The sequence below is a fragment of the Phaseolus vulgaris genome, chromosome 7, assembly GCF_000499845.2.
Source record: "Phaseolus vulgaris cultivar G19833 chromosome 7, P. vulgaris v2.0, whole genome shotgun sequence".
Classification (NCBI taxonomy): Eukaryota; Viridiplantae; Streptophyta; class Magnoliopsida; order Fabales; family Fabaceae; genus Phaseolus; species Phaseolus vulgaris.
The window spans coordinates 36,271,441-36,339,565 of record NC_023753.2 but is presented as its reverse complement, the minus strand read 5'-3'; the positions used below and the strand labels follow the sequence as shown (position 1 = coordinate 36,339,565).

Below are 68,125 nucleotides of genomic sequence, written 5' to 3'. Positions count from 1 at the left end.
AAAAATCAGAAATATTAAAGTGGATAAAAAATAATACTAAAACTAAGATTTGAAGTTGATAAAAATTACATAACGAGTTGATATTAGTTTTTAATTTACCAACCATATATCATATATTATATGAAAAATCTGATTTTAATTATGAAATCTTAATCTTCATTTACCATATACATTTTTAAAAGATAATTTTTTTAAAAGTAATTGTTTCAATTTTAAATGGTTGAAGTCAATATTTTAAATATTGAATATTAACTAAGTCGAGTTGAATTTTTTACTAATATAATATTAATTTTTTTAACCTAAGTAGCATACAGTGTTTAATATTTACAAAGATAGTGTAATTGACTATTTATAACTGAAATTTGGTTTTTGGAAAGTTAAATTTTGGTTTTGGTTTTCGCATCTCAAACCAGTAAATAAGTCGAAATTCAGTTTTCCATGAATCGAATTTAGTTTTATTTTTTTAAAATGTTAATTTAAATATAGTAATTATTTCAAGTATTATGACAATACAGCATAATAAAATTCACGCTTAACTGAATTATATCCATGTTATTTCAATTAAATTAATGTTATTAGAGTTTGTGGTAGTTTCTTTCAATACACCTTTTAACTCTTGATAATGTATAATGGGAAGGTTCACACGACTGAGACTATGTCTCGGATTCGGTCATCATGTCGATCAATACACACTATCAGTTATGCCTAAGCAGAATTAATTAGTCTAATCAACAATCAAGAACTAGGTAATGCATTTCTAAACATGACCTAGCTCTCTAACTTAGCCCAATAAGAAAGGTCTGTCAAAGTCATATAATAGCACAAATTTCAAGAATTAGGTATGTCATTATACAGTACTGAACTTACCGAGCATCGATTACTAAATCTGACTTGAGCATCGGAGTGCCTTCTGCAGGTACCATCCGAGTCTGGACTACGTGAAGACCGAGAAGTAGGGTGAACGGAGGAGAGGAAGGAGCTTATTGAAGAGGAACTAAAGTACATATCGACCGACCAACCAATAAAGCAGAGGAGTACTTTCAATAGTTCTCTAGGCCTCAACCCCGTTCGAGAACAATTGGTGTTCGAGAACAATTGGCACACACCGTGAGACCGAGAGAATTTGCGTGAAGAAGAAAGTATATGGCATCAACCCGAAACATGGTTAGCAAGAGGATGTCTGAAGCTGAGCAGATGACATTATTAATGTCTCTGCAGAGAAAGATGGCTGAGATGAATAGAAGGAAGGAGAAGATCACTCGAAAGAATGAGGATGAGATCTAGCTCTCCAAAAGGAGAATGAAGAAATGAAAAGGAAGTATGTAGAGGGGTGACCATATGTTGGACCAATCAATCTTGTCGGTAGGTCATTCACCACCTCCACCGGCCCCAAGACGGTTAAGGAGCCGAAGAAAAAGATCCATACCTAAGAGGTGGACAGCGAGTCATATCTGAACAAGTCAGCCCCTACGATCGGTACCCTGGACTCGGTCCACCGACACCCTTTTACCGATTCCATTATCAGTGTACCACTGCTAGAGAAGTGGAAAGACTTCAATAGGAATTCCTATGATGGAATGACCGACCCGGATGAGCACATGGACCCAAGCGTCAGTACCCAGTCGGGTCATAACGAGACACCAACATAGCATCTCAATGCTGTCCTGGAATAGGTCCTCCTTAGGAACAACACTGAGTATCTCCAAAGTCGCTGGGGGCAAAACGACCTGGACTGCCTTTGAAAATTGTAAGACACCCCCTAAAAGAGATAGAAGGGACTTTGAAGCCTCGACGGTGGATGGATGATTGACATCATCAGTCGACGGAGGAGAGTCTATGTTAATGGGGGAGGGACGAGGAGGAGGAGGCATGGTGCGAGGAGAACGTGTGATGGTGGCTATGTTGCTTGCCTCCCTCAGCCTTTTCCTACCTTTACTAGAAGGAGTCAAGGGATCAACACCATGGACCGAAAAGTTGTTGAAAGCCATGGTTTCTATGTAAGTTTTTAAGACATGAATAAACATAAATTGAACACATACAATAATGTTCTCATATAGATCTTATCATATTATGATTCTCACACAATCATACAATCAACAAGGAATAGACACTTACCTTGATCCATGAGTGATCCTAATTAAGTAGTTACTTTATCTCCTTCTTCCCAATCTATCTCTTAGCAATTCCGTTCTTGTCACACACTTCCGTGATGGTTAACAGTGAAACAACTATTATTTGCAGAGACAGAACCATATAACCTTTAGTACCCAATCTCCATCAGATGTAGGTTTTCCATTAGGTATATCATCATCATATATATATATATATATATATATATATATATATATATTTCTCACGTTAACCAATGGGCCTTTTATTCTATTATTATTATTAAATCATATTCGGGCCCAAAGCTCAAACTCTAAGTCATATGAGTTACTTTATAGAAATTAATTTACATAATTTCTTACATTCTATGCTACCTCGACCTCCACCACTTACATGAGCCTTGACGAAGAAGGCATTTACCAAGTTGTCCACCTGAGGAACTCTCCATCGTTTCTACATCAAGAAAAAAAAAACATTAATTAAAAACTAAATAACCAATAGAAAGAAAAACAACCCAAATTCTATGCATTGTTTAGTTAATTATTTTCAATTATTACGTAAATTAATCATTATACTTCAATAAATATATAATATATAATATAAAACAAATTCTATTTGACAACTATTCCATATCAATTTTCAGTTCTCTAATTTTTCTAATTTTAAATTTTATTTTTTTTCATTTTATTCCTTATTAATGACTTTTACTTTTATCATAAAATTCATAACGTAAAATTATTTTTAATAATTATTTTTAATTAATTATCATCTCTTTATATTAGTAAATTTCTTCATCATTCAAAAAATTAAGTATCCTATACATAATCATTAAAATGTGTAACAATTAAAGTTTATATTCTTTATTTACTTAAACAAACCAAATTAATATCTGTTTTATTTAAATCATTTTTTATTATTTATTTTATTGTTCACCAATATATAATTTAAATTACATTTAAAAAAATTCTGTCCTTTTTTAAAATAATTATTACATTCACTCACATTTTGATTATTATATATATTTGGTTCAAAATTATTTGGCGGAGTGGGAGAATAAAAATAATTGAACAGTGATGATCAAGATAAACCAGATCCAACAAATTATGCCGACCTATTTTAAATAAACTTTAAAGCAAAAAATAAATAGTTATGATTCAATTTTCAAAGCATGTAAAATAATAACAGTAACAATTTGATCTCCAAACTTTACTATACAATTAAATGACAATTTAACCTTTAAAATGTCAAGTTAATCCTTAAAAAAACATGAGTACAAAGTGAAAGTGTAATCACCATTTAACCTGTTTTTTCCTCTCTTATCCAAAAGGTACAATCTTGATAAAAGCTTTCTTTCTTTTATACTGAAATTGGCACAAACTTATCATCCAAAAGATGCAATCTGCTTTGGGAAAAACTCAATCACCAACAATTGAAACATCCTCACACACTACCAAATAAGTATCATTTCACATCCAACACAAACACAACATGATTTTATCTTTCACCCACCATACCAAGGTCCCTTCAAATCATCATTATACACATAATTTTTCCATTCCACCAAAACATTCTTTCAATGTTTTAACTTTGATTTCTCATCTACTCTAAAATAGAGCCAAATCTTAATCCTCCAGAAGTTTTCTTAGAAGGAAAATGGTGATAGAGATAAATACTTGGAATTGAGGTTGAACTAAAAAAAATACTCTTTAAGTATTTTTGTATTAAATAGTAAATATTTTTATTAAAAATATATAGAAAAAACTGATTAAGATGTATCTTACTTTTTTTTTATATAGAATTTATTTAGAATTGACCTGGAAAATATACTTCAACAATCAAATAAATATTCTATATTAAAAGTATACAGTAAAAATTGATCGTATCTTACTTAACGGACTTATTTATATATAGTATTTATATAATTATAGATATTTATTGTGTATTAAATATTAGTGTTAATTGATTTTTATCATTATTCCTAATTTATCAAGAGGTAGATATAGATATATTGGTATATTTAGAAAATGTGTTTAATAAATAATATCTTTCACTATTAATACGTGTTTGTTATATATTAATACGTAGCGTATGCATGTGAGGGACATGAAGAAGAAAATGACCAGCTTCAAAAACACGATCATACAGTCTCATCTCAACATAATTACTTAACATAACACCATCACGATTCATACTCTGAACCAAAAAAACACAAAACTCCTTCATAACCCAGTAAAACACTCCCTAACTGAGTAACTAGAAACCCAGATTTTGATTATTATTATCACAGAAGAGAAAGAAAGAGAGAAAAAAAAAACATTGAAAAAATCTAATCAGCACCTCCATCATAAGTCTGAAGAGCCTCCCCAGTCAACCTGCAAATCCTCCACTCGTTCAAGATATCAGCACCCATCTCTTCATAAAACCTAATCGCGTTCACATTCCAATCGTGCACCACCCATTCCACCCTCCCGCACCCCATCTTCACGGCATGTCTCGCCACCGCCGACAGCAGCATTCTCCCAAACCCCTTTCTCCTGTAACACTCCCTCACGAACAAGTCCTCCACGTAAAACCCCGGCTTCCCCAGAACGGTGGAGTAGTTCGGGAAAAACAACACAAACCCCACAACCGTAACATCATCCATGCTCTTGAACGTCTCCCGCTCGGGGTCCTCCAAGGGGACCCTCAGATTCACCAACTTAGTCAGGGGTGTGAAGAAGGGGTTGGAGTCCAAGGTTGAAACAGCGAAGGGGTTGGGAGAAGCTTCTAGAAGGAAGATGGTGAAGGAGTGGAATGGCTGGGTGGTTGGGGAGAAAAGGGTGGCCGCCAGGGAGGACTCCGTGGCGGAGAAGAGGTGGGTCAGGCGTTCGAAGACGGCCATCTGGTGGATCAGTTTGTGGATGTGGGGAACGTCGGAGGGGGTGGCCAGACGGATGCGCGTGAAGATAGGGGTGGTTTCCGGTAATGATGTGGCGGGCTCCGGAGTCGGAGGCGGCGCTGCGGCGGCCATTGGTTGAGGTCCGGTGATGAAAGAGTGTTTTTGGTTTTCGTGAGTTCTAGTTAGCGGTTTTTTTTTATAAATGGATGAAGAGAGACAAACTATTATGGTTTTTATAAGAAAAATCATACAACCTTAAGTTTCGAGTTTAAGATTTTGATTTGAAGATGATGTCATCATATTTTTTATCATTTTTTATGGTTTACTCATTATTCATGTCTCTTAATGTATGGTCTAAAAATTGCCCATGATTAAACCAACTTTCATTTTAGGAAAAAAATCTAATAGGAATTCAAGTATAAGTTGAAAGTTCAATGTTAACTAAAAATAGTAATATATTAGAAAAAAAAAGCTCACAAACATACAATCTTAAAGTTTTTTTTTTGAAAGTGGTGTCATGTCGTTTCATAAAAGTAACTTATGACTCATTAGTTTTTGAATTTTTCCAATTATTTTCCTAGAAAATCCAATATTGATAGGTCCATAAGTCCCAAATTCAAAATTTGAATAATTATTTATTTTAAATAAGCATGTGGACAATTAGCTTTATGACAATTAACTTTCCTTTATGATCCTTACTTCTCATCGTACTTTGGAAGTTATATTCTAAGCATTCGAATATAAATAATTTTTTAATCATTTTCCATCAACACTCTTTTGTAATGGAATATAATAAATGATTGAACATTCTTCATTAGTCAATATTTTTTGTTTCAATAAGAGTATTTTCTTGCTTTCATTCATATTTCGTAGCATTAGAAATAAAAAAAATGAAATATTAAAATATAAATAAATTTAAAACAATAAAACATTAGTAACTTACCAAGAAGAAAATTAGTTTCTATTACTTCTAAGTCTATTTCCATATTCACGTCTACACTTAACATTAAAATAACAAAAAAACAATATTCATATAGATAAAATGAATCAAAAGGTAAAAGTAATTTCTACTTTCATATCTCACTTATCACAAGATTTGAGCTTGAAAATTTTATTAATAATTTCTCTTAAACTATAATAATTTTAGAAATTGTTGTGTTATATATCCTATATTAAATATTAAATTTATTTTAATTTTTAACTTTCAATTTCTTATTTCGTTGAAATACAATTACTTACATTTATTATTTTTTATTTGAATTTTGAATATTAATACACTGTACCAAATTAAATATGTCTTTTTTTATTATAAAGTAAACCGTTTTTTATGATTATTGGAATTTGAATTTAATTTTTTAACCATGTCACTATAAGAAAATTCACTATATTTCTATATATGTGTATATATATTATTTTGTTTTGTTTAAAACACCTACTTTTATTTATTCAAACCAATCACATTGTTATGCAAAAACGAAAAGACGATGAAAATTACAACTATAAGTGTGATTGACGTGAATTAAATCGGCAGGAATTTAAAATTAGTAAGAAAACATAAATTGATACAAACTATAATATACTCAGAGTATTTTTAATGTTATACCATCAAATAATTGATGTCATTTTTGTTTTAAAATATAAAAAAAATCAAATTCATAACAAATCACAAATTTATGTCAAACATTTAATTGATTAATATTTAATTAACAAAATTTTATATCTATTTTTGGTCGCTTAATAACTGGTGATAAAAAAAGTGAGTAGTTAATTAATTTTAAAATTCTTAAAAATTTCTCTCATTCATTATCCAATGTTCTAAATGTTACCACACTGACACACTTCATTTTAAATTAATTTTTTAATTATGATTTTCATTATAAATAAATTAATATAATTAGTAACACCACAAGAAAAGTTGGTATTATATACCACATAAATTTGTATATAAAACATAATTATGTATGTATTATATAAGAACAAGAATTCATATGTAAAATTATAGTAGTAACTGTTACGTACGAATTTAGGATTTGTATGTAATTATATACAGATTTAGGATATGTATGTAATTACATACGAATATTTTTGCATGTAACTGTGTGCAGGTTTACATATAAATATATCCATATGTAACTGTGTGAAAGTTTATATATGCATTTATTCATATGTAACTATGTGCATGTTTATATACGGATAAATTTCTGTACGTAACTATGACTGGAAATCAATTCCATGTATGCATATATCGAAAGACATTCCATTTTTCAATATAATTCATTCAAAGACAAATATTCATCAATATTTAACAAAACATAACATACTTTCATAAAACACTTTATTTTTTTTAATTTTGTATGTAAAACTTTACATACGGATATAACTTTTATGTAAATATTTTAGTTTTTTTAATTAAATATGTAATATTTTATATACAAATAGAATTTGTATGTAACAATTTCTGATTTTTTAAAATTCGTATCTAACAAATTATATATGAATATAATTCATACGTAAATATTTCAATTTTTTAATTAAATATGTAAAATCTTATATATGGATAAAATTTGTTTGTAACTATTTATCTTTTTTTAATTAAATATGTAATACATTATATATGGATAAAATCCGTATGTAACAATTATCGATTTTTTTAATTAAAAATGTAATATTATATATATGGATATGATCATTATGTCATTATTCCTTATTCATGGTACCAAAATTACATAATGATTATGTTCGAATGTAAATAGCACTACAAGAAAATCATGAAATAGAAACCAATTTTTAGAGACCAAAATAATTAGTTGCAATAGTAACTAAATTAGAGACCATTTTGGAAACTAAAACAAAAATTGGTTTCTAAATTAGTTTCTATTATTGTTAAATAGTTTCTAAATTGATCTCTAATTAGCAACCAAGGTTTTAGAGACTAAATTTAGAAACTAAATAATTGGTAGATAAAACCTTGATTGCTAATTAGATACCATTTTAGAAACTATTTAATAATAATATAAAATAATAGAAACTAATTTAGAAACCAATTTTTGTTTTAGTTTCTAAAATAATTTATAATTTAGTTAATATTGCAACTAATTATTTTGATTTCTAAAAATTGGTTTCTATTTGATGATTTTCTTGTAGTGTAGTTTTAGTTTACGAGCAGAAAAAATTATATGTAATTTAAATTAAATTCGTATATAAATATTTTTATATAACGCTCAATTTACATCTGAATATAAATATGTATGTAATAATTCGTATATAAAACAATAATTTTTTTATGATGATATACATTTTATACATTTTATATTTAACTTGTATTAGCCATTAATTAAGAGTTTGTTAGCAAGAAAGTACCTTATATATTATTAGATATAAAGAAAAGGTAAAGTGATCCAAAAATCATTTTGAGTCACTTAGATTGAATCATAATAACTAATACATTAAAATAAATTCACCTAATTATAAATTTAATATTTAATTAAAATTTTATTTTTTAATTCACTGTGCATAGTGAAAATTTAGAAATTTTGAAGTTGATAAACAAAAAGAATAACTAAAATGAAAATTTGAAGTTAATAACAATTAAAGAATAATTCACCTAACTATGACCTGACTTACCTGTTTTGAATTATAATGGATCGATGAACTTACCTAAAATAATCATTTAATTAAAAAATATATTGAATTTTAATTTTAATTTATTGTGTATAATGTAAAAATTAGAAATGTTAAAGTGGATAAAAAATAATTCTAAAACTAAAATTTGAAGTTGATCAAAATTACAGAATGAGTTGATATAATATATTTAATTTTTAATTTACCAACCATATATTATAGAGTATATGAAAAAAATAATTTTAATTATGAAATCTTAATCTTCATTTACCATATTTGATTAAATATATACAATTTTAAAAGATAATTTTTTCCTATACATAATCATTAAAATATGTAACAATTAAAGTTTGTATTCTTTATTTACTTTAACAAAGCAAATTAATATCCATTTTATTTAAATCATTTTTATTGTTCACCAATATATTTAAATTACATTTAAAATTTTCTATTTTTTATTTTTTAAAAAAAATCTTTCTTTTTTTAAAATAATTATTACATTCATTTACATTTTGATTATTATATTTGGTTCAAAATTATTTGGCAGAGTGGGAGAATAAAAATAATTGAACAATGATGATCAAGATAAACCAGATCGAACAAATTATACCGCTTATTTTAATTAAACTCTAAAGAAAAAAATAAATAGTTATGATTCAATTTTGAAAGCATGTAAAATAATAACAGTAACAATTTGATCTCCAAACTTTACTATACAATCAATTGACAATTTAACCTTTAAAATGTCAAGTTAATCCTTAAAAAAATGAGTACAAAGTGAAAGCGTAATCACCATTTAACCTGATTTTTCCTCTCTTATCCAAAAGGCACAATCTTTGATAAAAGCTTTCTTTCTTTTATACTGAAATTGGCACAAACTTATCATCCAAAAGATGCAATCTGCTTTGGGAAAAACTCAATCACCAACAATTGAAACATCCTCACACACTACCAAATAAGTATCATTTCACATCCAACACAAAACAACTTGATTTTATCTTTCACCCACCACACCAAGGTCCCTTCAAATCATCATTATACACTCATAATTTCTTCATTCCTCCAAAACATTCTTTCAATGTTTTAACTTTGGTTTCTCATATTTTTAGAGGCAAATCTTAATCCGAAGGAAAAATATAAATGGTTCTAATGGTATCTAAAATTATGGTGAACCTAAAAAAGGTAAAAAAAAAAAAAGTACTACATGATCAAATAATCATATAAGTAGTTTGTATTAAGAGTGTATAGTGAAAGTTGATAGTTTGTATTTATCAAATAAGTAATTTGTATTAAGAGTGTATAGTGAAAGTTGATAGTTTGTATTAATAGTGTATAGTGAAAGTTGATCCTTTAGTTAGAGAATTTTATTTATAGTGTTTAGATAACGTATCAGATTATGACACTCGTATAACACGTATTAATGAAATGTCAATAAAAAAAGTATTTATTAAATTTTTGACAATTCTAAAATTGATCTTTAACATTTTAAGTAAGAGAAAAGAAATATTTTAAGTAAGAGAAAAGAAATACATTATTTTTTAAAAAACTCAAAACTTTTATTATGCATAGTAGAGATTGAGGTTACATTTTAGAGATTATGTATATTTGAGTAGGTGTTAGTATGAGGTCTGTGCTACATGAGTATTAACTAAATTGTTAGTACGAGGGTCTCTGCTAGAGAATACCTTTAATAAATCTATCTTCCCTGAATAAGTGATAACTAATTTCTCCAATATATCTCATATTTCCAGGGATATGATCATTATTTGTATAGGATTTGTTATTTATTGAGATATTTAATGTATACTGATGCGGTTAGCGAGTGACATCACTTAAAGCAGTAACCAGAGACATGAAGAACAAAATCACCAGCTTCTAAAACATTATCATAACATAATTACTTGACATAACACCATCACGATTCATACTCTGAGCCAAAAAAAAGATAACACTCGTTCATAACCCATTCAAACCTTCCCTAACAGACTCACTAGAAACCCAGATTTTGATTATTATTATTATCACAGAAGAGAAAGAAAGAGAGAAAAAGCATTCTAATCAGCACCTCCATAAGTCTGAAGAGCCTCCCCAGTTAACCTGCAAATCCTCCACTCGTTCAAGATATCAGCACCCATCTCTTCATAAAACCTAATCGCATTCACATTCCAATCCAGCACCACCCACTCCACCCTCCCGTACCCCATCTTCACCGCCTGTTTCGCCACCGCCGACAGCAGCATTCTCCCAAACCCCTTTCTCCTGTAACACTCCCTCACGAACAAGTCCTCCACGTAAAACCCCGGCTTCGCCAGAAAGCTAGAATAGTTCGGGAAAAACAACACAAACCCCACAACCGTAACATCATCCATGCTCTTGAACGTCTCTCGCTCGGGGTCCTCAATGGGGACCCTCAGATTCACGAACTTGGTCAGGGGTTTGAAGAAGGGGTTGGAGTCCAAGGTTGAAGCAGCGAAGGGGTTGGGGGAAGCTTCTAGAAGAAAGATGGTGAAGGAGTGGAAGGGCTGGGCGGTTGGGGAGAAAAGGGTGGCCGCCAGGGAGGACTCCGTGGCGGAGAAGAGGTGGGTCAGGCGTTCGAAGACGGCCATCTGGTGGATCAGTTTGTGGATGTGGGGAACGTCGGAGGGGGTGGCCAGACGGATGCGCGTGAAGAGAGGGGTGGTTTCCGGTAATGATGTGACGGGCTCCGGAGCCGGAGTTGGGGCCGGAGCCGGAGCTGCGGCGGCCATTGGTTGAGGTTCGGTGGAATGACGAAAGAGAGGGTTTTTGGTTTTCGTGAGAGTTCTAGATAGCGGTTTTTTTTGGGTAAATGGATGAAGAGCTTTTATTTATGACACAGACTATGATAACCTTTAAAAAATGATTTTTTTATAAATTAAAATAAGTTAACATTTAAATTTAAATATAAAATTATAAAAAAGTTATATGAAGGAAATACTGTAAATTAGTTTATATTAATAAAAAAAAAATTCTTATTTTTCTTTCTTTATGTAAGCATACTTATCATTTCAAAATTTTAATAGACATTTTGGTCCAACCTTATAAAAGTTCTATGTTAATATCTGATTTTCTAAATAGTGTTAAGAAGTAATATCATAATTTGTAGTAATAATAACTAAAACTAAAACATATATTATTTCAAAAAAAAATATTATAACATTTGAATCCAAATTTAATAATGTTAATAACCATTTATATTTAGGATACGAAATAAATACTTTATGTTATTTAGTTAGCTTAAAAAGTTAAAATATATTCGGTTATTTTTTTAATTTCTTGTATAGATTGTTGAATTGACTTCATACCAGTTTTATTTTAACTATAATTTGTTAGTTAACTAATTTGCAATTTGATTGAGTGGATGGATTTTATTAATAAAATTGTTATTTTTCAAAATTGTATAAAGGAATAATAGAAAATGAAACATTGTCAAATATAGAAAGAAAAAAAATCTCTTTCTTTAAGCTTCTGGAGTCTTAAAGGACGAGTTCCAATTGAATTGCTGACGAAAACTTTTTTGAAACTCCAAATCACTACCAACTTAAAATAATAATATAATAGTAAATATAATAAGACTTATATTAAGTGGGTATTTATTTTAGTATGGATGTGTATTATAGACTTTTGAATTTTCATTAATGAAATTAAATAATAAAAAAATATTTTATTATTAATAAATATTTTTTGGTTCTTAGTTCACTATTCAAGTGATGAGATCATCGACTAATAAAAATTGGATTTAGTTTCAATATAGGTAGCAATTAGAATTGTTCCAAATTGAGTATCTATATGAATTTAAAATTTTATATTTATCTAAAAATAAGAAAGTTGAGTAACATCAAAAATAAAGATTCATAAAACATATAAGATTTTGAGTTAAAAGTGATTATATTATTTTAAATGGATAAATTGATGGCGAATCTTTATAGTGTATATCTATTATACAAATTCCAATAATGATATTAAAGTCAAGTTGTTTGTCTTGGCAATTTACTTAAACATAGAGAAACATGTTTTATTATGGTAAAACCTAATAGTAATTAGGGTAAAGTGAATTGGGTTGAGAGACAAATGAAAAGGATAAACATGTTTCGTTATATTAAAAATCTATGATAAAATTTATTTTTTACTTGAGGAAGACACGCTTAGTAATTAAGGTATGAGTTGAAAATCTCATATTGAGTAGAAATGAAAAGGCTGAACAATATATAAGAAAAAAGATATCATATTGCCTTAAATTTTTGGGTTAGAGGTGATGTTGTGATCTCTTATATGATTTACTCGTTACTCATTGATGTCTTAATATAATATATCCCAAAAATTACACATGGTTGAAAGTTGTAGATTGACTAGAAAAAAAACTTAAAAATATATAATTTTGAAATTTTTTTTAGGATGATATATAAAAGTAATTTGTGAGTCATTTGTGACTCATTAGTTCCCAATTTTTTTTCCTAAAAAATCCAATAGTGATAGATACATAAACCCCAAGTTCAAAATTTAAAAAATTATTTACTTTAAAAGTTAATTTAGTTTTTTTGGAGTGTTGAAAAGGTGTTTGATTGAAAGTTGAAAGGAAGTTGCTTACTACTCAAATTTCGTCGGGAATGAAGAAAACGTATTCCATTTCACTTCTAACTGGTGCTGATCAGGTTTTTAAAGTTCCACTAATAGTTCCTTCCTTTTCATCAACCATTTTTTAAACATAAATTTTTTAAAATATTTTTTCTAAAAAACTTAAACTATAAAAAAATCATTAAATAAAAACTTTTTTATATAAACAAAATATTAATTGTTATATTAATTAAAATAAATATTATTTTAAAAATTAAAAAAATATTAGTATTTAAAATAATTTATATTATTGATAATTAATTTTATATTAATATTTAATTAGTTATCTATATTTTATTTATTAATTATTTTAAATTTTAAATAGTTAAACTTATATTTATAATTTTTTTAATCTTTAAAATAATATTTAATTTAAGATGTGAAGTTGTAACATGAAACTTAATTTAATTAGAGAACCACATATGGTATATACAATATGTAGTTTATTTTATGTAATTTAGTATTTTTTTTCATATTTTGTGATTGATTTTTTTGGAATTATTATTGGAAGTATCAATATTTTTACTTTTTGATTTTGTCTGTTTCCGATAAAATGTAAACTACAATTGTCAGATATCGTCGGATTAATTCACTACATGTTAAAGTAAAATACTTTTTAAGGTATGAAATTTGGAGAGCTCTTCTGATATCCATGAACAATAGTTATTTATTTATATTTGTAGGATGATGTGATTTTGAATAAAAAATATATGCAGCCAAAGAAGCTAAGAATAGTTGTTCCAGGTGTCTCTTGATGCCTTCTTTTCTCTACTTTTTTTATTTTTTGCTTTATTCAATCTTATCCTTATGGCCACACCCTCACATTCCTTTCTCATATTTTTTATTTTTAGTTTTGAAATTACTTTTTAGCTAAAATGAGTTTTATCCCAATAAAATATAAATAATCATAGTGTATTTTCTGTTTACATAAAAGTAAGATGTGTCAAATTTTATCTGAATTAATTACTTCTTTTAACTAATGGCTTCCATGACAATTTGTCTGATACATATACTAAATTTGTTGTTTTATTATTTCATATTATTTATCTTTTAATAAATGGATTCAGATATAACATTTGTTATTTCTGCATCAGAATAGGAGTAAGTAGAAACCCTAATTTTGTTGTTGTATTGCTTGGACAATTCCAAGATCATCAATACTTGATCCTATTTGTTGTTCTAGTACATAAAATTTATTAAAATCTTAATTTGTTATGCTATGACATATTTTTCATAATCATTATTATTACAATCATTACCCTTCAATAAATTCAATAAACTTTTAAGACCACCTATTCAATTAAAAATATAATTATTTTTTTAATTTTAATACTGAATATTTTTAAAATTGATAACTTTATTTTTGAACATATAGTTTTCAAAAGTGTAAAATATAAATATAAAACTGTATAATTCAAACAAACCTATACATCACGCAAGTTTAAATATAATTTAATTATTCTGTAAAACATGCGTATAATAAAATCTATGGTAAAGTTTACTGATATATAAGCAGAGTTATATAAGCAGAGTCTGCAGAGACACACATGCATTGAAATTATCCACACGAATACAAATCTGAATAGTGTTTAGGGGGAAAATCGTAATATTGAGTCTAACTTCTACTTATAGTCCTTCTATGTTTATGAAGCTTGATGAAAAAAAAATCATGAAGCTATTCCTCAGTAATTAATTTGTATAAGCATTTGAAGTATTCCAAGTTGCTGGTATACTTCAAAATGAATCACCGCACTGTCTCTGTAGAGTTCTACTTATATAGCAGGAGTTTGCATCAGATTTGTAAACTAATTTCACTCCTACCATATGAATCCTGATTTTGAAGATCATCTCTTGTGTTTGCTTTGCCATTGTTTCTCAATGTCCTTTAGAATATCTAGCACACCAAGAATACCCAAAAGGGGGAGACCACCTGAAAACTTACCTCCTCCTCCTCCATTACCGCCATTTCCATCGTCGTCTCGAGGTGGCAAACCAGGTCCGTTGTTATCAAGTTTAGGGGACATCACTTTGTCTGTCATTTCAGATACATAACATAAGGGTAAGGGATCATTTATGCTAAAGGGTATACATACTTGCATCTATATAACATTTTAGGATAAAAATCTATTATATAAGAGTAAAATACAATAGATTATAAGTTATAAGGTACCTTCAAAACAAACACATCAGAAGAAAAACAGAAAAGGATCAGCACAACAAATGGTGGTGGCAAACACATTGAGAGGTTATTACCAGGTGTTTTAGTCATTGACCGATCCTTGCGTGTTAGGGTCTGGGATGCAGTTGCAGCTGCAGCGGCACATTTAGTATTCTGTTCACAACAAACAATCAGAATCATTAAAGATTTAAGCCAAGCATCAAGACTTGGACTGAAACTAGCGACAAAAATAATAACCCAAAAATCTACTTGTCATATAAATCTCAAACTTAAGTTGTATTAGGATGACAAATTCAAGACAAAATTCAAATTCCCACATAAATTAAATTGCTCACTTAGATTTCCTTATCAAAGCATACCGTAAAAGATAAATTATTAACATGTATGAATAAATCAACACCAGTTTTTGAAAACCTTACCAGACTAGCAAGTTCAAGTGGGAATCAATCTTATTACTGGTCCATTAACACAAAAATAAAACAGAGCATCTCAAAGGAAAATAAAAGTGAGCCCAAAGTTTGGCCTGTATAAGAGGATAAGCAAGAAAGTAAAAGAAAAATATCAGGGTGCTGAGCTGAGTATTGAGATAGTTACTGAATGCGAGGAAATACATGTGGGATAAAGAATATGATAATGGGGATGAGTAGGGAGAATCAGATTTTGGGGAAGTTTCTATTAGTGGGCACCAAATAATTGTCTGTCTGAGGTTGTAACATTTCTTCATTTTGATTTATGTTATTTTGTCATTTGGGTTCGTCACATTGGTCCTACCTGCCGGATTTGCTCACTGGATGTTGTATGCCAAAGCAAAAGGAATCAATATTATCATTCATGGTCACTCGTATCTCTTCTTTGGAAGCAGTTATGAAGTCTATTTCCAAAAATGCTAAAAGGTGCAATAGCAGATGTAAGAGGACGTCCCAAGGTGTTTTCAAGGATTTTGATGGAAGAGACGAAGATGGAGACTCATATATCAAAAGGGACTGATAACTCACATGTCAGTACTGCATCATCTAGTGAAGGAGGTAACAAAGATAGGCCAACACCCGTATTGTATTGGAATGAAGGGGATGCAAAGTGACGTTATTGAGGATTTTTGTTTCTGCTGTCAAGTGGGTTGAACTACCCTGTTTTGCGGGGTACTATCCCCCTTGTTGGTATATATTGGGCAGAAACATTTTTTGATATTCAAGACTTGCGAAGGTGAGTATAAGGGACCAGCAGTGCATTGGTTCAAAGTATAGCAAAAAATAAATCGACTCCAACATTAAAAGCAGCTTTTTTGGTGTGGTTAGGTGGTTTGAAAGTAGAAAACCCCTTCAAAAGTCTCTCTGAATTGCAACAAGGATTTAATGTCTTGAATACATGTTGAGCAGCGCATGGCTTATTTTATGTATGAACTTCATGGAAATATTCATCAAAAGGAACATTGGACCTTATTTGAATGATGCAAATTGTCTGTTCGGTTGAAGTTGATTTAATGGTAGATGCAAGGAGAAATTCTTCTTTTTGAACAATTGTGAAGGCATGATATAGCTTGAATGTGGGGAGTCAAGCGAGTTGGTCATTGACTGGTGGTGACGATAAGTTTAGCCAAGGGGAAATAGGATGTGGCGTTTACACCTAATTATGTACTCTTTTATATATTCAATTATGAATTTTGAGTGAGATATAATGATTTTAAAGTGTATATATAAATTTTCATAAAATTTGTAGAATCTTACAATTTATGATTCATATTTCTCTTTACGATCTTGAGTAAGATCACGAGTTTGACTACCATGGGTTGTTGGTCTATCATGTCACCTGCATCATCCACAAATGTCTAGTCTCACACTTAATATGTTCAGTGCTCGACGTAGGTGTGTTAGAGATCCCAAATCGTCTGGAGATAATACCAATTTACAGTATATAAGTAAGGGCAATCCTCATCTTACAAGCTGGTTTGGTGAGTATGAGCTAGACTTAAACTTACTTTTTAATATGATATCACAGTCTAACTTAGCGAGGTTTGTTGGACCTATCGGTATATAGGTGGCGCCAATCTTCACCTTACAAGTTGATTTTGTGAGGATGTGTCAGGTTTAAATTCACTTGCTAATAAGATCCTAATTGACTAGAGATATGACCACATTATAGTATATAAGTAAAGGCAAGCCATATCTTGCAAACTGATTTTATAAGGTTGAGTTAGGTTTAAACTCGCACTTTCTAAGAGAAAGAAATGTTCTTGAAATATCAAGATTCTCTCTCTTAATTGACATTTTTGTGTTTCTATGCTTTTGTGTTACATTTGAATTAGGGTAGTAGGAAGGAGTCATAGAAGGGGTAGGGTAATATGATTCTAGTTCTAGAAGGGGATGTAGGAAGGATAGTGGACTGGAGAGAGTAATAACAAATAAGCCAATGAGGGGCTTACATGTCTATGTGAGAAGATAGAAAGTTGTGAGAAGATTGATGTACTAGTACAAAAGAATTTTGGGCAACATTGGAGGTCTCCGCAATTTTCAAGAGGGTTTCCTCTTTTGAAAGGAGCCAAACACCTATTGCTGGATGATAATATTTATAGGTTACCAGTGTTCTATCCAAACCTCACAAACTTTTCAGTTATGGCTAATTCTACATTGCAAACAATACAAAGCACTGCATCCTCTTTACAACTACATTAAGATATAGCATGAATAGAACAGACAAATAACACATAACAAAAACCAAAAAAAAATAAAATAATAACTTACCAAAGCAGCAGCACGACTAGTATATGATGAACTTTGCAATGTAGCAGTCTTAAGTTCTCCTTTTCTGATGTTATATGGTAAAGGTTTCATCCCAACAATGTTTGGTCCAGTACACTTAACATCAGCTTCAGGCTGACTTTTAATACCAACTGTATATAAAAAATAACAATGACTTATTCCATGATTTAAGAACTGTATATAAAAAATAACAATGACTTATTCCATGATTTAAGCAACTTCTAAGACACTAAAGTCATGGCTTTATGTTGCTAGAAATGGGCACTGTCAAGATGTAAAAAATCATGGTACCTGGTAAAAGTAGAGGTGAAGTGCTAACACTACTTGCCATTGTCGTCCACTTTTTTTATTATGACCAGATGCTATCTGTTTGCATGATGAGGCAGATAACAAATTATCAGTTTCAAACAGAATATATACAATGAGCCTAGAGATAGATGTTAAACAGGAGACGGAGGAATAAGTGCTCAGAGTTGTACTTTACTTCATTTTACATCATTGTACATATAGGCCATTTTTGAACTAATTCCTATCAAGAATTTAGTTATTGATAAGCCAAAAATGAACTGCAAAATTCTAAAAATTTCAGGTTTAGGGTGTGTCCGGGAGTTGAAGTTTTAAGGAAAGGTAAGAGATGGCAAATTTAACATTTCTATTAAATATTCTCTAATGTGATAATTTTTTAAATGAAAGAAACAAGATGATAGATTAACACAATCTTAATATCCAAATCTTTTGTTTATCTTTCTCAACATCTCTAAATTTAAAAATAAAAAATTTGTGCTGCCCTCCCTTCCCCTCCAAAGCCCAAAATCTCACCCCAAACATTACCGGAGGAAAGAGATAGAAGAACATTTTTAATTGAGATGAATTTTATGTTTTTGATGTTGCAGTAACCATGTGGTGCATTAAACAACAACTAAATTATCTGTAAAGCTTATAAATTTTTTGACTGTGAACATAAAAAGAACAATACAAACCACAACAGAAGCAAAACGCAGTTCAAAATCATCGGTCACCAAAACCACTGTTATGAGAAATTGGAACAGAACAACACGACCAATAGACAGTCAGCAACAAGAACCAAAGAATCCCACCGTAGTCAAACAGAATTGAACCACAAAAGATAAGGGTAAAGGAATGAAATTGCACACCTCATAAGCTACCACTAAAACACCAATAACATAAGAAGGGCACAACACCAGGCAGACAAAAGGAAACATAACTAATAATCAACCTTTTCTGGTTAAGAATCCATCAAAGTGTAAAAAGAGTTCATAAGATTTTTACTTTCCAACCATTCTTTATTGCAAAATTTGTAGTCTCTTATTACTAAGATATCATATGAAGAAATTGAGTCAAATAATTCAGACAAAAATCCGATTTTTCAGATAATTGAATAAAGAATCCGTAACAAAGAGAATAAAAGTATGCAATTAGAACCTATTTGAAAACGCGTATAGCGTGATTGCAAGGGAGAGAAGAGAAGATTACCTTGGTGTGTCAGAGACGATGGTTTTTGTGGCGAAAGTTATGTTTTTTACCTTCTGCGTGTTGGGGTTCTAAAATGGAGAATGACCTTGAACGAAAAAGAAACTGGGTTTGGGTATGAGATGTTTCTAGAAAACAAACTTCGTAGAAATGATATAATAATAATATTTCTATTTTTATTTTAATTTAATTGCATTGTTTTTGTATTAAGAGACTAGGTATGAGATGTTTCTAGAAAACAAACTGTATAAATGATATAATAATAATATTTTAATATTTTAGTTTGAATTTAATTATATTGTTTTTATATTATTATGACAAAAAAAAGAATACAAACTATTAATCATAAATATATATGAGTTTAAAAATATTTATTTACTATAAATTTTAACTATATAAAACCATTTTTTATATTTGAAAAAATTGATTAAAATTTAAATACTATTATATTTGTTTTATAACCCAGGTCTAAAACTACCTATTGATTTAAGAAAATTTAAATTTCCAATTAATATTTTTATCAAAATATAAGTTATAATAAAAAGTTAATTTTATATTAAAATATCAGTTTTATGATTATTTTATCATATTATATGCTTAATTAATGATTATAAAATCTCAAAAAATTTATCTATCAATAAAATAAATCATTAATCATAGTTATATTATCGTTATTATAAAAGTTTAAGAAATTATTACACATACGGCGAAGGCAGTCAACCTATAATATTCTCATGGGGAGGAGTTTGTAGTGGTTGAGGAATTATTTTACGGAATTCTAAAGTCTTTATCTTCGGCACAATTTACGACTTAAAGAGTGTTATGTAATGTCATTCCCAAGACAATCTTTTGAGACGTGGTATACCTTTGATAAGTGGTCGGTGCCTCTATGTGGTGTGGAAGAAGAGTCGGTAAGACATTTATTTTTTGAATGTAAGATCTCTTGGAGAACTTGGGTATATTTCTCGAGTGGTTGGGGTATTATTCAGTTCTACATTGTGATGCACAAATACATTTTAGGATGTTTAAACTTATAGGCTTGAAATATTCTATTATCAAGTGCAGGGGGCATTTGGGTAGGTATTGTAAGTGAAATTTGGAATCACAGGAATAAGGTTGTGTTTGAGAATGGGTGGGTAGATCTAGTGCAAGTTCTTACTGTGGTACAAAGGAAGACTTGGTATTGGGTCACAATAAAAGAAAAATTGGTTGTTTTTTTATACTCAGACTAGTGTTTGGAACCTCATTATTGTATGAGGTATTTAAAAGACTGATTTTTTGGGGGTTTTAACTAACGTTTTTGTCCATACTTGGAAGTAATGGTGTGTTTTGTACAGGTTTCACTGGGTCCTCCCACCCGGCAAGATTGGACTGAGGTGTGTGCCCTTGGGTTGCGCTTGGAAGGTGTTTGTGTTGTGTGGAGGTCTATCTCGCTTATGATTTCTTCTTGTAGGTTTGGTTGTTTTTTTGTGTTTTTGGTAATTAGGTTTTGACATTTGTCAAACTATGGTTTAAGTGTTGGGTTCTCTGTCTATCATGAGGGTGTGCTTCACGGGTGAGTTGATGTTACTCTGTTTCTTATTTTGGATTGTAATTTTGGGTAATGTGGTGTACTTTCTGTTGGATTCTTAGTTGGTTGAGTGCAAGGAAACTAGTTTTGTTTTGTGTATAAGAGTTGTGGCATCCCTGAAGTGTTTCATTTTATTTTATTTATTTTTTGCTGATAAAAAAAAAACACATAGTTATGAATGATTAAATTGTAGAGAAATATTTACTCATGTGTTTTGTTCATAAATGTACATTTTTATTTCACAAGATAACTTTTTTTTTAGATAAATCTTAAATCTTAAAAAAGTTATCTTAGTTTTTTTATTAGACAAGTTAACTTATTTCACACACTGAGAAAATATGACAAATATATATCTACGAGTTTAAGTTAATACACAAATATTTTATAAGTAAAATCAAATGTTTATCAGTTGAATTTATGACATGAATTGTATTAAACAAGAGATATTTATAGATACTTATTGTTTAGTATGTGAATATGTATGAAATGTGGTGAATATAAATCTACGAGTTTAAGTTAATACATAAATATTCTAGAAATAAAGTCAAATGTTTATTAGTTGAATTTCTTGCATGAGTAGTGTTAAACAACAAATATTTATAGACACTTGATTGTTTACAACATGAATATGAATATGGATAAAATGTTGTGATTCACATGTATATTATTGTATTAATTGGATTGAATGAAGTGTGATAATATATGTGTTGTGATGTAAATTAAGAGATATGAAAATATTTAAACAAATATTATATTAAAATTTAAAAAATAGTATCTTACCCACCCAATTCTTTTATGTGTATTTTTTTTTTAAATTTTAATGACCATATTTTATACATAGAATAATTATTAACAATGAATCTTAATATTAAAAAAATTTAAACAAAAATATTTTGTTTTTTAATATATATTTTTAAAAATCAATAATATTTTATAATACAATATCATGAGTGTGTGAATTAAATGTTATAGTTATATATTAAATAGTATTATATAAATATTTAGAAGATGAGAATGTTAAAAACCAATTATAAAAAAATTTACCACCAAAGTTTAAAAAATATGACACGCATCTTTATTTCTCTCTTCCAACCTCATAATATAACAATAAAGAGACAAATTAATATATTAAATTAAAATATTAATATTATTAATAGATTTAATTAAGGTTTAAATTTTTTTAAAATTTAAGTATTTGTAATTAAGTCTTTATTAATATTTTTTATTAAGTGATTAAATTATAATATTTTAATTAATGTTTTTATCATTTAGTTTCTCTTTTAATTAAGTAATATATTGTTATATTATTCTTAACCTATTTGTTTATTTATACTTATGTTTTAACACATAAATGAGATTTTATAGTTGATATAAAATAACATTATTGTCAATATAAATAAAAAAATTATTTATTATTTTATTTTAATTATAAAATCTTATATTTTGTTAACACACAAACATAGATAACATTTAACGATACAAATTTAATTAAAAGTATTTAATAAAAATTGAATTAAGAAATGAAGGAAGAAACTTAATTAATTATACATTTTAATAGGAAAGAATAACTAGCTTTAAACAAATACGGAAGTTAGAAAAAAACACTATTTTAAATAAACTGTTTTTTGAGAAAAACCAAATTCAACAGTAACTGGTGGTTTGACCAAGTAACAGGGATACTTTCTCCGTACCATTCAGACCGTTCTCCTTCTCTCTGCAATGTCACACCATCTTCGCACTCTTCAGCTCTCACCACTCTCCTCGATAACCCCAACCACCAATCCACATTCTTTCTCTCTCCATGGCTTCCGCTTCGGCTTCCATTCCTCCGTCTCATGCGGATGCGCACGTCAAACCTCTCCGGTTCGGTTCAGCCATCAAGCGCCGTTGCAAGAGGAAGGAAAACCTTTTTCCCTTTACCTTCAACCTGTCTCAAGCGAAACCCACTTCGATCTTGTCCTCGACCAGGCTCAAGGGCTCCACCAAGCTGTCGTTGTCCTTTGGTAGGTTCCTTCTTAGTTAAGACTCTTTTGCCTTTTCTTCCAAATTTAACCATGTGTTTGTTTAGATGAGTTTTTCCCTTAATATCTTGAGAAAATATATGAAGAAATAAAGAATCTGAATTCTCATGGCTTCTGGATAAAATAATTTGTAGAGATTCTCTTGTGTAGTTTCTTTAAAAAAAAAATTAACTTGTAATTTTAGCTCATGGTGGTGAAAGAATTTCATTTTCTTGTTTATTGTTTTCTGTACCCGAAAAAACTTCAAAAGAAAAAAAAAGGGAAAATGATGAATTAGAAGTCTCTATGGAAAGTTCGTCCAAACAGGTCTAAAATCCAAGTAGTTTGTACTAAATGATGAAGGAAGCCAGTTTTATTTGATGGATCATGTACGAATTTTGTCTAATATTTGCAAGTTTCATGGAAAAAATGTGCCAATGGTAATCTGAGTTTTAGTTTTCCTGAAGAGAGATGTATCGTATTGTGCATTACATAATAAACTTATTTGTTTCATTTTTTCGTTTAGTGGATATTTATTTTACCAGTATGGCCTTTGAGGTGATTACCTGGTTTGTAGGATGGCAAACTGGTGCAGAAAATGTATATATTTAAAACCAAAATTGGAAAAGTTGGCAGCAGACTATTATCCAAGGTGAGATTACATTTGTTTTCCTTTATCACACGTAACTAGAATAATTTCTGGCATATCGTTCATTTATAGGTGTGCTTGACCTAATGGAATCCAGACTATACTACATTGACCAGTGTGAGGGAGTTTTGCTTTATAATCCTTACCCGTGGATTGAAAATTTTCTCTGGTATTATTTAATGTAGCATAGTCTGTAGAAGCACGTCATAAAACATAAATCTCTCTTTTTGAGCTAGAGTCTTTGAGAGAAATTGTGGCATGTTTGCATGCAATCCGGCTTATTTATCCTTTAAGTGCAAGTTTTTGTCAAGGACTTGTGTAGTTGACTGATATTCAAAGATGTGCTAAATATGCTAATGAATCTAGAATCTAGATTAGTATTTTAAAGCTGAAGCTTGTTAAGCTTGCAACATATTAAAGTAAATAAGCACACAACAGAATATTGGGTTTCACCCAAATTCCTGTTTTCACATTCATTGATACTTTCCTGTTTTATTGGTTGATTCAAATTCTGACTATAATAAATAAAAAATGCTGAGATATGCGGAATATTTTTTTTTTTTTAAATAGAGAACTACGAAAGTTCTAAATTAATGAGTGTGTATGTTTGTTTTCCAAATTTTAAGTAATGTAGTAAGGGAGAGTTTTCAACTTTGTCTGCAGAAGTTTTAATAGCAGAGGAAAAGGTATGAAACTTCATGCTTTCCAAAGTTTGAGAGAGGGTTGGCAGCTTTTTTCTTTTAATAAATTGTGATGCATGTGTGTGATGTGTTTATAATGCTTCCCCTTTTGTACTAATTATCAAGCATAGAATGGGATGTGATACTCTCCTAATACTGAAACCAAAGAATGCCAAAATCTTAAAGAGCCCAACCCCTCTCAACACGAGGTTAGGCTAATTTCATACTCGTGGAATAATAATAAGATTTTGTTGATGTCCTTGGCAGGAATAATAATAAGATTTTGTTAATGTCCTTGGCAGATAACTATTAGAGATCTTTGCCTATTACTCTCCTCATTCCTCAACCTTGGTCCAACTTTCTTCTTGGCATACTACTAATCCTATCACATACAGATCGAGAAAGACACAGACTTAGTAGTTCTTAACCATTCTCTCCAGTGATCCCCTCAATCCCAACCTTGTCATTCAGCACTGGATTTCATACAAGTAACACACCGTGTACTTGTGCTCGAAGTGTTTCAATCCACACTTATTTGAGAGCAGAATAGATATCAACCCAATTACCTCAACTGACTTGAAATCGTCAAAGAAGCACTGCATTTTCTTCATCTCTTTTGAAACCATTTCAGACAGCTAACTACAACTAAACAATACAAATCCCCTGATAATTTTTTTAGAATCTCTGCAAAGAAAAATGGCAAAGTTACATCTGAACCACTTTCATCAAAGACACAAGTACATCTATACTTTCTCCCAAGTTATGAAACTACCATAACATAATTAACAGCTGTCAGAGTTCAACAGTAAAATATACCAAAACTTGAACCACCAATTATCATATTCAAACTGTTTGATAATATGTCACCAGCTACATTATTAGGCTGGGGGCAGTTGGCCCTCACTAGCAGCAAGCTCTATCATTACGACAAAAGACAGGGTCATGCTGTATCTAAAATGTACCAGAAGCACTCACATGAAATCAATATGGGATTGCACAGAACTGGTTCTGACTTAGATATACAATATACAATGGAATTCCATGTGAACTTGTACGGACAATAGATACAGCCCATGGTGGGTGATAATGCTCAAATACTATCTTGAAATATAGTAATTGAGAAGGTATGTATATTGTGTACAAACTGTCCATTTTATGCTACACCTACACGTGCTTTAAGCTAAAAATCTAGAAATGTTAACTGCAGAGCAAATTGACAGCTATAACTGCAACATCATTGTAGCTGCTTGATATTTGTAGATGAGTTTAGTATGATAATGATTGTAAGCTGCTCATAAGCTATTGAATCTAGGTTGATGCACAAGATGTTAATAATATATTACTAAGCTATTTGTATTTTAGAGCATAGAGATGATACCTCGCATGTGTAATTGTTTGGTTATGTTATGATATTTTAATTCATATTTTATTTAATAATCTATCATAAGGCTTATCAACTCATTAATCAAGGATGTGTTTATGTGGATGTCATGCAGATTGCAGTTCTACAGTGTTGATGTTAATACAGTTTCACACAAACTTGTTGCTCGTGCAGGTGTGACTGTGAGTTTCTCGTAGCTTCCCCATTATGTTCTTTCTCTTTCAATTGTTATCTTAGGGTAATGTATTGAAAACTGTATTCTATCACATCTTCAACTTAACAATGTCTTTCCATGAACAGATGTTGCCAAGTGGGTACTTCATGTGTGCCTGTTGGAAAAATCTATATAGAAACTTGTTGGATAAATATTTTTAGTTTCCTTAAGTGTCTTTAAATTATTCCTTTACATCATATGCATTTGTGCTTTGCGAAATTTTTCTGGTATCTTTTAATTGAAATATTGGTTGGAGAAGACCAATAGAAGTCCTAGAACAAGAGTTGATCATGAAGATCAAGGAAAAGGCCATATAATCTCTTCTGTAAAAAGCCTTTGTCTAAATGGACATTCTGAAAAACTTGGCAGCGCAATAATGTTCTTTGAATTTTGATCTATATAGCCAATCCCACGTAAGGGAAAAAAAGGCTTTTGTTGTGATTATTTTTATATGTTTTTTGAATGTTTTACTCGGGAGCAGAGCAGCTGCAGAAAATTTATTGTATTTTAATCTCTCACTAGCAATATATGATAATTACATTATACCTCTACCTGATGAGTCTATCAGTTGATATGCAACCATTCTTTTATCTGTTTCAACTAAATTTGCTATGTAGACATTTTATCTTAATACTTATTAGATTTCATTTTTCATGTATTCATATGTTGTCGGCTCTCAATTACTGCAGAAAATGCCAACCATACAAGTAAGCACCTTTAAAGTTTGATTTGATAAATTTATTATATTCGTCTTTGTCAGTGATTTAAATGTTTATTGTGCAGCTGTGGAAAGACAGCAAGAAACAAGCTGAAGTTATTGGTGGCCATAAAGCATATATAGTAATAAATGAGGTTCAGGAGATGATTGAAAATGAGTGACAAGTTTTAAACTGGTTTTACGTTACTGCATTATATTTTTCCCAGCCCATGTATACAAAAAAAACTATTATGCTGCCATTTTTTTTTCTTTTCTATTTACCTAAAACCATTACTTTTAAAGGATTTACGTTAAAAGGTATTCACATCGTTATAGTTGAGGCAATGTGAGACATCTTCTGATATTGGGATGTTTGTCTTATTGAATGAGATTTAAAATTTTATAGTTTCCTCTTCCAAAGGGTTTTTTTTCCCTTTTTTCTTATCTTAATTTGAGGTGTATGAAATGGGGATAAGTAGCCTGTTATCAAATCTTTGATGTACACCTCAATCCGAAAGAAGAGAGTTAGAGCTGGTTAAGCTATTACATCGCCATCTCAAAGCAATTGTCAAATTAGGACTGTTCATGAGAAGACCACCTTCAAATGTAACAAAATTGCATGGAGATGAATTTTTTGGTGACCTGTGATCACCTTCAAATGCACAAAGGTAACCTTTGCTATCTTTTCTGTTTTGAATGTTGCGCACAAACGTATTTGGAATGATCATAGTCATTGTTCACGAATGTTATTTCCTCTCTTCGGTACTTAGGTTGATGATAGGAGAAAATGAGTGAAGATGGAAATAATATTGGTTGTTTGGTTGAACAGAAATAATTTCAAAAAATGGTGGAGCTTATTGTACTAGCTCTCATCAATTTCCATTCATATATTTCTTCTGATCTTCTTCCTATTTCTGTCCCACCCCACCAAACAACTTTAATTTCTCATTTAATTCTACTCGACCATCTTATTTCCTTGTTTTTATCTCCCGTGTAGAACAAAACATTAGTTTTCCATTCCATTAAGTGACGTGGTTGTTGTCTACATTGCAGGTTGCTAGTGGTGCATCTCAGGGTTTAGGCCAAAGGACAAGTTGGAATTTGACATTGCTACTGTATATGGAAACCACAGAAGTTTTTCCTCTCTTATAGCTGCAGGGCATCCAAGAGAAAGGGGACACAGTTTGAAACCATACTAACATTCAAAGCCACAACCAAGTCAGGGAATGGCTTGAGCATTTGAGTGGTGTAATGGAGTTGCAACAAACTTTGAACCAAGCCACAATTTTCCTTCCACTGGGTGACAAATCTTATCACTAAATTCATCCTGCCAAACAACTTTATACCTTAGTGTCAACTTCAGCACTATTGATCTCAAGTACTCAAATCTCTTTTAGTTTCTCTCTCTACATGACTTTGTCTTTGCTTCTGTGGTACTGCAATTTGGCTACTTGTTTGTTCAATTCATTGAAAGTCCAAGTTACAATTCTAATTAGGTTAAAGTAGCATTTGAGGCATAATTGCAAGTTAGAAATTTTTATCATCATTATTAGCCAATAAACTTTTCCTTTGGAAGCCTAATGTTCTCTTCTAGGACTAACATCACAAAGAAACCTCCCAAGTTTATTAATAGCAGACTTTCATTATATGCATTACTAATCAATAAAGATAAACTATTGGAGTAATTCTACTGTTAATTACATATGAATCATATATTTAATCTCAATCGATCCTTATGGAAAAAGTGGAAAGGACTAATCCAAGAAGTGATATTTAACAAGAATAGGCCAATGAAGAATTAGAATATTAGGTTGTCATCCTTATATTTCTTATGGCTTTCTATATATTCCAACTATCAATATTTTTCACTTTTGAGCAGAAGTAATTCAATAATTTGTATACACCTATTTTCCACTGGTTAAAAGAGTCACTACTCACTACAGAATCATACAAAATTATTTAAGATGTTTTTAATGAATTTTAAAAAATTATAAAGAACAAAATAGAGAGTAAATTGGTACTAACTTTATTTGTTTACTTTTTCATAAATTTTATTCTAATGATTAATTTTTAAAATTAAATATTTTTTTTCTAGAATAACAAAAACATATTATGTCATACTATATTATCTTATTTTATATCATATGCTATATATTATATTGTATAGTTTTAATACTTAGTGAATAATTGTTTAATTATGTTCCGGTTCTGTCTTACATAGTTCAGGATTCAAAGTCAATAACAGTTTAAATACACTTTCCTCCATTAATCCATCAAAACGTCTTTTAAGAACAAAATTGTGACAAAACACCGACCTTCAAAGTGCACAATATCTTGCGGTGATTGACCCTAACGATACTATCTCTCATTACAAATATATCTAAAGTCAGGTATACTTTTCTTATAAAATTCACAATGAAAAATATTTTCAAGATATGAAATGCGTAAAAGATGATTATAATTTGTGCAAACTTAGATATTTTGTTTTTTTTTCATGAGATTTATATTTCTGTGAAAGCTTATTATAATTTTTCTTTGTGTACATATTATGTTAATTTTTTTTCTCACCAACATACTTCTAAATCCTCACTAGTAATTGAGTATGACTTGGATTAAATTTAAATAATTTATCAAATATGCTCATCTTACTTTTAGAAGACTAAACCATTCTGTTATGTTTTTTTTTTTTTTTAATCTTCTCAAGCTTTTTATTTTTATTCTAAAAATAAAATAAAATAAAGTAATTTATAAGATATTCTTGTCTAATTTTTATATTCCTTGCTTTTATGTATCGTAACCCAGTGATTAAATAGTAGAGTTAAGTTTGCTTCAAAGGATTTAGTTGTTATGTTTTTATTTATTTTTATCTTTTCGTATATTTTTTTAAAAATCAAATTCAAATAACATAAAACTCACAAATTCTATGACTCATTTATATATCTCTTGTCTTGTTTTAATATGTTGAATTTTTGTTTATCTTTTCAAAAATTTAATTCTATTTCAAAATTTAATTTCAAATAATTTAAAAAATATTAATTTCAAATTTTTTTTTATACTTTTATCTTTTAACTAACTGTCAATGTTTTGTTAGGTGAAAAAGGATCATAAATAAACCATATTGTTGTGCTCTTACTTTTTCATCTTTTCAAACTTTTTAATTTTCTTTTACAAAATGAATTTCAGATATGGAATAGGTGTGTAAGTTATTTTTACTCTCACTACTTACTTATTGTAGTGAAAAACATAATAACTAATTAAATATTAATTTATAAATTATTTATTAATAATAAAAATTAATTTATAAATTAATAATTTTTTTGTCTTTAAAATATTTTTAATTTAATCATTATAATAATTAATAATTTTTTGTCTTAATTAATTATTTTTTTCTATAAAATTAGTTTTGATGTAAAGTGTTGCGATGTAAATGTTTTATCATAGCCTACCTTCAACTTTGATGAGTGACATAAGAACCTTGGACTTTTGTCAGAATCTAACTGTAATGTTAGCTTAACTGAAGTTGCATCTGTGACCTCACATAAGCCTGCAGGTTTATCACAACTAAACTCCAATGCTGCACATGTTCCTTCAAGTAAAGCTACTTTTCTCTTTTTTGTTTTGTTTTGTATTCTCACTATTGATCAATAATTGTTTCTAGTAATGTTTGTTTTGTAATTTGACATTATTTTACAGTTCAACATATGTGCAACAACCTCTTCATTCAACTTCAAATTTGATTATTTTTTTATAAATTTTTTTAGGTTAAACATCAGGATACAAGTTGACATTTCAGTTAAACTAACATAACAATAATTATCAATTATAAATTTTTTAATAAAAATAAAATAAAAATGCAGATGATGTGTTTAACAATGATGAGATATTTCTCCAAACAAGTATGCATGCTGGTGGAAATTATATCTATAATGAACCAAGTAATTCATCTGTGATTTTATTTTATATTTTATTTCTTAAATTATAGCTTAGGAAAATACAACGTTATTTTTTAATCCAATCAAATTGTAACTAATTATAGTTACTATTGGATTAAAAATAAATGCACATTTTTTTATATTTTTAAAATAGATACATATTTTTGTGTGTTTTCAAATATTCGTATATTTTTCTTTTTTAATTTTTAAATGCACATTAATTTCCCTCGCCATTTTAATTTTAATAAACGAGAATAATCTTTTGTATGTTTAATAAAGTGACACTCATTTGTTTTATTTAAAACTAACATATTTAATAAAATTTCAATAAAAAAAATCATGAAACTTTAAAATTAAAGTTTTAAAATATATTTCTATAAATAAAAATGAAGAGTTAAGTATAGAGAAATTCCTATATGAATATGAATGAATTATCAACTTTTTTATATTAATAATTAAAAATGTACTATTTTAATATTTATATAGATTATTAAAAATGTTATTAATTAATCAATAATAAAATTAATAATTCAATTACTTTAAATTTTTATTAACATATATTTAAATTATTAACATCAATTAATAATATTCACAAAACGTTTAAATCAACAATTTCAACTTTAAAACTTATTATGTAATAATTCTAGGTAACATTTTAAATTTCATATTAAGAATGCTATAAATTATGCTTTAAATTAGTAATCATCCTCAAAATTTCAATTCACAGCATAATAATTTAAATTAGCATAATTTGAAAATAATTATTAATTATTATTACTGGTAGTTATAATTTATAATAATTTTAATAATATTAAAAAGTTAAAACTAGATATAATTAATCATTAATTATAAACTATTAACTCTTATTAATAATATTTTCTTATCTTAATTAATTACTTTACATACCGTTTTCAAAGTTACATTAAGTACATTAATTATTAAATAAATTTATGTAATTGTTTTTAAAATTAAAATAACAACCAACATAACTCAAGTGAAAAAGTAAACAAAAAAAATAGAATTAAATTTTGGAAGAGTCAAATTTCACCAATTTCCCCTTATCAACAATGAATTTGAAGGTAAGAAAAGTAGCATTGAAAGATCAATTTCTCAAACTAAATAATAAAAGGTTTATTCAAGAATAGAATTTTGACCCGTTTTCTAGTGACCAACGAGGAAATTGAAAATAAGAAATCGAGTTTAGAAAAAAATATTATATATATTTGATTAAATAATTAAAAAATATATTTTTACAATTTCTTAAACTATATAATATATATATGGAGAGAAACATTTCCACACTAATTTTTTGTTTTCCTCGTATTTTTTTAGCCACAGCTTTTGTCAACTCAAAAAGGTTAATATCACCAAAATTCAGAACCCTGTCACAAAAAAACATCCACAACAAACCATCTTTTTGTCTTTTCAAGGGACTGTTTGGGAGGACCTGAGAACCCATTTTTGAACTATTTTTCCTCTACCATTCTTGCATCACTCAGTTGTTAGCTTGTATAAACAGAGAGAACAGAAGAACTCTACATTGCATACACACACCCAGTTAAGTAGACAGAGAATCTACTGAAACTTCTGTGTTATTTTTGTGTTCCAATTTTTTCGTCAGTTAAAACAATCCATTTTTCATAAGCTTTTATAATAATTTTTTTTTCTTTCTGTTTAACCTTGGAGAAAAACCAGGCCAAGGTGGTGTTTCTCTCTTGGAGGAGGTTTTTACTTTAACGCCAGAATCTGAAACAACAACAACATACGACGTTTGTTGGAATAATAATAATAATAATAATAAAATAATAATAATAATAATAAGAGTTGTGTGTCTGTTTCTGATTTTGTGGTGTTACCGTGAACCTCCATCCCCTTCTAATCCAACGTTTATCCATTACCTATACCCGAATCAAAACCCAACCTTTGCCTGAACGCAACACCAAAAATATTATTTTCTTAAACAAAACAAAAAAAATAGAGGAAAAAAACGTAGCTTTTAGCTTTGGGTATCGACCGTCGACCACCTAAATTGAACCCCTTTAATCCATTTCCTCACAAGGGGAAGGATAAGAATCTAGTAGCTTTCTAGGTTTGATCGAGGCCCGTGTTGTTTTTCATTGATCAGTGATAATTGGTATTAAAAAAAAATTGATTTTGATTTGTGGGTGGTTGGTGGATTTGGTTTTCCCTCGATCTATTGATCCGAGGTTGTGGCTTTTGGGTTTTGATGTTGAGAATGAATAAAGGGTCACTTGATTACTGGAGGAATTACTTTGGAGCTGCGAACTCTGACATATTTGGCATCATTGACCATGCGATCATGGTGGCTGCTTCTGATTGCCCCGAGGAGTTCAGGATGAGGAGAGATGGGATTGCAGAGAGGTTGTTTTCTTGCAGACTGAGTCGATGTTTGGGGTGTGAGCGGGTGGAATTGGCAGTGTCAGTGGATGATGATGGCGGTGAAGGTGGTGGTGGTTGTAAGAGTGGCGTTGATGGGGCTGGTGCTGAGTTTGAGTCTGAAGCAGGCGCAAGTAAAGAGAGCAAGGTCAATAGTGCCAGAGATGATGATCCTGGAGAGATGAACACGAACCGAGTGAGCAATTACAGCTATGGAGAAGCTGAGGCGTTGACCGATGAGATTGAAGAAGAGTCACAATATGTTGAAGAGGTATTCAGGATCAAGGATGTTTTGCTTAACTATGAAGAAGCGGTATGGTATTTATTTTAGCGCATTGTTTGGTTTTTTGTTGCTTCTTTGTGTTGCGATTTATTTGGTTTTTTCTTTGAGTTTTAATGAAGAATAAGTTTCTCTTACTTTGTGAGAAGGATTCTGGGTAGTTTTAGAGTAAGGTTTTAGATTATGGTCATTGCAATTTTTGATGTTGCGATAAATCTGGTTAATGTGACCATCATGGTCTCAGACCTGGATGGTCTTGCTGCAACCACAGTGACCGTTTTCTAAAAGCCTTGTCATAGAATATAAGTGGTTTTATTGGATGGAAGTGGAGTTCGTACATGAAAGATTAAATTGGTTTGTGTCCTGCTGTCCCCTGATTCATGGTTTTATTTTTCATGTTGCAACAGTCTGATTCAGTATTGTTTGATTCATTGAGGAGGCTTCAGCTGATGGAACTCACAGTGGATCTTTTGAAGGTTTGAATTGAGTCATCCCTTGCTCATTCATTAAGCCTGCCATTTTTATTTCCTGCTGTTTGGCTTGCAGATATGTTTTTTTCCTGCCATTTTTGGTTTCAGGACATCTTTTAGTTGTCTGAAAAATTAATTTTGCCAGGCAACTGAGATTGGAAAGGCTGTCAATCCTCTTCGGAAGCATGGATCAAGTGACATTTGTCGACTAGCACGGACTCTTATCGAGTATGAATTGGTTTTTCTTTGATAGTTGTGTTTCATGTGTATATCCTCAGCATCTATAAATGATAAATAGGTTTTTATCTTCTCCTACATGAATTAATGTTTGTAACTAGTTTCCTTCGTCACAATTAGTGGTTTGTTACTCATTGTGATACTATTTATGAACTTTAGTGAAGGTCAATGGGTTTATTCACTATTGTTTTTCTAATCCATTCATCTCACTGTCATGAATAGCAGTCAATTGCACATTATAGTAGTGGAAGGGTTTTCCATAATGGTCATTGTGACTTCAATATAGCAAAAATATCAGCTTTTTAAACACAATATAAGCTTCAAAAACCTATTTTAACCCCCAAAACAATGATGTTAATTTTTTTGTTTGGATAAAATTGTGATTTCTCCTTCATTTTCTAATATGCATGTTTTTGCATCAGAAATCATAATAGGATTTGGAACCCTTCTTCCTTGACCATTCCACACAAGCTTGCCTCTATTTTTACTTTTGTTCCTTCACATTTTATAGGACTATTCTCTAGTGTTTCATTCTTTCTAGTTTCTTTAAGCTTCCTAATTCAAATTTGGTAAATTTAATATATTTTGTTATGTTCTCGTTCTATTAGTTTCATCTTTATCATTCATTTTTTGAATTCATTACTATGTTCTTATGACTCATTGATGTTTTTTTTTCATTACTATGTTCTCATTGCTCATATGATAAATGGTGATTGTGTGTATAAACTGTGACATTGTATTGTTTATCATGCCAATTTTTAATTTTTTTTCTATTTCATGTCATTCTGCTATAGCATTTTTAGAATATGCTGCTACATGCCACTATGCCAGATTGTTAACCATCTTCTGGTAATTAGACTAATGCATTGTGTCTGTGTTCATGGTCATTGGTGAATACTTAATACTTTTACGGGTCCTGAAATTGTACTTGTTGTATAGGTTACTTGGTCAATCATGTCTCATTTGATCAAATGTAATGCTTATCAAATATAAAAAGTCTCCAATCACCATTTTAAACTTCCACATGTTACCATTCTATGCAATTTAGCTACACTTCTTTTTCTTTCTCTGCATTCTGCTTTTTTAGTGACAAAATGGGTTGGTAAACTGGAACTATTGGGTTTCTTTTCCGTGCTTTAGCATGGTGCCTGTTCTAGTTATGTTTGATGCGGATCTGAATGTAGGTGCATGACTGCAGTTCAATTTATCAATCTGCTGCTGCATGCTCAAATATCTCATGTTTAAGTCTTCTATTACTTTTTTTTATTCACTTAGTGTAGTAGGTTTGCATGAGATACCAGTTATACATTCTAAACATTGTTATTGAATTGTAGTGGCTGGAAGGAAATGGTGGATACGTGGGTCAAAGCTACCACAGCTTTTGCAGGTATAAACATTTTATCTGCCTTCTTGTGGAAATGGTCCTTAAAATCTTCTCTTTCTAATTTTGAAATAAATTCATGCTTATAGGTTCAGAAGGTACTCCAGATTCAGTAAATCCATCTGTTGTTGAGGATGAGGATGAAGAAGGCCTTCCATCACCTCCTATGGATGAAGGGGCTTTATTTGCCGCTCCAACTGGTTCTATGGAACTCTCCCAGGTACTTCAATGTCTTCCTTTCTTGTATTAAATGTTTTGCAGTATTTAACAGTTAGAAACTAACTTCAACTTCTCTTGGTTGGATGTCACATAACTTGATAATGCAAAGTTCTTTGATGGCATGGATGATGATGGAAGTGAGTTGACTTCGCAATTTCTTAATGCTAGTCTAGCAAGCTTTTTCTCTACGGTTCTTTATTTGAATTCCGCACTTCTTAGATTGATGATTATGCTTGGGGGTTACTATTTCAGATCCTCGACATAGTGGGGAATTCATCAGAAACCGTGATCATGGAAGAAGTCCAACTCTGAACAGTAAAAATACAGCAAAGAGGAAACCCCAGGCATCAAATGAGGCAAACATTATTGCCAAGGACAGTAAGGGTCAGCAAGCAAAGAAAAATGAGGCTGCTGTGAGGCCAAATCAACCAGTTATCGGTGATTCTGGTCCTGGTAGACCACCAAAATCAACCATGCAGAAGAAAAGCCATATTGAGCCGCAGGTGCAACAAAATACAGTGAAGAGTACTATCCCAAAAAATCCTTATGTTCGTCAGCTAGATGTAAGGAAAAGTTTTCTTAGGTCATCAAGTTTGTAGATTTGAATTTTGTTTGAATTTCATTTCTTGTCTATCAGAAACCCAGGTGTTCGGATGATGCGTCAGTCCAAGTGAAGTTAGAAGCCAGTAAGAGGAAACTTCAGGAGCGGTATCAACAAGTTGAAAATGGTTTGTGTTTTCTTTTCCAAAATCTATGTCTATTTTTCTTTCAAATTATAATTTTTAGATTATAGATCTCTTGAAGTCTACTCATAATAAAGTTAAATTGAGCAACCTAGTGCACACTAGGCTCCCCACCTAATGGGGTCTAGTGAAGGGTACATGGTACTGGCCTAGTGAGACTCTTTAAAAGATTTGAACTTATGACCTCAAAGAGTCAAGGCAACAATCTTACTGATGTGCTGTGACTCACTCCGATATTTGTACTAAAGTTTATAGCTATTAAGAGTGGTGCATTGATTGAAAAGAACAAGTACAGACTTATATATACAGCTGTCAACAATCAAAAGTGTATGTAACAGAAAATCCAGATTAACAAACCATTTCTTAATACTTTAGTGAAGATGCCTGCTACTTGGTGCTGGCTTTTAACATGTATCAGCTAAATAACATGAGACTAGGCCAACTCTCACATAAAATGATAGTGTATATCAATATGCTTCCAATGTTCATGATGAGCAGGACTGTAGGCTAGATGCATAGCATATTGATTGTCACAAAAAACCGTGGCTGAAGCAACCTGAACCTCAAAGTGGACTAAGACTATTTAACCAAACTAACTCACTAGCAATAGATGATAGAGACTTGTACTCGGTCTCCACAGAGGATTTGGAAACTGTAGGCTGCTTTTTGGATTTCCAAGAGATTAAAGCATCCCCTAGAAACACACAAAAACCAATAGTGGACATATGATTATCAAATACGGATGCCCCAATCAGCATAGCATTTGCATATGCTGTGAGGTGCCAAGAATTGTTTGCTTGAAAGAATAAGCCCTGCTAGATATTGTCACAGGTTGTGAACAACATTCAAATGAGAAGAAAAAGGTTGTTGCATGAACTGAGACTATGTTCAACGAAACAAATGTCACGCCTTGAGATAGTCAAAATACAGGAGTCTTCAAATAAGGTGTCTATATATAGAAGGGTAAGGCAAAGGATTTCCTTCGGTGGTTGTCAACTTTAAATTATAATCCATGGGTAGGGAGCAGACTAGCTGCCTAGATAACCAGTGTTCTTCAGAAGAGATTATGTGTATTTGCATTGGGAGGGATATCCCTTTGTTAGATTTCAAAATTTCTAAACCTGAAAAATGCTTCTAGGAGCCAAGAATTTTCAACTTGAACGAATTTGTACCTGAACAACACATTTAGAATTTAGATAAGCTAATATGATGTCATCAGTGGAAACTAGAAGCACAACCAAGGAAGCATCAGTGCCATATTGGAATAAAGAATACTCATTCTTTGATTGAAGAAAACCACGATTCAACAAAGTGGAAGACATTTTGCAAAACCATTGTTGTGAGGCATGCCCAAGTCCATAGAGAAATTTATTATTCAGCTTGCAAACAAGATTCTTATTAACTGCATGATAACCAGAAGGTAATTCCATGCAGACTTCCTCAAAAAGCTCACCGTTGAGAAAAGCCTTCTTGACATTTAGATGTAGTAAACTTCAATTCTGAGCTGCTGCAACTGTGAGTAGAACACGGACTGAAGTTTTGCAGCAAGAGTGAATGTAACTGAAATTCAATCCCAAGTTTTAGCCACAAAATAGGCTTCTGTCTATACTACCATAATGTTGTATTTAGTTCAGTAGACCCATCTACAACCAATACAAAGCTTGAAAGTGGTAAAGGGACTAGAGACCAGGTCTCATTTGCCTCCAGGGCATGGATTTCTTCATTCATAGCCTATCTCCATTTCAGAAAAGATACAACTTGGTGAAAAATTGAGGTTCATAAGTGAATGAGATTTGGTTAATGAAGTTTTGTAATGGGATTGAAGTTTTGTATAAGAACAAAAATTGTGAAATGGATAATTTTGTGTACATTTTTTTACATAAGCAGGGGTTCTAGTAGTTCTAGCAGATTGACAGGTACATAGAGTGAAGAATTATTTGGATTAGAGTTTTCTGGGTGAGGCAGATGGATTGTTGGTTTAGGTATGGTGTTAGGAGGATGAAGTGGAGGAGTAAGAATGGGATCAGTGATTGGCAAGAGAAGGGAATAACCAAACCAATTAGAGGATCAGGTACCTCAAGTGAAACAGATAAGGTTTGGAAAGGGAATATGCTTTCATGGAATGTCATTTAGTGAGAAACAAAGAACCTCTTGGCGTCAAGGTCATAAAGCCAACTTCCCCTGTATCCCATTGGATATCCAATAAATACTTGTAACCAAATACTAAGAAATTTTATCATATTCTAGCTAACCCTGTACATCAAAACAACAAAGCATTTGTGACATGGAAACTATTATTAATTTTCCTTAAAAGTTTCCAAACTTCATAGATCTCTTCCTTTGCCTTGTTATCTTTGTCTTCATCCCTAGCTTGAAGTATTTCCTCCATGTCAATGGTCACATCACTCATGGATGGAACCGTTGACAAAACCAAACTTGTTCTTGCCAAGAAGAGCCATCTTGATGGCCTTTTTTTTTCAAAAAACTGTAGTTATCTCCACATAAAGGATGATAAACGAGAACGAAACTGGGATTGTCAGAGGGAGGAATGCTGAAGGGATTGGATTTGGAATCATCCATGGTAACCATGGAGAACCAAGAGAGATATTACATAGAAGGAAAGTATCTCATTAAGGAGATGAAGATCTGTACTTTTACCATATTGAGATGGTAGTAATGTTTTCATTGATTGAAAAGAAAGGATACAAACTTATATATACAGCTATCAACAATCAAAGATCTAACTAAAGAAAAAAAACAGAATAACAAACTTTGTCTTAACACTTTGTATATTATAGCCTTAAATGTTGGATTTGGTAGATCAACCTTTCAAAATTTAGAGCTTGATTTCAGAATCAGAACTAAATTTATTGATGAGACTGCTTCTTTATTCTCATTTTCAGCTAAGAGGCAGCGGACAGTACAGGTTATGGAGTTGCATGACCTCCCAAAGCAAAGTATTGGCCACCGAAATCCGCATGTCAAACCTGGAAATCAAAGGAAGCAATGGGGCCAGGGACGAAGATAGAACAGTTTACTGTTAATTTGGATGCATTTTCATGCTTCAAAAATCTGGACAAGAACTCCCTTTGCTAGCCATTATTGAAGCTTCATCCTCTTGACCATTCAAAAACTATAATTCAGTTCACCATTCTTAACTGTATAGAGCTGTTCTGATTGGGAGGGAAGTAACCTCTGAGTCAGTGTTCATTTCCTAAGTTAAAAAAGGTTGAATATATATATATAGAATTTTGTTGATCTATGATTGGATTTGGAAGAGGATTCTTGAGCACTTAATTGTTGATGTGATTCCATCTTCATGATTTTGGTCATTTAATTCTGGACAATTCTCTTGTCACACAACATACACCAGGCTCAACATTTCAGCTCCCTTGTCACAAATTCAAGAGGTCTTGAGAATAAGAAAATAGCATTAAAGCAATGAACCTTTTCAACTCTTTTTGCATGCTGTTTGTTAACTACCATTTCAATTTAACTTCCAAGAAAATGCTCAGTGTGTGTGATGCCACAAGATATTGTGGAATGAATTACCAAGGAAAATGCTGCAACTCTACTTGGCTTTGAATAATAGTGTATTCTTCTCTAATTTTTAATCTGCTACCTAACTTTCCTATCTTTTTTTTATCAATTGAAGTCAAATGTTGAAAATATAAATATTTTTTAAATTACAAGAAAAGTATGTATAATTAATTCAATTAAACATTTAAAAAGATGATAACAAATTATATTGACACCCCCTCTCTTTAAAAAATATTATGCTGTACCATTCTTGCTTGGTTAGGGGACTCTTTCTATTAATATTCATCCACTCTCTATATAAAGATATAAATATTTAAATTCTTATATTTCAAATATTTTCCTTAATTGTGAAAAAAAAAATTGTACAAAAAATAGTATGAGTTTTTTTTATTCGGACAATTAAAACTATAGAAAGTATAATCATGGTTCATTTAATAAACTATAAAAAAAATTAAACACAATTAAGCCAAAGTATATTGTTTCAGCATAATTTTAACAATGAAAATTAAATTTATAGGTTGGTGTACCTGATAAGCCATTTTCTTACACTGAATTATTCTGTCATTCTTTTACTAGTGGTTGGATTTTATTAATTTTTATAATATTATTAAATTAAATGTAAATTGGTGTGCACTTCATTTATCAGGAAAATGTCCAATAAAATTTATCACTTAACACTTCTTATTTTAAATGTAAACTCAAGAGCTCATATTATTATATTAATATATTTTTTAATGTTTTCCATATTTCTAATCTTATGGTAAAAAACTATTTTTTATTTTTTTAAGAAAACAATAATTAAGGGTGGTAAAGTTAAAGTTTAGTTCATTTTAATCAGAATCACCGTAATCCACAAAAACAAAATGAAAAAGGTTAAAAGTCCTGAACTATCTTGTCAGTATGTGAGTTTTTTTTTCTTTTCTAAAGTTTTTAAAAATATATTTAATTATATAAATTTTTTTAAATATTTAATTAATTAATTAATGTCTCTGATTAGAGAAATTAAAAAATTATTACATTTTCATATTAATTCAATACAATTAAATTCAACTCCTACAAAGACTTTCACCTCCAACAATGAGCATCACCAGCAATAAAATAACGAGGAAAAACATATCATTTTGAAAAGAAAAACAAAATGTAGAAAGAAATCATGGGGTGCATATATCAAAAGCCTAATAAGAATTAGTTAAACTTTATGCAAATTTGATATAAGCCTTTTATTTGAACATTACTCGATTGAAGTTAAAAAAAAAAAACTAATTGAGTTTATTAGTTCAACTCCATTCAAAATGATTTTATATACTTTTATTTATTATCATAAAACTAATTATATAACCCTATCGTATTGGAATGAAGAATAAAAATTGTTTTAACTCTCTCATTATTAGTTACTAAGTATACTCCTACTCATACTCATTTATAATTTTTTTAAATATTAATTAAATAATTTTTTATGAGAAATAAAATCATAAAAGAATCATCATATTAAAAAATACTTGCACCGAATTGAAATCTATTATCGAAAGAATAGTTTTTCAAATGGAATGAAATTAAAAATCAAAGAGAAAAGGGAAGACAAGTTTTTAGATTACCAAAGTTAATAATAAAACATTTTCATCTTAAAAAAAGAAACAACAAATATATTAAAAAAAAATAAATGATCAAATATATGTTCTTGAAAGGATTTAATTCGATAGAATTGAGATTTCAAATTACTAAAATGCTTTGAAAAAAAAACCTCAAAATGAAGACATACTAAATGAACTTATGAATGTCGAATGAATCAAACAATTAACAGATAACGAAAAAATTGTATAATAAAAGAATAATTTTTCAAATTAAACAAAACAAAGGAGAAAGAATGATAAAAATAATTTGTCAGATAACTAACTTCCAGGCACAATGTCAGATAGCATATCAAGTTCAACTTGCTTAGACCAGTCAAATTTGTCATTTAACAACTTTCAAGATCAAATCTCAACCCTTTTCTTCATACTGACAACCCATTTCTTCAGACCTCCAAGCCAAAGAGGATAAATTGGAGAAATATAGTTCCACTTTGTCATAGCCAAGTGCTTTGGTATTCGATTTTGGGATGTGATTGGAAGCTTATTGATGAAGTAGAGTTGAAGACATGCTTACTTTCAAAGCAATGAGGAGACAACGCATACAGATAATGTAACAATGTAACATTTGCATTACAATATGTATAGGGTTGCTAGTGACACAGTCTCTTTATGCACTTTACATCTGTTTTATGCCCCTGGAAGATTTCAACTTTATTTGCTTACTTAGGAGTTGCTTCTCTTCTAAAAAACTGATGTTGCTAATTGTAAGATTTCAATTTTCATACCAATAGTGTACCATTCTAGTTCAGCTAATGATTTGAAAATATCATCTTTAGCTTTCCCATTCATCAATAATCCATGTTTTGGGCATTTGGTGGAAGCTGGTTTGAGGAAAAAATATGACAGCACAAGCACCACTTCAATTACAGGGGATTGTTATGGTAGTTGGCACCCTTATGTGTTGACAAATGATTTTATGATAAACTTTTAAAGGCTTCCTAAGCACAATTTCTCTTCTCCCTAAACTCTATTTATCATGGTTCCATTGTCTAAATAAATTTTCAGTCCCTCCTTAAAAGCAATAAGTATGGGAGTGATGGTGCAGAAATTTAAGACACAACTAAAATTGAGAAGGATGAAACACAAGGTCAATCTGTTAGAGGAAGTTCTCTCCGTTCCTTCCATTACTATAACTTTACGAAAATAAATGAAATGGAAATGTTAATACATAATGGAGAGTATCATTTATTTCCTCAAAAGCATAGTAATGAAAGAAATAGAGGGGATTTTTCTTATCTCTGAAAGTGTCACATACAGTTCTGCTTTCCTTGCTTCCAGTGGAACACCAAAACGACCCTAAGAATGTGGAGGATGTGAAACAAGAGAACAACTTTTAACAAGGATGAGTCATAAAAAGTTCAGCTGGCTTTACACTTATTGCATTTACATCTCAGATTTTATAGTTGATGTTTGATGCATATGCCCTACAAAATTGTTAAACCACAATGGCAATGAATGACTTGTATGCTTGATAACAACTTGAAGAAGTTAAAGAAAACTGGTTGAACTAATAAAATGTAGCCTCAAGTTCTATAAATGACATTTTATGTAACAGCAAAAGAATGCTCTATCTTCCAAAAACAGCATAAAATTTCAGTGCTAAAGAGTGTACTTTTGTATAAAACTTGTCACTTTTGATTTCTTAATTAACACTGTTGAGGCAATGATAAACAAAATTGATGCTCTTTATTAAGTTACCTTCGTTCTTACCCATTCATGTTCATCTAATTTAGTACACATGTTGAACCGTTCCAGTGTTTGAGTTAACTGCAAAATTAGAAGCATTTATGTGGTATTTAACACTTGGCATGCTTATCATGCTGAGCATCAATGACATTAATGATTGAATCCATATGTTATGTGTTCAAACTTCAATAGTAATATAACCCCATATGTTTAGGTTAAAAATAAAAGTAGAATCCAGTGTTTGGCTGAATCCTTGAGCTCACAACAAAGTGACAAACAAAATACAACAAAGCTTATAAATATTACTCTCCAGTAGCATAACAAATACAGCCTTGAAACATGGTAGGAAACAAATATTGAAAAATAAGTCTCAAAGGCCACAAACATGCAATTTCCCACACCTAAGTATTATAAATTAACACATAGACAGAGAGAGAGTGAGAGAGTAGTTCACATAATACAAAGGCTTCCTTCAGATGAGGAAGAGCCAATATTAATGATTTATCCATCCAATGTTACAACGAGTACATAAGATTCAATGATGGCTGTCTAAGACTTAACAAAAAAAAAAAAAAAGAGATACTGCAGCTACAAAAACTAAATCTTACAACCGAGATGCAGTGGGTGTAGATTGGTACATTTTGGCAAAACTCAAACATAAGTGACGATCTCTATGATCCCCCCAACCTCCCCAGCCTTCAAACCCTGCTTTATAACCAGGCTGATTCTCATAAGTGTGGACATTCCAATCTAATCCAATGTTAGAAACTGTATCAGGCTGTTCTACATTAATGTTCACCATGCCATTGTCCATGCAAGACTTATTCTCTCCCTGACCCTGATGCAAGCCACATTTCCCAAAATGAATGGCGCTTGTCCTAGGACCTCGTAATGAATAAACAGGACTACCAAATGAAGGATAAACAGTTGACCACATTGTGATATCCCAATTATAGTCATCAAAGAAACAAAACTCTCTAGCCTTATTGTGTATTTTCTTCCAAACAGTTCGATTGAAAGAGTAACCCACATTTCCCATTCTCTCAGCAATCAATGATGCCCACCCTTCACCTCTAGAGTTCACATCAGAAGGTGCTAAATTAGCAGCATAACAATCAGGACATTTCTTAGGCTTCAGCGAAGTTAGGACCTGCAGGTTGCGATAGGCATTGGGAAATATGAAGTGGTCTTCTTCAATGAAAAGAACATGACCAGAATGATCCCTCGTTTCTCTCAATCCATCCCACACCGTGTTCATCATCCACCACCAATGATGCTTCAGCGATACAATCTTTGGGGAGCGATGGTTTCCATACTGATCAGGATTCCCCTTGCAATGCTTTTCCCCGGCATCATCCTTATCCTTGCAGTCATTAGCCGAAACCCCAGGAAAACTATCAGAAAACAAATGGGGTGAATAGGGTGCATATATCTGTTTAACTTGGCAAAACCTGATACCATCAATGATCTTGTTCATCTCCTTAAAGTACCCATCATGACTAACAATTAGTAAGGTCTCGCCGATCCCCACCACATGCGAAAGGCTCTCAACAACTACCTTCAGATACTGAGGCCGGTTGTGAACATACAGAACAACAATGATATGATCCTTCGCGAGAGTCGGATACAGATCCAAGTTTCTTGGAGGCAACCCATTTATCTTTTCCAATCTAAGTGACAAGTCACTCTGCTGGGGGAGATCATGCCACTTTTCAAACTTCAAGTCATGATGGTATGCATCAACATTGTCAATATCAGGAGTCACAATTAATGTTGGTGTAGAATTTGAAGCAAGGAGAAATATCAGAAGCAAAACCCCAGATAAAGTAACAAAGACCACAGATAACAGACGGCACAAAGCCACATCCCTAAGTCTAAGGCGGGGTCTCTTGGAAGCAGCCATAAAAGTAGAACTAACCATACAGCGGCAAGACGCAAAGCATCAGAGGGACTCTAGATTCATTCACAACTTACATCAAACATGATCTATACAAGCAAATTGAGAACAAGACATGAACTACTAACAAAAAATAAATACATCAGAAGAGAAAGAGAGAAAGAGTTTTGAGTACCAAAAACCTATGATGATGGCTTTGATGTAGAGATTGAAGCAGCCATCGCGAAAACCCACTTCTACTAGTAGCTAAAGAATAAAACTTTGCACTTCCCCTAACACGTGGAAATAGAATCAAACACAAAAACCAAGGTTGTGCTGTGATGGTAAAATAAGCAAGACCCTTTTGAGTATGGGATCAAAAGTGGAGTGGGGAAAGAAGAAGCATGGAATTGGGGTCGAGAAAATATGAGAAAGGTAAAGACTTAGAAGAGGAAAGATTTGTTTTTTAATCAAACGTAGAAAACACGACAGAAAGAGAGGTTTGAACTGCCGGCAGAACATGAAGCGATGGAAAAACCAAAGATTTGTGTCCGTTGGATGGGTCGGGTATGACGGCTATGAGAAGCAAGTCAGTCAAGGGAAAATGACAATTTCATACTAATCACACTTCCTACTTATACTTTTATTATGTGCATTTCATAATAAGAACCAAATTCTTAGTACTCTTACGTTTTAGCCTAAATTATCTCTTATTATGTTTCTCTACTCTCATTTATGTCTTGCATGTTCTAAATTTTGTTCTTTTAGGTCTAGCTTCTTTATTTCCTCTACAAATCATATAAAGGCTGCAAATATATATTGGGAACTATTGTTCTTCATTCATGTGAATAAGGAGGTTATGGATTTTCTTAACCAAATTCTTTAGTATACACATTTAGTTACTAATAATATAGTAATCTATTTATTATTTAATGAAGAGATAATAGTTTCTCCATTATTTATTTATTAAGTATTTAGTTAATAAATATTAATATATAAACTATTTAATTAATAATCTATTAATCTATAACTTATTTAATGAATAAATATTAACTTATTAATTTTGTAAGTAATAATATTGACCTAATAATTATTAGTATATTATTTATTTAAGGCCAACTAGATGAAAAACGATCCAATGGTTAAAGGGAAAGTAGAGAAAACTATAGGTAAAACTTTTAATATAAAGAGTAAATTGTCTACATTTACTTTTAATTCAAGACACACCCTAGTGGGGAAGATGTAGTTGTTTGTTGTTTTAGAGTTCAAACAATTGATGTAAGGTTATTATTTAACACATTAGGTACATAATCATTTGAAATATTAAGCACATAAATAGGACCGTAGTCCAACAAGTTACTACATATAAACACTACTTTGCTCCCATAATTTATGAATAAGACAAACAACTTCCAATGTACATTATAAGCAGATTATAGCATAAATATTTTACTTAAAGGTTTATAGTAAACAAAAAAGGAGACAAGTTGGGTAAGATAATTAGATCAAAGAAAATGAGCAATCACAACCTATTCAAGAGAAACATACAAAAATCACAAATCCTCCTATAATTTGAGTCAAGACAATGGACAAAATTTAAACAAAAATTGATAATGCTATCCAACTAAACCGTGTGACTCTAGAACCACTTGAGCAGAAAAACTAAATCAAATTTTTTTAAAGAGTAATGAACTAGGCATTGAAACTCATTATTAAAATATTTTTGTAAATCTTTTCAGAATGTATACTATCATAGAATGAATAATCTATAATTGTGTTTTGGATGATGTAATTTGAAAATGATTTCTTGATAGCCTTATTGAAACCTTCAATCTTAATTCTAAATTGCTAGATGGAATGTTTTTTTGAATTAAGCAATCCATATCCTATACAAATCATTCTAGAGTATCCATATCCTATTTAGTTTGGACTGTTTCTTCCTGCACCTCCGTACCTTCTTTTCTCACCTCCATAAGTTTTCAAATTTCCAAAAATGCCCCTTTATAATATTCTGGATTCCGTAATCTGGAAGTCATTATTCAAATTTGTAATCCGGAAGCCATTTTTCAGATGCATGATTATTCTCCGGATTACATAATTTGGAAGTTTTATTTAACTTCCAGATTATTTAATCCAGAAGTCTTTTTTCAAATGAGTTTTCGAATTACATAATCCGGAAACTACTTTATGGGGGTGATACAAGAAGGACAAAAATGTATTTTCATATCGTGTACGGAGGTGACAGAAGAAGATATGGAGGTGCAGGAAGAAACAGTCTTTAGTTTGATGATCCAAAAATATCTTGGAAGGCCCATACAAGAAATAACTTGCCTTTCAACGATCCAATAATAACTTGAAGATAGAGCTGAACCAATTATATTTATCTTCACACCCCTATACTCTTTTTATCATTTGGAAATTAGCTTTGAAAATGTACTTTTAATTTTTAAAAAATAATTTATAGAGTGGAAAAAAATATAAAAGAAACTAAAATTAAGGAAAATATCCAAAGAAAAATATTTGAGTTCCAGAAATGTGTAGTAGGTGTACTAATGGGCACTGTGGTTAGAAAAATATTGCTATTGAAAATGGGCTGAACTCGTTGGGCTAAACTCTCAGCACCGAAGATAATGGGCTACTGAAAATTTCGGTATACTAACACACAACATGTATTACACAATTTCTTCCTAAACCTTCATGTTTTCTTTCTGCACCTGCGATACCTGAAATGACAACTTTGTCATTTTTCATATTCTTCATTCACTCTTTCCAATTTTGAACTTTAGAATTCAAAATACAATTTTTTTTGTCTAAATTTGGATGAATTAAAATTATTATTAATATAATTTGATATAATTAAATAATTAATTTTGAAAAAAATATGAATTACTTGACGAAAGTTAATTTATATGGAAATTTTTTGAATACATGTACAAATTTTAAATTGTTATATAGAAATAAATAATTTAAATATTCATAAGTTTATAAATTCTAATTACAAAATATTTTTTATTAAATGTAAATAATATTATTATATTTATAATAATAGTTATTATTATATAATTTTTTATTATAAATAATTATATATTTTTTATCAAAATTTTATTTCATTATTAATTATTATTTCATTTTATTAAAATATTTGTGTTACTTAAATTTATTTAATAACTAATATTTATAATGAAGATTATTTATTAATGAAAAATGTAAAAAAAAAAACATGAAACTCTAAAATAAAAAAAGGGTAAATTTGGAAAAAATCCAATGCTGAAATGACTTTTCTTTGTTTCTCTTCATTTCAAAGGAAGAATAGATTTATTGTTCATACTTATATCATCTTCTTCTCTTCTATACAAAACCATAGATCCAAATAAGAAATATACCCTCACATTTTTTCCTGTGAATAGTAAAATCATAGAAACAAAGTGTCCTAAGAATGTGAATAAAAAGGGATTCGATAAGTTGTGAGATAGACCTAATTAACTTTGTTAAAATAAACTTTAAATATCTTGTCATCTTAAAAAAAGTTAAATTTAAACTTTATTCAACCCAACAGAATTAATATATAAAATAGCATTTGTATTTATTTATATTATATATTATAATTTAACTGTATCAATTCTAAAATACTAATTTAATAAAATAAATTTACACTCATTTATATATTATAGTTATTCATATCTTAAATGATATGCAATCTCCAATAACTATATATACACACAAAAAAAATGGTAGGTAATAAACAATTTTTTTTCTACTAATTTTTGTATTGGAGCTTTAAAACTATAAGAGTTTTTTTATAGAGAAGATATTATTAGCACGCAAGAAATAAAAAAAGATTTTTGTGAAACAATTATTCATCACCCCAACCTTGAATTAAATATATTGATTGAAACATAATATTGGTTTTGGAGGTTTGTAGGTTGAGCATATGTAATTATTTGGCTTGGTGTGTGTTCTTGGCATTTTGTGAAGCACATGGCATTCTCCATGATAACTTATTTGGTGATTTAAAGCCATTGACCATTTCTTGAGCTAAGGTCTCTATTCCTTTTCTCCAAACATTCATGTGATCACATGTCTCTCTCTCTCTCTCCCACCAGGGAACATTTTGACTCAATATTATACTACTATTTCAGTTATTACAGTTATGGAGTTAGTTGCATTTCTATATTCATTCAACCCACTTTATGTCATCTTTGTATAATCATTTATTTATGTGTCAGTCTTTTCTTTTCTAAGTTTCTTACAAATTTAGATAAGTTAGATCTAGGAAGGGTTAGGGCAGATTTTAATGTTCAAACATCATTTTTTTCAAAGTATTTCTAGATTATCTCCTTACAAACTTCTCACATTAATTTTATTCTCATGATTTATGAATAATTAGAAATAATGCAAGTATGAAAAAAAATCTTATCCCCTTTTCATAATAATAAACCAAGTCATAGTAAATAATTGAAATATTTTGGATTAAATATGTTTTCTGTCTTTATTTTAATTCAAACTTCAGACTTTCAAAATATTTGTAATAAGAAAACTATTGGAATGAGTCATTACATGATAAAATGGATTTTCAACACGTATTATATTACAATATTATAACGATTTGATAGTGAGTGGTCTGATAAGGTCAACAAATACTTGTTAGGATAGGTTCGAGAATGGTTCTGATACCATATTACAAAATGAACTCTGAGCCTAACTCAACCCCATAAAACCGGCTCATGAGGTGAGATTTGCACCCACTTATATATAATGAAATGTCTTCATTTCTAGTCGATGTGAGATCTCCAACAAATTTCTCATAAGTTATAAATCTGTTATATTAAAATTTTAAAAATATTGTTATAATATTATTTGTTATTACAAACATTAAGGTGACTTCACACAATATCACGATTTTAATTTTTCTATTAAATGAATTGAAAGGTTCTAATCTCATTTGTGTGTGAAGAAATTATGTGTCTCCAATGAAACTCCAACATGTAATGACTAAACAATACTTACTTTAAATTTATTTTATTTAAATCTATGTGAAGTTAGATTAAATGGCTCAATTATCTTATAATAATGTTAAGATATGGATATGAATGTGTTGATTATTGTTTATAGTTTATGTGTTTATTTTGGATTGATGTGGCATGTTGAAGCAAGGGCATGAATGGTTTGAAAGTGGGTTTTATAATGTCCACTTGAAATACGTGGTTTTATTATATACACTGATGAGAAGCAGACAAGGATTGGTCTCAATAAGTTGCTGCATGTTCCACATTCTAACTTCTCATTGCCTGCAATATCATATGCATCATATCTACATTCATTGAACTCTCTACTTCCCACTCAATTCCATTTTTTTCTTTTATTTTTAAGAACAAAACCAAATTCAACTAAGTTTACAACCATTATTCAACCTTATAAGGTTTCATCACTTAAGTGCTTATTATTATTAGTGTCAAATAAATAAATCATGTTATCAAGTGTAATTTTTTTTATCAACAAATAATAAATAAATAAAAAATATTTAAGAGATGTTTAAACTCACGTAAAAAAACTACTGAATACAATCTATAAAAAATAGATTTCATTACATATTTCTATCATCAACTTAATCCAAAATTTTACAATTTCAAAAGACAAAACAAATTTAATAAAACTAATATAAGTTGACGTAAATATTAACCAAAACTATATATAAAATATTCGTTAAGTCATCAGTTTTGATATTGATTAACTCTTTGTCTATTGATTTGTTGTTACGTATAAACTCTCTTTTATCTCTTATTTTATTAACTTCCTCACTTGTCTGGTATAAAAAATATAAATTTTTGATAATAAGTATATTTTATTTAAATATAATAAATTTTTCTCCAACAAAAATATTAGTAAACAAAATATCTCCAAAAATATATCATGAAGTGTGTAACTCAACCATGATGATATCAATTAAGTCTAAATAGTGATATGCGTATGATAGTTCTAAACTGTTTTATTGAAATATTTAAATTCCTTACTCTGTCCTAACCAATATTGATTAGTTATATAAAATTGATTACGTATTGGCGGTGTTATTCTCTAAATGATTTTTTTTTTCATTAACTGAAAGTGAAATAAATAAAATACAACACATATTTATATTTTATTAGAAAACCAATAGCACAAGTACTCGCAATTATTTTCTGAGTTTTCCTTTTGTCTTTTCAATATCTAATTTATTGATTAATAAATTGCTTAAAAAAATTAGATAAAAACTAATTTTAAAAAAATAGTTAATTATTATATGAATTAAATTAAATATTATTCTATACACTAATAATTTATTATATTTAAATTAATTTTTATTATTAATATAAATTTATAAATTAATTTCTAAATTTGTATATAATAATTATAACATTTTACTTATCAACTTTGAAATATATAATAATTATAACTAAAATATCGATAATTAATTAAAAAAAATCCATTAAATATACTTGTTTTGGGTAGGATGAAACTCTCCTAAATAAGAATTTAAGGTCAAAATCTAAATATGTACCAAAGCTAATAAAATAATGTGGTAGTATATAGAGTGTATCTCGAGATCAATCATCACATGACTATTTAGTTATGTTTTTTAGTATCTGATATATACTAGTCAAACACATATACAAAGATTCTGAAGCAAGGTTTTATAATTTGTAAATAAAGTGAACACAAAAAACAAATGCTATTTCCTCATTAATTAGTTCAATGATGAGATCTTTATCATGCTTTATAATATTAGTTAATTGTTAAGAGATGACCCAAATTAAAAGAACTTGGCAACCCATTTATTCTAAATTAATTATCATAACCGACCTAAAAAACAGCATCAAATCATAGAAATCTGTGTTATCATTGCATCCGATTATGAAGCAGAAGAAAGACCTAATCCTACAAATCTTCCATTCATGGTGTCATATAAATCCTTTATCTTCTTTCCCCACACCATAATCATTAATTAGCTTCATTTTTCTCTTCAATGATATTGGTGAAAATAAATAATCTTAAAGTGTGTATTAATAAATCAAAGTGGAAGAATGCTCTTGTGTGAACAAAATAATTATATGTTTATCAAAAGATAAAGGTGTGAAATGGTTTATAGTTTTGTTATGCAAACCACCAAAATTTGGTGAGGAAGTGTTTGAGTGAATCATCACATGCAAGTTTTGATGTAGGTCTACCCTATATTTAAAAGGAAAACTTGGTTCTTTCCCAAATAGTTTATTTCTGACAATATTGATTAAAAGCACCATATTTTTTTATTCTGTTACTTTATTCATTATCTAATTATAATAATAAAAAAATAATTATATAGAATTAAGCATACTAAATACTTACTATCCAAACTGGACTAAATAAATAGAATTATTGTTAAAAAATCATTAAGTAAAAACTAATTTTAAAAATAAAAAATAATTAATTGATATATTTATTAAATTAGATATTATTTTAGAAAAAAAAAATTATTAGTATTTGTTCCCGTACACCAATATAATTTTACGTCGTTCAAGAGTCGAAATCAAAGGCAGTTTATATACTTCCTCTTCCCTCAACCCACCGAGACGTCTTTTAAGGACAAAATTGTGACGGAGCACCGACCTCCAAAACAGATAATACCTCGGATGCGATGATTGACCTTAGTGATGCTGTCCAACGGATGCGGTGATTGACCTTAGCGATGCTGCCCAACGGACTTGAGGTTAGAACAATATCTAAATTAGTTTTTATTATTGATAAAAAAATTTAAAATAGTATCTAATTAATTATAAGAGGTACCAATTATTTAGATTCTAAAGTTGACTAATTAGATACCAATTTAAAAATTATTTATTAATATATAATATAAATTAATTTAGATATTAATATTTTTTTAAAATAATATCTAATTTAGTTAATATAAAAATTAATTATTTTTATTTTTAAAATTAATTTTTATTTAATGTTTTCTTAGTGATTGTTATAAACTATTCATCTAGTTGAAATTCCCTTCTCATATGCTTTAGTTTGCTCTTTTTTTTTTCTTTTTTTTACTATTTTTTAGTTTTTTTTTAAAAAAATTTACATAATATTATTTAAATGTTTTCTATTGTAAATTTAAAATATTATTAAAAATATAGATAAAATATTTTTGTACTTCCCACTATAGTATTATAAATATAAAATATTTTTTGATGAACCTAAATATAAAAAAAAAATTCAACTACTTTAATATTATTATTTTAAAGTATTTTTTGTTTAAACCTTTACACCATATTTAAGAAACCATGATTGAAGATTATTTATTTTTTATGAAATAAAAAACTACAGAAACTTAATTAACATTTTAATCAATATAAAACTAAGTACTCTACTTAAATTGAGAACCAGTAGTTTTTTTTCTTACTTACCACTATTTATAATGTTTTTTTTAATCAGCATTTATAATGTTTTCTTTAATATTCTTACTTAAAAATAGTTGGAGAGTAACACTTACTTAAAACCTATAGTAAATTTCCTGTCTAGCATTATTTACACTTTTATTTCCTAACTAGCATTTTTTTCTTTTATTTCTCTATCTAGCACCTTTTTATTTTTATTTTCCTATCTAGCACCCTTTTATTTTTTACTTCCCTATCTAGCACCATTTCAAAAATAAATAAATAAATAATAAATTATTATTATTTTGATAATTTTAATTTTGAATGCATTAAAAAAATAAGTATTTTTAATGTTTAAAATAGTTAGAAATATGATTAATGAATAAAGAAATGACTTTTTACAAAATAAAAATAAAAAAGTAATAAATTAAAAATGTTTAGTTTAAAATTATTTTTTTAAGAATGAAGAAAATAAGAAATTAAACCCTACAACAACATAAAAGTTGAATCTATAAACATAAATTAGTATTTATTTTTATTATTATTGATGATGTAATCATGTTAATTTCAAGTAAAAAATACAGGACATAATTATAAAAAAACCAAAGTCAATTAGTATTAATTAATAGTGGACACACAAATAATATTGAAGTGTCTACCCTAAATGCAAAATCTTAAAAAAAAAACTAATGCAAATGCTACACTTAATGCTTAAAAATGAGAAGAAAAAAATGCAAAAATAAATAAGTATAGAAAATAAAAACAACAATAATAAAATAAAAACAAAAAAAATAAATAAATAAACAATAGCAGAAAAAAATAATAACTAAAAACATATAAGATATAAAATAAAGGTAAAACAAAATAAGATAAATATACAAGATATAAAAAAAATCTACACAAGATAAAGATAAGAGATATAAAACGATAATAAATAAGTAGATATTAATCATAAAAAGAAAAATAAATGAAAGATGATCATTCATTTAATATTTTCTTCAATGGTACATTAAATAGTTTATGCGAAATGAAACATAATTAATGACGAGAAGTGCACAATCCAATAATGTTGGGACATGTTCTTTTTTTGTGTCCTAGTGTTTGACAATATGAACATTTTTTTTGTTTGATCATGTTGTTCTCTTATGTCCATATCAGTCCTTATTCGACTTGACTTAGGTCTCCCCTTTGAGATTATTTTCATGTCGGGACTTAGGCATAGTATTTTACCAGTGTATGCAGACCAATACTCTTCATTTATGAGTTTCATCAAATAGTCCTTTAGTAACATGAAAGATCTTTTGCAATGTTGCTGCTTTTATTTTCTATATTTATTTATTTTTATATTTTTCTTTTTCTCATTTTTAAGCATTAAGTGTAACAATTGCATTAGTTTTTTTTTAGGATTTTGCATTTAGGGTAGATAGACACTTCAATATTATTTGTGCGTTCAATATTAATTAATATTAATTGACTTTGATTTTTTTATAATTATGTCCTTGAAATTAACATGATTACATCATCAATAATAATAAAAATAAATACTAATTTATGTTTATAGATTCAACTCTTACTTGTAGAGTTTATTTTTTATTTTCTTCATTCTTAAAACAAAATTTAAACTAAACATTTTTAGTTTATTACTTTTTTATTTTTATTTTGTAAAAACTCATTTCTTTATTCATTAATTATATTTCTAACTATTTTAAACATTAAAAATACTTATTTTTTAATTTATTCAAAATTAAAAGTATAAAAAAAAATTAATTTATTATTTATTTATTTATTTATTTTTGAAATGGTGCTAGATATAGAAATAAAAAATAAAAGGGTACTAAATAGGGAAATAAAAACAAAAGGGTGCTAGATAGGAAAATAAAAATAAAAAGGTGCTAGATAGGGAAATAAAAGTGTAAATGGTGCTAGATAGAAAATTGAGCCTAAAACCTATGGAAACATAAAATTAAATAGAAAAATAATGACATTAAGTAAAATAACTATATGATATTTTTATTTCACTAAATAAATTTTGTACGGAGATATCCGAATAATAAATGAAGCAAGAGTAGTTTTAAATACATTATGTATAACACTTATTAATTAAATACAAATTAATAAGTCTCGCTCATTTTTTTTTAATAAATTGTATACTTGAGATTTTTTTTACTTTCAATAAAATCGGCGATAAAAATAATAAATTAAAATGTGTTTAAGATATTTTTAATTTTATTTTTTTTACATTTTGCGTCTAACCTGTATTTTCATTGAAGATTTTCGTTAGTTATTTAGACAAAAATAAAAGCACTAAACAAAAATTTATAATAAAAAATTAATTAAAATATTTAAATTCTAAAAAATTATAACGTGAAATTATTTTTTGTCCCTATTCTAAATTTTAGATTTATTGAATACTCCATAATAAGTAAATTATTAAAATGAATTTTTATCAATTTTTTTTACATAATATAAAAAAATAACGATAAGAAATTATTCCACTAATTTTTTTACTATAAATACTCAATAAATATAAATTTTAAACTATAAAGTAAAACCAATTTTCCTAAACATTCATGAACGAAAATATGTATTGAACTTTAAATTAAATTTCTACAAATTTTGAGCAGAGAGTTTTTTCTCAAAAAATAGAGAATACAGTTTAAATTTACTGTCACTATTCCAAATTCATACAAAATTTAAAAGTTAAAATAATTTGTGGAATAAAATTATGATTTGGTTTTTATTAAGATGCACTATTGGAAATATGTAACTTGGTTTGAGCCATGCTCCCTACCATTAAGGCATGAAACGCGTACTCAACAACCACATGAGTGTGGTTACCAAACATCAATTTTTCATTTTTCAATCATTAACATTTCCTCTATAGATTGCAATTATAAAATCTCTTACTCTCATAATCAATCAAAAAAATAAAATAAAAAATATTTATTTATTTTATGTGAATATTTTGATGAAATGACCAGCCACTAAAGCATGTTTTAGAAAAAAATAAAGTGAGACCCACTTAGAAGAGAACTCAGAAATCTGAGCACAGTTAAGTGTGGATTTAGAATATCCTTCTAGTCTAGTCTTGTTGCATGCCCTACTTCAATCAATCAATTAATAATTCTTTTACTTAATCACTTTTTTTTTATACTTATTGAAGCATTAATTCCAATAACACACAAGTCTAGGGCACAGATAACATTGTTTTGCACATTCCTATTAGATCACTCTTTGGAATGCATCATTTTAAAATATTTTATGATACAATTAAGAAGATTTTGCACATCCCTAATAACAAGATCATTCTCTCTAGACTGCATTGGTTAAAGTAAATCCTCATGCATGATTCTGCATTCATCATTACGTAATGCAACAAGAAGTGATAAGAATGAATCATATCATTTTAACATACCAATAAATAATTCATTCCAAAAAAGTTTTGTACTAACACATCACACATCAGATTATATTATATGTAAAATATGATCGATCTGGTTGGAGATACACGACTAGATATTAGAGTATTTTATTGTATATAAGTGGGTGTAAACCTCATCACATTGAGCTGATTTTATCAGGTTGAGTTAGACTTAAAATCCACTTCGTATTTGAATGTCAAAATATTTTTACAAATATTCTCTGTCACTAGAAGAAATGAAAGCACAAAAGGACTATAGCACCTAAAAGTCGGAAAGTTTAGAAGCGAGAAGAAGTCACTATTGAAAGTATTTGACCATAAGAACGAGTTTTGTAAATTAAATTTAAGGATTGAATATTAAAAAGAATATGTTAAAAATAATTAATTATATTTCTTTCACTAGATAAATTATAAATTGAGATGGTCATTTTTTTTCAACTATTCTCAATAAAATTGTAAAAAAATTGAGAAAATAAAAAATCTTTTAAGATAAACAAGAACTTGTGTATAAACTATTTTGTAACGACACTCTTATAATTTTTTATTCCAAAAATTTGCTTTCAAGTTATAAATAAATTAATTCTGATTTATAAAAAAATATTATTTTACTTTTCGTATTTTTTCACTCAAGCTAATTTAAATCTTCTATGATATTGAGTTATAGAGAAAACAAACTAAACCCTAAATTCTAAATTGAATTTAAGATGTTAAACGAACCAAACTCAAATTGTTTTCCTATAATTTCATTCAATTATTGTTTATTGAAAAAACACTTTGGTAAAAGAAAAATTATAAAGATATTAATTAACAATTATGCCTTTGAAAGAAGAATCGATATCTTACTTTTCTTCATCAACAAGAGATTTAGGTTTCAATTTTATTTCACATGAAACACTTTTTCAATTTGGCCAATCATTTCAAAATCGAAAAAAGCACTTATTCTTTTAGCTAAAAAACAGCTTTCGTGGATTTGATAACATGGTGACAATTTATGTGATTCAATCATTATGAATAGCATCTACAAAATTAAAATTAAAAGTCGTAATAAATATATATATATATATATATTATATTATGTAATATGTTATGTATAGTATAACGTGCAACATTATACGGAGAAGAATACTTTCCAATGAGTTTATAAATTAATTGCACTATTTTTTTTCAGAATTATTAGAATTGACTTTGGCATAATTGTTGTTATTCACTCATTGAAACAATGATTTGTTTCAAAAAATTGATTGTTTGATACTTTCAAAGCAATTTTATATAATTTGTCATGATAGAAGATATTCATCAATAAATCAAAAATGGAGAAACACTTCTCCACAATGACTTTAATAAGTATATTTCACACAAAAAATAATAATAAAAGTATTCCCTATCCGTACTGAAAATAAATATTGTTTTACTTATTTCATTATTACTTTTATTCTTTAAATTGATCTATATTAATTATTTTTAATTAAAATCTTCTGAACCATTTTAGTTCCTAAATGATAATATTATGAAATTTTATTTTTCTCCTTGCTATGGAAATCGAAAAATAAAGAGTTTAATTTTAAAAATTAAAACTCTATTACTATTTTTAAGGAAAATCTATAGCCATTAATTTAAGGAAAAAATTATTATTATTTACAATAGATAAATTAATGGTGTTAACTAAATTAAACAACTTTCTTAGTAAATATAAAATAATTATAAGTGTCTTGTATTTAAAAAAAAAAGACAGTATATATAACGAGTGTCCAAGGTACTGTTTAAGAAACAAAAAATATTAAAAATGTTATGAAAGTGCAATATCGCACTAAAAAATCATGGGAAAATCTATTTCTACGCTTCCTATAAAAAGTAATTCATCTTTTACTAATTCTTTAATAAATATCCTTACGACAATTTGTTAGCATCACTATTTTTAAAATTGAATATTCAACTCAATGGTTCAACCCTTGAACTTGAACCGATATTTATAAAATAATTATAATAATTTGATGCTACATCAAATAATATTAAATAAATGTAATATTATAATTTTTTGTATATATATATGTGTGTGTATTATATTAAAAATAAATAAAAACATAATTTTATAACTTTTAGCATTTAAAATACATATAAAAATTTAAATAAATTATATTATAATATTTAAATAGAAATATAAACTATATGTATCCATATTTTTTGACAACAACAACTTTAAATTTAAAATAAAATAATAAACACTTAAGTTTTTTATATTTTAAGAAAAAAAAATAAAAAATGATAATTTATTAAGTATTTTTTTTACCAACTTTATATTAAGTATTTTCGAATAGACACACATATCGGACACCAACACTCGTATGACACACGTATGATAAAATGTCTAATTTAAAAAATATTTATTAAATTTCTGACAGTTTTAACACGGTTTTAACACAAATTTATAAAATAAAAATACATTAATTTTATAAAAACTCAAACTTATTGTGTACATAAATCTTCATTGTCAATTTATATAATTCATAACAATACATTTTAGAAATTATACGTATCTATATATCCATATATGTGTCCGTATCATATTAGTGTTCGCAATGTTTGTATACATATTATAAGTTCAAACTCAGTTTTCAATTCGTTCTCATTTATAAGGGAACATAAACTAAATTCACCTAGGTTGAAGAGATAAGTTAATTGCATTAAATATATTCCTGAACTATTAATATTTTACTCATTCGTCAATATTCTTCCTAAGATAATATAAGAAACAAAAATGGTTAAATTTAGTATAATTAAATATAAGTAAATTTGAATTTTCTAAAACCCATTTAATGCGCTATTATTTCAAAAAAACCTTTATCTTTAAATTTAACTACCAAATAATAATATTAAATAAGCTTAATGTAAAAGTAGTTAGTTTTGTTTATAATTAAGTCTAGAAATAATATTTTTAATTGTTATAAAAGTAATTAATTGTTTTATAATTGAGTCTAGAAGAAGGAATAAGTTAACATTTATTTTGCCAAGTAGAATGAAACATATTGGGAAAAAAAGTGTATGACAACAAAGATCTAGTCATAGTGTAGTTCTCCATGATAATTAAAATTAAACTTTAGAAGATCAAGCTTCCATGCACGTGAGGTCAATTCCTTGTTCTGGATTATCCTATCTAACCCCATTCTCAATACAACACCATTAATTTCTCAATCTTAATATGAAAACGAGGTGTGTTTCATAGTGTGCACACCAACAATTGGAATTGGAATTAGTGGTTGAATAATAGTCTTTTTGGTTGGATAAACCAATAGTGTTGGTTTCAAGGTGTAAAACGAACAAGGTACAATGGGTGGTGGTATGAATCCAAGTTCCAAAAACTTTGTATTGCTCCAAGAAGAGAGAGTTTCAAATTTCAATTGTAGCGTGTGAGTCTAGGACTCCATGTTCAACATGTTATCACATGTTCAACTTCATTAGGAGTTTGCAAAAGAAAGATAAATGTTATATAACCTTTCTTGCTTTCATTATTATTATTATTACACCAAGTAGATATTTTCTCCTTGAGATCTGTCAACTCGTGTGTGAGACTATATATCTATGGGTAATTCGATAACGATGACTTAATAAGTCCAACAAATTATCACTATGATAGATTATAAATGACTCTTATATATTATATGAAGAATTATACTTTAAACTTAACTCAACTTTGTAAATTTGACTTATAAGGTGAGGTTTGCATTCAGTTATATACTATGAAAATTTCTTATCTTTAATCGATGTGAGATCTTTAACTTGTAATTACTCAACCATAACATTTTTGGTGAGAATATGGTTTTTGAAAATGTTAGTCAATGAGATTTTTTTTTTGGATAAATGGAGATGATATTGGTTAAGGAATTGAAAGTGAAGTTTGTATTTCTAATGGTAGAGTATGAGATGGATAATTTTGGAATTTTTTAGTATGTGGGTTATGCGGGTTGTCTCACCTTGTCCCACATTTAGCTCGTATGGATTGTGAGTTAGGCAAAACAGGCAAAAGCGACCAACATGTTAAAAGAAGAAGTATGTTCCACTTTTTTTCTTATTAGGTTGTGGATCGACCTACTCAACTCTCATTATCATAAAATAATATATATATATATATAAATACTTTCAATAGAAATATATTATAATAATTTTATGACTTAATTAAGTTAAAGTCACCCATAAATTTAAGTATTTTTAGTTAATCTTTATTAATTTATGGTTTTTATAATATTTAAATAATTTATATTTTAATTAAATTTGTATTATTTAATTTTTTCCTTAAGTAACATGTTATCTTATCCATATATTAATAAATATGAAATTTTATGATTAATATAAAATAATATTAAATATATATATATATGAATAATAAAAATTACATATAATTTTATATTGATCATCAAATGATCAAAATAACAATTATGTTATTCAATTAAAATTTAATTGAAAGTATAAATGTTTTTAATACTTAATAGACAATTTTTTAAATAAAAAAATTATTACAAATAAGTCAAATGTTATTTATATATACTTTTATCCTAAAGAACAGTTTCTTTGTTTTTCTCTTATTTAGAAAGATGGTAAGACATGTGTGTCTTATATATTATTTTATCTTCTTTTCACAGTAGAACAAAACTAAATAAAGAGAAGAAAATAAATCTTATCCTTTCTCGAAAAGATGCACAAATGATTATATCACGTGAATTGTAAATAATTAAAATTCTTCTGCTTGAAATAAATAAAGTAAAAAAAGAAGAATATTAGAAAAAACTACCTGAAGTTCTTTGGGGACAGTGACACTGAGGATTTCTTCATTCGATTTTGATCACAAACCTTGTCGCTTTAATGAGTCTCACTTTACATTCCATGTCGGAACTTGGAAAGTTATTAGATAATCATTTTGAAGTCTCTAGAAAAATGGGCAAAACAAAAATTGGAATTAGTTAAAGAAGGTGAAGAATTTTTGCTCAATGAAGAGACTATTTTCATGCTACAAAAAACTTCAATCTATTACCAACATGTCTAAAGGATTAGGTAATAGCACTATCAAATTTGTTGGTTCTAATTAGAACACCATCAATTCAAGTGACAAAACCAAACATGTTTTGCCATTTTTTTTTATGTGAGTTCACCATCATGAACATATATTCCAATTCTTCAACCTTCCAAATTTCTCTTCATTCATTTCCCTTAACCACATGTTGGACCACTCAAGCACTAAAGACCTAGAGCCAAAATAATACTTCACCAAGAACTTGCTAGAGTATATATATAATAACATGTACATATAACTATTCCCAAAAATAAGAAAAAGCCATCATGTATATGGTTTTATTATACATATCTCTATATGTTATAAGTTAATAGACATGTACTGTCACCAACTTTATTTATAACTAATTTTTATTAAAAATAATATTACGAAAGTGAACTTTAAGTCTAACTCAATCCCATAAAACCGGCTCATAGGGTTGAGGTTTGCACCCACTTATATACAAGGGATCTCCAACACACCCCCCTCACGCCGAGAGTAATAGATAGAAGCTCGTGCGTGGGACGCTAGGATAGGTTCGAAATGGCTCTGATACCATATTACGAAAGTGGACTTTAAGTCTAACTCAACCCCATAAAACCGGCTCATAGGGTTGAGGTTTGCACCCACTTATATACAACGAAAGACTCTAATCTCTAGTCGATGTGGGATCTCCAACAAATAACTTAACAATGAGGTTAGTAAATTTTTTATTCTCAAACACATTGTTTTCTTATTATTCCTTTCAGTTCTTATGCATTTATAACACTTTATACAATTTTTCTTTTATATTTGAATGTATTCATTTTAGTTAATATTTATTTTAAAAATATAAAATCAATAAATGATTGTTACATAATCGCTAAATAATTACAAAATACTAAGATTATAAAATCATAGACAAAAGTTATAAAAACTGAACTATCTACTTCTTAACAAAAAAAGTCTCTAAAAACCAAACGATTATCAAGTACGTTGATATCTAATACCGATCCAACAATATAAGTTTAAGTGTATTAATTAAAGTGTGTATTAATTGTATGAAAGAAATTAAATAATATGAACGTTAATTGCTAACACACGTCTTAATTAAGGTTCAACAGTGAAAGGATCCATCAGATACTATAAATAGACACAATAACTAAGACAAATGTAATCATTATCATAACATTGTTCAATTAGTGGATACTATTGTCTCAGTTCTCACACAAGAACAAAAATTATTATTCAAAAGATATTGATAATTCTTATAAAATATTTTATGATTTCTGAAAAACATTTAATATTTAATTTCTCTATTTACCTAGGGTACATAATGTATTTGGATCAATATCTTGACATCATTCACAATTAATAATTACGAGTGAAATTATAGCAACTAAACATATATTTATATTTAAAATTTTACATGAATACAATAATATATTTAAGTTTAAAACATTACATAAATATAAGACAGTGTTAAAAGTAAAATTTGAATGATAAAGTGGCAGCCAAAGCTTTATTTAACCTTATTTAGTTATTTATTTGAAGTGTGGGCACTCATCTTAAGTTTGGAGGCTTGAAACAAGATCCCATGTAAGTGACTGTTTCTCCCATGTGCATAGCCAGAATAAACTGTTTGGGAATGAATCATTCAAAGTAAAATGCATATGCTAACATTCAGAGTCATCTAAACTTGCAAAAAAATTTATGATCTAAAAGTATGACCCTTTTAAACTATGATCTAAATTTAATATTTTGCATGTATATTTATCTCCCCTTTTAAAGAATCAAATCATATTATGAATAAGATTAACTTTTAAAAATAAAATATTAGTTGTAATAAACAAAGAATGAGGCCCACAAGCATATCATTTGAGAATCCCCATCTAAGTGTACCTTTGTATTGATCATAACAGATAGAATGAAATGACATAAAGTAGTGTTAACTATTATTGTTCAAGTGATTTAAAACTGTTAATCAAATTCATTTTATTTTTGCAAAGAGACAAAATTTTAATGTTGTTCTATGTACTTCTACAGTGTCTTTTCCATAAAAATTAGGCTTTCTTTACTAAATTAAACTAGAAACACTTGTACTTTCCCTGAACTCTGAACTATGAAGTCTAAATTTAACTAAGTGTTATTTTCAAATGACATCACATGCTCCTCTGCATTCTCCACCCCTTCACTATTTATACCCTTCATGCTTCTCCTCACCCTCTTCACTCCTCAATTCAACTAAATCACTCTCTTTTCTCTCTATCTCTCTCCATATAATTCTTCATTAGAAGTCAATTCCATCACCCTCTATCACCATCAATTCACTGAACATAGTCTTGGTGTCTATTGTTCACAACACAACCCTCTAAAGCACACTCTTTCACACATAGTTTTACACTTGTATCAAAGTTTGAGTCAAGCAAACAAAAATGCATGACATTTGTCTCAACATGCCACCAATGGTTCAGAACTTCGACCCTGAGGACCTCTTCTCAAGGCGTTGCATTTGGGTGAATGGACCTGTGATAGTTGGTGCTGGTCCTTCAGGTCTTGCAGTGGCTGCAGGCCTCAAAGACCAAGGTGTTCCATTCATAATCCTTGAGAGAGCAAACTGCATTGCCTCTCTTTGGCAAAACCGCACCTATGATCGCCTCAAGCTTCACCTCCCCAAACAGTTCTGCCAGCTTCCAAACTTCCCTTTCCCTGAGGACTTCCCTGAGTACCCCACAAAGTTTCAGTTCATTAGCTACCTTGAGTTATATGCCAAGCACTTCAACATAGCCCCACAGTTCAATGAAACAGTGCAGTCTGCAAAGTATGATGAGACCTTTGGCCTGTGGAGGGTCAAGACCATCAGGAGGAAAGGGCCCTCCTTTGGTGCTGAGTGTGAGGTTGAGTACATTTGCAGGTGGCTTGTGGTTGCCACTGGTGAAAACTCAGAGAAAGTGGTGCCTGAGTTTGAAGGGTTGGGAGAGTTTGGTGGCCATGTCACGCATGCTTGTGAATATAAATCAGGGGAGGGTTTTGGTGGACAGAAAGTGCTTGTTGTTGGCTGTGGAAATTCAGGAATGGAAGTCTCACTTGATCTATGTAACCACAATGCAAAACCATCGATGGTGGTTAGAAGCTCAGTAAGTTCTAAAAAAAACTCTTAGCATTTTTATAGAACATAACTTAGATACAGTAGTTCATTCAATGTATGTTTTAAGTAATTGTTTCTCATTCAGAATTGAAGTTTCACTTTAATAATTTATGTTAACCTTTAATAGAAACTTTTGTTACATGCTCTTGAAGTGAAAGTCTAATTTTAGTTAGAAAACAACTTTTTGATATTTTGTCTGATATTTTTATGTTCTTTTCATGAGCAGGTTCATGTTTTACCAAGAGAGGTTTTTGGGAAATCTACTTTTGAAGTTGCTGTGATGTTGATGAAGAGGCTACCTCTTTGGATGGTTGATAAGATATTGCTGATTCTGGCACGTTTGACTTTGGGGAATGTTGAAAAGTATGGTCTCAAAAGGCCTTCAGTGGGTCCTTTGGAATTCAAGCACACTGCAGGGAAGACCCCTGTGCTGGACATTGGGGCCCTTGAGAAAATTAGATCTGGCAAAATCAAAGTGGTTCCTGGAATCAGAAGGTTCTTGCCAGGGAAAGTGGAACTTGTTGATGGCCAAGTTCTTCAGATTGATTCTGTGGTTCTTGCCACTGGTTATCACAGCAATGTACCATCATGGTTGAAGGTTAGTACTTCTTTATACAACTCATATTTATTGACACATTTTTTTATATACTTTCTCTTGCATTGGATTCTTGCTGACAGTTATGGAAGTAGATTGGGTTATTTTCTCCCTCTTTCTCAATAAAACCAAAACCATGTTAGATTGTTAGTTTTGGCAGCTGGTTTTTCTTTTTCTTTTCTTTATTCAAGTATAACACATGTTTCTTCTACTATTCACTGTGCTTTCCTTTTTAGTTGTTATCTTGTATTAGAGTGTAAAACAGTTTTATATTATTATTTTAAAAGTAATTTCTATAAATAACAGTATATAATCATTTGTAAATAGATACAAGTGTAAAACCATTCTATGCAAACTTTTTTTTGTTTTGTACCCTTTGTGACTGAGCCCCCCACAGAGCCTTCTGGCCCTATTGAAAGACCAGGGAAGGTGTGTGTCTGTGTGTTGGGAAAATAAATTTCAATGTACTCTGAAAATGCTCCAAATTTACAGGCATCAATATAGTACATTTGTAGACATTATCATGTTTGTGTTCTAGGGACAAACAATTTAAATGTAGATGATGATGATAGTAATAATGCAGTGAGTTGAATGAGTTTGGATAAGTTAATTAAAATGCAATGTTATATGTGATCAGGAAAATGAGTTTTTCTCCAATGATGGGATTCCAAGAAACCCTTTTCCAAATGGGTGGAAAGGCAAAGGTGGTCTTTATGCAGTTGGATTCACAAGGAGAGGTCTTTCTGGTGCTTCTTTGGATGCAATCAATGTGGCTCATGACATTGCCAAGAGTTGGAAAGAGGAAAACAAACAGAACAGAAAAACTGTGGCTGCACGCCACAGGAGGTGCATATCACACTTCTAATCAAGACACTCACTTTCATCACAATCATTTTCAGATTCTTTTCTTTCTTTCTCATCAATCCAAAACATTAAGAGATCACCATGGCCATAACTTACACAATAGCAGAGTCCCAATACCAGTTTAATCATGTTTTTGGTTACTAAAGTTCAGTGTGAATTCGGTTTTGGTTTTTCAAATTCTACACACACAAAAAACCATGTTAATGTATAGAGAGTATAATTTAAAAAAAAATAATAGGTAGAATAGTTTGAGACACCAAAACCGAATTTATTTTAAACTTTAGAAACTCAATGCATAGTTGTGGGATTTGAATTGTAAGTGTGTGATCTCCCACAAATAAGATTTGTCCCTTTCTCTTGTTTAGGAAAAAAAAAAGATAGTAAAAAAATTAGCCCTCTCCTTAAGCAAATCCACTATTTGAAAATAATTTGGCTATTTTGTAGAAAGGATGATGAGGCTTGTTTGGTTCTTTTTTGGTCAATGCAATTGTTTATTATTGTATTTTAGTTGTAAGGAATATTAATTCATAGTTGATTAATATTGAATACAAGATTTATGTTTAATTAATAATGTCAAAGCTCTTTCTCTCCCTTATAATATGGTTTATTTTTAGGTCAAACTCATGAACATCACAAGACATGTTCATGGGCTTTTGTCCTCCAACATAGGCCCAATAAATATTGACATTGAGAAAGAGAAACATGTTGTATATTCCCATCTTGCAAAGCACATGGAGAGATATCCTAATGTCAAAAGAAAATTAATTTCAGATGCTTTGAGATGGGAATGAAATTGGACCAAAAAACACATAAATTGACTCTTCTACATCATATACTAAGATTTTTATTGAATTGTTAATGCATCTATATCATATTATAGATATAATATAATATTTAATTTTTTATATGTAAATGTTTTGTTTATTAAATCATTTTTAAATACAAGTGGTCTCTATGTTAAGATCGAGAAGTTATAAAATTATGTTACTTTATTTTTATTTTTAATGATAAATCCTAAAAATCAAATTGAACATAATCATTTCAGAAATAAACATACTAAATAATAAACACACATTTTTTTCAAACAATAAAATTACGGTGATATGTATTACTTTGGTTGAATTTTTTTTAGTTATTATTCCAAAATTATATAATAATAAATTTTCATATATATTATACATATTTTTGGTTATTATCTTAAATTATTTTATTTTTTAAAATTAAATTTATATAATAAATATATTATATTTTTAAATTAAATCACGTCCATTGCAATATGGTCTATCTGTTTATCATGATATTTCAGTGATCTTTTACATGTTTTTTTTAACTATATCATTTTCAATCATCATTCTTACATCTAATTTTTACTTCCTCTAGTTATTTTTATTTTTTATTAAAAATAAACACTAATACTCAAAGAGAAAAACATGTTAATTTGTCATTCTTA

General features: G+C 29.2%; 7 protein-coding genes across 12 annotated transcripts; 3 read left to right on the top strand and 4 right to left on the bottom strand.

Moving 5' to 3' along the window:
• Window positions 1-4,289: 4,289 nt before the first annotated feature.
• LOC137828342 (GCN5-related N-acetyltransferase 8-like) lies at window positions 4,290-5,251 on the bottom strand. The gene has a single exon (XM_068634865.1). It carries the CDS (start codon window positions 5,234-5,236, stop codon window positions 4,436-4,438), a length of 801 nt encoding a protein of 266 aa, XP_068490966.1. The 5' UTR covers window positions 5,237-5,251; the 3' UTR covers window positions 4,290-4,435.
• A 5,230-nt stretch (window positions 5,252-10,481) lies between these two features.
• Window positions 10,482-11,445, bottom strand: LOC137830438 (GCN5-related N-acetyltransferase 8-like). The gene has a single exon (XM_068637769.1). The coding sequence runs from the start codon at window positions 11,353-11,355 to the stop codon at window positions 10,663-10,665; it is 693 nt and encodes a 230-aa protein (XP_068493870.1). The 5' UTR covers window positions 11,356-11,445; the 3' UTR covers window positions 10,482-10,662.
• A 3,272-nt stretch (window positions 11,446-14,717) lies between these two features.
• Window positions 14,718-19,826, bottom strand: LOC137830437 (protein YELLOW LEAF 1, choloroplastic-like). Of its 3 annotated transcripts, none has more exons than XM_068637766.1 (5): window positions 19,670-19,826; window positions 18,467-18,541; window positions 18,158-18,306; window positions 15,494-15,572; window positions 14,718-15,272 (listed from the first exon to the last, which is right to left on the bottom strand). In XM_068637766.1, exons 2-5 carry the CDS (start codon window positions 18,504-18,506, stop codon window positions 15,085-15,087), a joined length of 456 nt encoding a protein of 151 aa, XP_068493867.1. In that variant the 5' UTR covers window positions 18,507-18,541; window positions 19,670-19,826; the 3' UTR covers window positions 14,718-15,084. The 3 variants fall into 3 exon arrangements, with proteins under 3 accessions (XP_068493867.1, XP_068493869.1, XP_068493868.1); XM_068637768.1 differs by having other exon boundaries at window positions 19,720-19,803; XM_068637767.1 differs by having other exon boundaries at window positions 19,619-19,795.
• Window positions 19,827-22,860: 3,034 nt separating this feature from the next.
• On the top strand, window positions 22,861-27,262 carry LOC137830436 (thioredoxin-like 3-2, chloroplastic). Of its 2 annotated transcripts, none has more exons than XM_068637765.1 (5): window positions 22,861-23,239; window positions 23,814-23,888; window positions 26,062-26,120; window positions 26,850-26,867; window positions 26,944-27,262. In XM_068637765.1, the coding sequence occupies exons 1-5, from the start codon at window positions 22,956-22,958 to the stop codon at window positions 26,970-26,972; spliced, it is 465 nt and encodes a 154-aa protein (XP_068493866.1). In that variant the 5' UTR covers window positions 22,861-22,955; the 3' UTR covers window positions 26,973-27,262. The 2 variants fall into 2 exon arrangements, with proteins under 2 accessions (XP_068493866.1, XP_068493865.1); XM_068637764.1 differs by having other exon boundaries at window positions 22,865-23,239; window positions 26,062-26,128.
• A 4,911-nt stretch (window positions 27,263-32,173) lies between these two features.
• LOC137830435 (probable mediator of RNA polymerase II transcription subunit 26b) lies at window positions 32,174-39,813 on the top strand. The gene is made up of 9 exons (XM_068637763.1): window positions 32,174-33,499; window positions 33,874-33,942; window positions 34,082-34,164; window positions 35,508-35,560; window positions 35,644-35,774; window positions 35,883-35,910; window positions 36,026-36,336; window positions 36,411-36,501; window positions 39,420-39,813. The coding sequence occupies exons 1-9, from the start codon at window positions 33,017-33,019 to the stop codon at window positions 39,542-39,544; spliced, it is 1,374 nt and encodes a 457-aa protein (XP_068493864.1). The 5' UTR covers window positions 32,174-33,016; the 3' UTR covers window positions 39,545-39,813.
• A 2,103-nt stretch (window positions 39,814-41,916) lies between these two features.
• On the bottom strand, window positions 41,917-45,858 carry LOC137830434 (alpha-1,6-mannosyl-glycoprotein 2-beta-N-acetylglucosaminyltransferase). 3 transcript variants are annotated; one of them, XR_011084216.1, is made up of 2 exons: window positions 45,446-45,739; window positions 41,917-43,454 (listed from the first exon to the last, which is right to left on the bottom strand). XR_011084216.1 is itself a non-coding variant. In XM_068637760.1 (2 exons), exon 2 carries the CDS (start codon window positions 45,292-45,294, stop codon window positions 43,978-43,980), a length of 1,317 nt encoding a protein of 438 aa, XP_068493861.1. In that variant the 5' UTR covers window positions 45,295-45,359; window positions 45,446-45,858; the 3' UTR covers window positions 43,823-43,977. The 3 variants fall into 3 exon arrangements, 2 of the variants coding, with proteins under 2 accessions (XP_068493861.1, XP_068493862.1); XM_068637760.1 differs by lacking the exon at window positions 41,917-43,454 and adding an exon at window positions 43,823-45,359 and having other exon boundaries at window positions 45,446-45,858; XM_068637761.1 differs by lacking the exon at window positions 41,917-43,454 and adding an exon at window positions 43,823-45,359 and having other exon boundaries at window positions 45,453-45,686.
• An 18,434-nt stretch (window positions 45,859-64,292) lies between these two features.
• Window positions 64,293-67,241, top strand: LOC137830432 (probable indole-3-pyruvate monooxygenase YUCCA3). Its single transcript, XM_068637758.1, has 3 exons — window positions 64,293-65,205; window positions 65,443-65,814; window positions 66,449-67,241. Exons 1-3 carry the CDS (start codon window positions 64,504-64,506, stop codon window positions 66,674-66,676), a joined length of 1,302 nt encoding a protein of 433 aa, XP_068493859.1. The 5' UTR covers window positions 64,293-64,503; the 3' UTR covers window positions 66,677-67,241.
• The last annotated feature ends 884 nt before the right edge of the window (window positions 67,242-68,125 follow it).

Excerpts from the sequence above, each read along its gene's own strand:
- LOC137828342 (XM_068634865.1), bottom strand. The coding sequence starts at position 5,236 with ATGATTTTTCTTATAAAAACCATAATAGTTTGTCTCTCTTCATCCATT.
- LOC137830438 (XM_068637769.1), bottom strand. The coding sequence starts at position 11,355 with ATGGCCGCCGCAGCTCCGGCTCCGGCCCCAACTCCGGCTCCGGAGCCC.
- LOC137830437 (XM_068637766.1), bottom strand. The coding sequence starts at position 18,506 with ATGGCAAGTAGTGTTAGCACTTCACCTCTACTTTTACCAG. Across the intron at positions 18,307-18,466 it reads TTCACCTCTACTTTTACCAG|TTGGTATTAAAAGTCAGCCT; the intron begins GTACCATGATTT and ends TTTTATATACAG. Across the intron at positions 15,573-18,157 it reads CTAGTCGTGCTGCTGCTTTG|AATACTAAATGTGCCGCTGC; the intron begins GTAAGTTATTAT and ends TGTTGTGAACAG.
- LOC137830436 (XM_068637764.1), top strand. The coding sequence starts at position 22,956 with ATGTCACACCATCTTCGCACTCTTCAGCTCTCACCACTCTCCTCGATA. Across the intron at positions 23,240-23,813 it reads CAAGCTGTCGTTGTCCTTTG|GATGGCAAACTGGTGCAGAA; the intron begins GTAGGTTCCTTC and ends CCTGGTTTGTAG. Across the intron at positions 23,889-26,061 it reads GCAGCAGACTATTATCCAAG|ATTGCAGTTCTACAGTGTTG; the intron begins GTGAGATTACAT and ends GATGTCATGCAG.
- LOC137830435 (XM_068637763.1), top strand. The coding sequence starts at position 33,017 with ATGTTGAGAATGAATAAAGGGTCACTTGATTACTGGAGGAATTACTTT. Across the intron at positions 33,500-33,873 it reads TGCTTAACTATGAAGAAGCG|TCTGATTCAGTATTGTTTGA; the intron begins GTATGGTATTTA and ends ATGTTGCAACAG. Across the intron at positions 35,911-36,025 it reads TGGCATGGATGATGATGGAA|ATCCTCGACATAGTGGGGAA; the intron begins GTGAGTTGACTT and ends TTACTATTTCAG.
- LOC137830434 (XM_068637760.1), bottom strand. The coding sequence starts at position 45,294 with ATGGTTAGTTCTACTTTTATGGCTGCTTCCAAGAGACCCCGCCTTAGA.
- LOC137830432 (XM_068637758.1), top strand. The coding sequence starts at position 64,504 with ATGCATGACATTTGTCTCAACATGCCACCAATGGTTCAGAACTTCGAC. Across the intron at positions 65,206-65,442 it reads CGATGGTGGTTAGAAGCTCA|GTTCATGTTTTACCAAGAGA; the intron begins GTAAGTTCTAAA and ends TTTCATGAGCAG. Across the intron at positions 65,815-66,448 it reads ATGTACCATCATGGTTGAAG|GAAAATGAGTTTTTCTCCAA; the intron begins GTTAGTACTTCT and ends ATATGTGATCAG.